A 61,187-nucleotide genomic window follows, 5' to 3' on the forward strand; every position below is an offset into this window, starting at 1 on the left:
GAAATTGTATGTTGTGATTGGAAATACAAGTAGGAATTTGTGTGCGTGTGAATTGTATGATATCCATCATTTTCGAATTTGTTGGCATTGCTGTTTGTGTGCACGATCGAATAATTTCCAGCACAATCTTTGACATATGGAAACTTCACTCTTGTTTACAAAACACATCACTCTTTTACTTCACTCTTGTTTACAAAACACATCACTCTTTTACTTCACTCTTGTTTACAAAACACATCACTCTTATTGTGATTTTACTCCACTCTTGTTTACAAAACACATCACTCTTATTCTGATTTTACTTCACTCTTGTTTACAAAGCACATCACTCTTATTCTGATTTTACTTCACTCTTGTTCACAAAACACATCACTCTTTTACTTCACTCTTGTTTACAAAACACATCACTCTTTTACTTCACTCTTGTTTACAAAACACATCACTCTTAGCATGATTTTACTTCACTCTTGTTTACAAAACACATCACTCTTATTCTGATTTTACTTCACTCTTATTTACAAAACACATCACTCTTATTTACAAAACACATCACTCGTATTCTGATTTTACTTCACTCTTGTTTACAAAACATATCACTCTTATTCTGATTTTACTTCACTCTTGTTTACAAAACACATCACTCTTATTATGATTTTACTTCACTCTTGTTTACAATACACATCACTCTTATTTACAAAACACATCACTCTTATTATGATTTTACTTCACTCTTGTTTACAAAACACATCACTCTTATTCTGATTTTACTTCACTCTTGTTTACAAAACACATCACTCTTATTCTGATTTTACTTCACTCTTGTTTACAAAACACATCACTCTTATTCTGATTTTACTTCACTCTTGTTTACAAAACACATCACTCTTATTCTGATTTTACTTCACTCTTGTTTACAAAACACATCACTCTTAGCATAGCATGATTTTACTTCACTCTTGTTTACAAAACACATCACTCTTAGCATGATTTTACTTCACTGTTGTTTACAAAACACATCACTCTTAGCATTATCTTACTTCACTCTTGTTTACAAAACACATCACTCTTAGCATGATTTTACTTCACTCTTGTTTACAAAACACATCACTCTTGTTATGATTTTACTTCACTCTTGTTTACAAAACACATCACTCTTATTATGATTTTATTTCACTCTTGTTTACAAAACACATCACTCGTATTATGATTTTACTTCACTCTTGTTTACAAAACACATCACGATTGTAATCAAGTATTCTAAGGTGAAAATTGAAGTAAAATATGTACAATATATTGTTTACACATAGTATAAGAGAGTATCATTTTTTTTAAACCGACAACATTGTTTTAATTATTCAATTTTAATCACGTATGTTATGCGATTGTGTTTGTATTGGCTGATTAAATAGATTGATCAAAGTAGTGATCAAATCTATAATGTAAAGAGCGAAAATATATAAGAAGAGAGTGCAGAATTCAATCACAATAAAACAGTAAAATCAAGCTCCCTATTCATACACACGTGCTCCTAAGTCTCGGCTTCAATCATCTGGCTCAGCTTCTCGTTCTCTTCCTTTAGCCTGTCAATGTCATCCTCTCAGGCAACCACTCTGCTTGCTTGCTTTCGTCATCGTGATGTGGAGGACCTTGTACACGGTGCCGTCGGCGCCGCTCCTGATGCGGCTCACGCGTTCCAGCTCCGAATGCTCTAATTGGAGATTGGATGAGCTCGGCGGCAGAGGGAGGGGGACGGCCAGGGAGGTGTCTCGCTGCGACATCGGCAGGGTTAGGTCAGGGCGACGCCGTTGCCGGATAGGCCGATTCGGCGGCTGCTGCAGAGGCCACATGGTTGAGTAATGACAAATTGCGTAGAAATTGATTGAAATTAGGAATTAATCATAGGATTATTCAGTAGAGAGAGGCTAGTAATAGTGCAGTATGGTGTGGAAAGAAGACGAGTCCATGGATATTCAGCAATGGAGGGAGAATGCCGACAATGACCATTATACCCCCGCTTGGTTATTGTGGAGTAAATTTGTGTGAGAGAGGGAACTAATTTATCCTTTAAATTCTAAAATTACATGTATTAATACTAGCCCTTGTTTTTCTTAATCTTGTGGTTGTGATTTGTTCTCTAGTTATGTCATTAGTTATGTCATTGGATCATTGAATTGGATGGTTGTGATGATCTGCATTATTGGTCGGTGTACATTATTAGAATGAAAACTTGCATTATTACACTATAATGGTGCATTATTAGTCAGTGTGCATTATTCAACTGAAAATCTGTATTATTAAATGATACGTGGTATCAATCTAATCGTCGGATGATAAAATCGTGGGGCTGAGATTAAAAAGAACAATAGAACAAAAGATAGAAAAAAGATATATATATATATATATATATATATATATATATATATATATATATATATAAATATATATAGAGGAGCGTTATTCTCCTTTTCACATCTTAGATCCTTTTTCCTTCTTAATATTACGCGTTAGATCTAAGGCATCAATGGATCAGATTGATTCTATAAAACTGGTTCCGTGTTGCATTATAGAAGGTGGTTGTATGCATTACAGGGTTATTATTGACATTTGATGGAAAAGTAACTGCCACATTTTGGTATCTGCGAATAATGCACCACATGGTCACGAGTAATGCATATAATTGACTATATAATGCACAATATGTGAACTGCAATGCATACGAATAAGATATACCATGTTATGATGTTTGGACACACGTTTCTTGTTTCCCCTAAGGGTTTAATAAGCTTAGGGGCTAGGGTATAGTACGTAGACACGTATGTAATCTTCACATGGTAACGAGTAATGGATATAATTGACTATATAATGCACAATTTGTGAACTGCAATGCATACGAACAAGATGTGCTGTGTTATGATGTTTGACACACGTTTCTTGTTTCCCCTAAAGGTTTAATAAGCTTAGGGGCTAGGGTATAGTACGTACGCATTAATAACAAATTATAAAACGATACGAATAATTCACCAAATTGTCACGAGTAATGGATGTTATTAACTATATAATGCACAATATGTGAACTGCAATGCATACGAATAAGATGTACCATGTTATGATGTTTGACACACGTTTCTTGTTTCCCCTAAGGGTTTAATAAGCTTAGGGGCTAGGGTATAGTACGTAGACATTACTAACAAATTGTTGTTATTGGAATATACGTATGTACATTATTTGGTTTAGGTAGTGCATTATGTAGCTGTTAATTGTCATTATCTCAGTATATTATGCATTATTAGAGGTATTGTGTATATGGGTTAATCAACGGATTAAAGATTACATACGTGCATTTAGTAATGTCTACGTACTATACCCTAGCCCCTAAGCTTATTAAACCCTTAGGGGAAACAAGAAACGTGTGTCAAACATCATAACATGGTACATCTTATTCGTATGCACTGCAGTTCACATATTGTGCATTATATAGTTAATAACATCCATTACTCGTGACAATTTGGTGAATTATTCGTATCGTTTTATAATTTGTTATTAATGCGTACGTACTATACCCTAGCCCCTAAGCTTATTAAACCCTTAGGGGAAACAAGAAACGTGTGTCAAACATCATAACACAGCACATCTTGTTCGTATGCATTGCAGTTCACAAATTGTGCATTATATAGTCAATTATATCCATTACTCGTTACCATGTGAAGATTACATACATGTCTACGTACTATACCCTAGCCCCTAAGCTTATTAAACCCTTAGGGGAAATAAGAAACGTGTGTCAAACATCATAACACAGCACATCTTGTTCGTATGCATTGCAGTTCACATATTGTGCATTATATAGGCAATTATATGCATTACTCGTGACCATGTGGGGCATTATTCGTAGCGGTTTCCAGCCATTATTAGATTACTATTGTACCCTCATAATGCACAAAATATGACAAATAATGCAACACGGGATTAATTACCCAATGTTGATCTTGACCGTCCATTTCTCTAATCTAATGGCTGATATTAAGAAGGAAAAAGGAGGAAATATAGGAAAAGGAAATGAATACATCCCTATATATATATATATATATATATATATATAGTAGTGATCTACGGCAAGAGCCCCTTAAACCTATAACTAGAGAACAAATCATAGCCACAAGATCAAGAAAATCAAAGGCTAGTATTAATACATGTAATTTTCTAATTTAAGGAGAAATTAGTTCCCTCAATCACAAATTTACTCCACAATAACAAGGCGGGGGTATAATTGTCACTTCACATACAAAATTGAAATGGCGTCGGTCGCTCAATTCCAGGCTCTCTTCGTCCCCTCAAACTCGATCAAAAAATCATCCTTGATTGGCGGAAACGCATTCTTTGGCTCATCAATCTCTTTGCGCCGTGAAATTCAGAAAATAAGACAGAGAAAGCAGCAGACGGTGGTCGCTGCCGTCGGAGATGTATCGGCCGACGGGACTGTGTATCTGATAGCCGGTGCCGCCGCGGTGGCGTTGCTCGGAACTGCTTTCCCCATCCTCTTCTCCCGCAAAGACATGTCAGCATAAATTAAAAATCACGTCAGTATATATTAAATTTCAGTTCTGCTGCCTTTCATGGCTTCAATGTGCAGTGGGTGAAGCACAGTCTAGACACAAGTACTCTTTGATGTGCATATTTTAGAATTATCAAATCATAATTTTCTGCATTTTACTGAATATATATGGTCAATTGTTCCTACTAGTATTATTCAACAAGATAAATGCTAGCCAGGAAAAACGTCTTTTGGAATTTAGCTGATCTTCTATAAAATCCTGAGTTTTTTGGAGGTAAAAGAAATATTGTCGGCTCTCGTTATATGACTTGGAATTTGGCTTCACCTCAATTTTCTAATTCTACCGTCAAAAGAAAATAGAGTGATTTGTTTTGTAAACAAGAGTGAAGTAAAATCATGCTAAGAGTGATGTGTTTTGTAAACAAGAGTGAAGTAAAATCATGCTAAGAGTGATGTGTTTTGTAAACATGAGTGATGTGTTTTGTAAACATGAGTGATGTGTTTTGTAAACAAGAGAAGTAAAATCATAATAAGAGTGATGTGTTTTATAAACAAGAGTGAAGTAAAATCATGCTAAGAGTGATGTGTTTTGTAAACAAGAGTGAAGTAAAATCAGAATAAGAGTGACGTGTTTTGTAAACAAGAGTGAAGTAAAATCATGCTAAGAGTGATGTGTTTTGTAAACAAGAGTGAAGTAAAATCACAATAAGAGTGATGTGTTTTGTAAACAAGAGTGGAGTAAATCACAATAAGAGTGGTGTGTTTTGTAAACAAGAGTGAAGTAAAATCAGAATAAGAGTGATGTGTTTTGTAAACAAGAGTGAAGTAAAATCAGAATAAGAGTGATGTGTTTTGTAAACAAGAGTGAAGTAAAATCAGAATAAGAGTGATGCGTTTTGTAAACCAGAGTGAAGTAAAATAAGAATAAGAGTGATGTGTTTTGTAAACAAGAGTGCTGTAAAATCATGCTAAGAGTGATGTGTTTTGTAAACAAGAGTGAAGTAAAATCACAATAAGAGTGATGTGTTTTGTAAACAAGAGTGAAGTAAAATCAGAATAAGAGTGATGTGTTTTGTAAACAAGGGTGAAGTAAAATCATGCTAAGAGGGATGTGTTTTGTAAACAAGAGTGAAGTAAAATCACAATAAGAGGGATGTGTTTTGTAAACAAGAGTGAAGTAAAATCACAATAAGAGTGGTGTGTTTTGTAAACAAAAGTGAAGTAAAATCAGAATAAGAGTGATGTGTTTTGTAAACAAGAGTGAAGTAAAATCAGAATAAGAGTGATGCGTTTTGTAAACAAGAGTGAAGTAAAATAAGAATAAGAGTGATGTGTTTTGTACACAAGAGTGCAGTAAAATCATGCTAAGAGTGATGTGTTTTGTAAACAAGAGTGAAGTAAAATCACAATAAGAGTGATGTGTTTTGTAAACAAGAGTGAAGTAAAATCACAATAAGAGTGGTGTGTTTTGTAAACAAGAGTGAAGTAAAATCAGAATAAGAGTGATGTGTTTTGTAAACAAGAGTGAAGTAAAATCAGAATAAGAGTGATGTGTTTTGTAAACAAGAGTGAAGTAAAATCAGAATAAGAGTGATGCGTTTTGTAACCAAAAGTGAAGTAAAATAAGAATAAGAGTGATGTGTTTTGTAAACAAGAGTGAAGTAAAATCATGCTAAGAGTGATGTGTTTTGTAAACAAGAGTGAAGTAAAATCACAATAAGAGTGATGTGTTTTGTAAACAAGAGTGAAGTAAAATCACAATAAGAGTGGTGTGTTTTGTAAACAAGAGTGAAGTAAAATCAGAATAAGAGTGATGTGTTTTGTAAACAAGAGTGAAGTAAAATCAGAATAAGAGTGATGCGTTTTGTAAACAAGAGTGAAGTAAAATCAGAATAAGAGTGATGCGTTTTGTAAACAAGAGTGAAGTAAAATAAGAATAAGAGTGATGTGTTTTGTAAACAAGAGTGAAGTAAAATCATGCTAAGAGTGATGTGTTTTGTAAACAAGAGTGAAGTAAAATCACAATAAGAGTGATGTGTTTTGTAAACAAGAGTGAAGTAAAATCACAATAAGAGTGGTGTGTTTTGTAAACAAGAGTGAAGTAAAATCAGAATAAGAGTGATGTGTTTTGTAAACAAGAGTGAAGTAAAATCAGAATAAGAGTGATGCGTTTTGTAAACAAGAGTGAAGTAAAATCAGAATAAGAGTGATGCGTTTTGTAAACAAGAGTGAAGTAAAATAAGAATAAGAGTGATGTGTTTTGTAAACAAGTGTGCAGTAAAATCATGCTAAGAGTGATGTGTTTTGTAAACAAGAGTGAAGTAAAATCACAATAAGAGTGATGTGTTTTGTAAACAAGAGTGAAGTAAAATCAGAATAAGAGTGATGTGTTTTGTAAACAAGAGTGAAGTAAAATCATGCTAAGAGTTATGTGTTTTGTAAACAAGAGTGAAGTAAAATCACAAAAGAGTGATGTGTTTTGTAAACAAGAGTGAAGTAAAATCACAATAAGAGTGGTGTGTTTTGTAAACAAGAGTGAAGTAAAATCAGAATAAGAGTGATGTGTTTTGTAAACAAGAGTGAAGTAAAATTAGAATAAGAGTGATGCGTTTTGTAAACAAGAGTGAAGTAAAATCAGAATAAGAGTGATGCGTTTTGTAATCAAGAGTGAAGTAAAATAAGAATAAGAGTGATGTGTTTTGTAAACAAGGGTGCAGTAAAATCATGCTAAGAGTGATGTGTTTTGTAAACAAGAGTGAAATAAAATCACAATAAGAGTGATGTGTTTTGTAAACAAGAGTGAAGTAAAATCACAATAAGAGTGGTGTGTTTTGTAAACAAGAGTGAAGTAAAATCAGAATAAGAGTGATGTGTTTTGTAAACAAGAGTGAAGTAAAATCAGAATAAGAGTGATGTGTTTTGTAAACAAGAGTGAAGTAAAATCAGAATAAGAGTGATGCGCTTTGTAAACAAGAGTGAAGTAAAATAAGAATAAGAGTGATGTGTTTTGTAAACAAGAGTGCAGTAAAATCACAATAAGAGTGATGTGTTTTGTAAACAAGAGTGAAGTAAAATCACAATAAGAGTGATGTGTTTTGTAAACAAGAGTGAAGTAAAATCATGCTAAGAGTGATGTGTTTTGTTAATAACAGTGAAGTAAAATCATGCTATATTCATAACACTAGACCACTTCACCAATAGCTATACATTTCAATGCCTGCTTATGTCAACAGTATCAGTTCAATGAGGATATTCTAATACTGCCAGAATCACTGACGGATACAAATTCTAGGAAATAAAGTGATGATTGAGTTCGAATCTCAAAGCAGGAAAGTGAAACTTCTTCCAAATCATTTTAATCATAGGGAAAAAATGATTCAATTAAACACCTGATTTATCTTTCCACGAAATTGAAGCAGTAAAATTGACACCATTATCCCGAATTATGCAAATCAGTCCGATTATTGAAACAAATGCAAGAGCGTCCCCTTCAACTGCTACTTCATCATCCCCTTCTTCACCTTCCAGTTCACCTCCAGCGTCGACACCTACGCCATGAACTTCCGCTTCCTCGCCGGAGACGTCGTCTCCAAAGCCATCGCCGCCACCGCGGAACCCTAACCTCTCCAAATTCCCCGAGCTCGAGCTCCCCGACTTGGTCGGCGAAGGTCTGCGTGAGGGAAGAGGTGGAGATGCTGAGAGAAGGCACGAGCTTTGTTGCCGCTGCGGCGGGGAGAGAGAGTGGGAAGCGTTGGTGGATGATGCTGTGCATTGTAGCAATGGAATAACAATTGGTGTGAAGCTTGATCGCAGATTTGGAAGGAGAAAGAAAGGATCGCAGATTTGGAAGGAGAAAGAAAGGATCGCAGATTTGGAAGGAGAAATGAAAACCGCCGTATTTAAATTTCATAATATAATTTCCAAAAATACCCTTGGCCTATTTTGTATTATTAAAATAAATAATATTTGTTCCATTAAGATGTGTGGCTGAAATTTGTTCTCAAGTTATACACTTAAGATTAGTTATATCACTACTCTATATATATATATATATAGGATTGTATTCAATGTCGAACTAATTTTAAAGACCGAACTAGAGACCAAATCTCAGCCATCCGATTTTATAATCTTGTGGATATAATAAATCAACGAAATCTTATTATTTTAATTCCAAAAATTAGATGAAGGGTTAAATTGGAATACAAATACTGCAGCGGTTAGTTTTTTTTCCTTAAATCATGCGACACAAATTTGGAATTTATCTTCAGAATCGATCGTCTTCAACCATTGCTTCACACCATCGCTCACACCTTCAATTACATCTCCATCACCAATTCACGCCTGCAAGTAGATGAACACGTTTCCATTATGCGGCTGCAATTAACGCACACCATGTCTTTAATTCAGCACCTGCAATTACATCTCCATCGACTGCAATTCAATATATGCAATTCAACACCTGCAATTACATTCACCATCTGCAATTTAATCTCCATTGATTTCACGCCTGCAATTACATCTCCGACTGACCTCGAGTCGGTTACCGCCCATAACTCGGCTCCCAACACCGCGCCTCAGCCCTCCCTACTCGCGGTTTAGCGTTGTTGTTCGGGCACCGTCTCGAGGTCAGTCCCAGGTTGAAATTCACCCGCAACTCGCCCCCAATGTATTGTGCCACCGCCGCCGCTGCTACAATGTCGCCGTTCAATCACTTCATTTTATAATTACTGTACTTCATCTTATAATGAAATAACTTCATCCGAGAAATGGAAACATGTCGGTTAAATGAACCAAATTTTAACAGTCCAAAATAAATAACTTCATCTTATGATATAATTTATTCATCTGTTTACGAAATGACTTCATCTTATAATGTAATTAATTCACGGTATATAGTTAAAATGAACCATCAAACAAATCGAAACTCAAATCTTGAAAATCAACTCACCACAAAATACACTAAAAATGAATCGAAATTAGAAATTAAGGTATGCAATCACTTCATCTTATAATCACATTATTTCATCTTATAATAAAATAACTTCACCTGAGAATAGAAACATTTCAGTTAAAATGAAACAAATTTCAACAATCCAAAATAAATAACTTCATCTTATTAGAAAATCATTTCATCCTATATTATAATCAATTCACCTTATACAGTTAAACTGAATCAGATTTGAACCATTGAAACAAATTAAAACTCATATATTGAAGATCACTAAGAAATCCCGAATTGAGAATTAGTTCCACAATACTAGCAATTTGATTCACCATAATACATAAACAATTCAAACCAATTGAAGTTTAGTAGAACCAAATTGATAATCAGTGTGAACCGAATAAGATTTCAAATACATATAAAAAATCTTATTCGATTGAGTTAATATACAATGAAAATGGATAGTGTGTGCTTGAATTAATCTTCTTGTTTTGATTTTCGCCATCAATGCATCCGTTTTTTCCCTTCATATGCGGCTGTGCGCTTGGCCTTGACATTCCTCTTCACAACAGGCTTCTTGGCATCACACTTCTGATTTAATACAATTGAAAATACACATATTAATCAAATATTCAAAATTTGAACCTCCCCAAAAAATAATATAATAACTTCATATTCTAATTTAAACCTTCCAAAAAATAACTTCATAACGTAACAATAATTTCATCTTATACTTTTTATTACTTCATCTTATTATTTAATAACTTCATATTCTAATTTTAAATTTCCAAAAATTTAAAATTCGAACCAAATTTCCACACCTGTTAAATTTTTTGGAGAAATCCTATTGACAAAACTCATCAAACGGATAAATTCCATATTGTCCAGAAATCCCTTCATGTTATACAACAATCAATTCACATTACGAACTCATCAAACGGAAAAAATAATTCATACTATCTAGGAATCCCTTCATTTTAAGCAGGAATCAATTCACATTACAAACTTAGGATGAAGCATATTTACCAACTCATAGTTTCTAAGCAAAAAAAGTTGCAGAACACTCAGAAAATCAAAAATTGACAACTTAAACAGTACACTTTTTTTGAAAATAAAAAACTTCTCTTGTGGATCAGTTCTAAATTCTTCTTTGTTACTATCAACACTAATCTCCTTAGGATGTGCCTATTTGTTTTCTCTATGTACAACAAGTTCAAAATAAAAAGTCATAAATCCAGTAACAACACACATAAATCATAAATCAGAAATCAGAAAGAAATACCTCAGTTGATGTTGAACTAAATTACCATATGCAGTGAACTTTAAAACGAGAATCAGAAAATATAAAGGACGAACTAAATTACCATATGCACTAAATTTATTTGAAGAACTACGAGAATTCGAAAACACAAAATATAAACAAAATTAACAAATGCTTTGAACTCACTGACTCCAGATGAAGTTTTGGAGCGCAACATCCGCTCATCTAAAACCAAAATTTTCGAGGTTAGGTTGTAAGGTTTTCGTAGATTGTTGTTTTCTAGTTCTTGTCTCCACCATGTTGAAATTCCACAGATAAGCTGTGGTGGAGAATGCCGACGGAAGGAATTAATCGGTGAATGAGTGAAGAGAATGGGAGTAAGACACACCGCGTTGGGGGAGAAGAGAGTGGAAGGAAGATGAAACGTTGAGCAGGAAGATTGAAAGAGTGACTTTTGATTTTACCCTAATACAGTCTCCCTTGATTGACGCTAAATTCATTTTTACCCAATTACACTCATTTACAGAATGACTAAGATGCCCTTTGGCTGAACAATTTAATTCACATGATGAATTATGAATTTAAGATGTAGGAGCTCTAATCTCAGCCACTAAATTAAAATCCATTGGCTAATATTTAGTCTCTAGTTCTACATTAAGAAGGTGTTGTCGGAATAAGGGGACCATATATATATATATATATATATATATATATATATATATAAGAACATTTGACGTGGTACTTTCCCCTCTCGAAGCAAGATGGCTTTGTTTTCGACATAAACCATCGGTATATGGTCGAAAGTTGAAAGTCGAAACGCCTCAAATCTTTTAACTATTCAATGCTAGAATCGTGTGCAACATTATTGGTGTTGAGAGTTACGAAAAAAAATGTACATTATTTTATAGATTCGAGAGAGTATAAAACAAAATTGTGATAAATTTGAGTTCACTCAATTATTATAATACAGAGGGACACCTTCCATGAGTAAGTACTGAGACTAAACATTAGAATAATTAACATGCTAGAGGCGCATTGATTAATATCATCATATATACCCTATATATATTATATTAATAGGGATGTAATCCATTGTAAACTCTAAATATTGTACAAATTCTAAACTATAATATAAAACATTAGAAAATGTCAATAGATGATAAAATAATAGAAAAAAAAATGTCAACACACTTTCAACAGTTAATACTGTGTTGATATTGTATTGACATTTTTCGTTACTGATATTTTGTCATCTATTAACATTTTCTAACGATTCAGAACATAGTTTGGAGTTTACATTTTATGATCACTACTATATATTATATTTCCTCCGCCCACAAACATGTATTGATATGGCCACATGGGCATGAAACGCACTCCATATATTTCAAATAGAGTGATGCTAAATGGCCATAATGTGGCCGGCCATAAAGAGTTAATTTAGTCCATTTACATGTATAAAAAAATTAGAATTACCGATATAAACTTATATGTGTGTGAATGGACTTGTGAGTTGATACTTATCTTTGAATTCCATTACGTAAAACACATTAATATCACGAATTATTGTATACGTTGAGCAACAATCAAGAAATGACAGTAGTAATAAGTTGAGCAAAAACTACGAAAGAGCAACACTAACATGTTGAGCAACATATAATGAAGATGATATAAAAGTAAAATCAAGTAGTATTAAACCAAAAATTTGAAAAAAAAATTCAAGTTTTGTTGTTATTTAATTAATTTATGGCTGGCCATAATGTGGCCGCATAGCTTTATTCTTCAAAATATATTGTGTAACACCCCTTACTCGATCGTACCGAAATGTGACGTAACTTATTCAGTTAAAACGAACCTATGTAACACCCCTTACTGGATCGTACCGAAATGTGACATCACTTATTCGGTTAAAACTAACCGAGTGTGGACTAATTAATTAATTTGGTGCTGTAGTATAGCAGGTAGGAAATAATTATACACTACTTTCAGAACATGGGAATTTAAATAGTACTACCATAAAAGCATGTATTGTAGTGATGGGCTGGCTATGAAGAAGTCAGTCAAGAGTGCTATTTAATACAGTAAATTAATATAGTATGGTAGCTTTTCCCATCTAACAACTCTCAAATAAATATACTCCTCCCTCTATTCAGTATTCTCTCTTTAGTAAAGTTATTTTTGTCATTGTAGTACGTTCTATAGCATTAAAATTATTTTAGTGAAAGTCAATACATTTTTTCTCATACTTTATTCTCTTTAACTTTTTTCTCTTTTCGTATCTCTATCTTTTCCATTTTCTATTTTATTCTTCATTTACTTAATCATTTAACACATTTTTTCTTAAATTTTGTGTCAATAGTGGCAGACACAGTAAGGTGCCCTTCCCAATTCATTTTTTTTATATAAATTTTCTATGTGATTTTTTCTCAAAATTTTTGAAATGCATACTAGCACTTCCCAAACTAATGATACTACTTACTAAATAAAGTTGGATGTTAAAAGGGGCTGAATTTGATTATTTAAATTTTGAAAGAAATGAAATGTCTCCATTATTATAGAATGGGCCAGTATGTTTCATTCAATACTATGCACGTCTTCCAAAACAAATATTGAAGTTAACAAAATATGGAAACATTTATTCAACATTAAATATTTCTACCGCCGGATGGAATATGTTGATAACCGTAGCTAAAATGTTATTACTGTTATATTAATTATTATTATTATTATTATTGGCTTAATCTTTTCATTTCTAGCCTGAATAATTTTTTGAATAAAGTTATAGCTAATTAAGGTTGTAAAAAACATTACCACATATATTTCACATGAACCACTATTTCAAATTCGAATATATTATCAAGTGTTCACACACGTTAGTATTATTTTATGTTTATATTAAATTTAAAAATATTAGAAGACCATATTGTTTGGACAAATCGTAAAGGTGGACCAAGAACCTACCTAGAAATAATGTTATTTGTGTTATTATACATGAGGTGAGTAGTTACAGCGTACCTTAGACTATGTTTACGGTCATATAGGTCGACCGCCATGTCATATCCCATTTAAAAGAAAAAAAGAAAACCAAATAAAGGTCTCCCTCTCTATACCTCAACCACAGCCCTCATGGACATGGTCTCTCTTCTCTTTTATACATCAACCAATGATATTGTGCCAAATGGCACAATCTTATTGGTTGATAAATATTTTATTTTTAAATTTATATATCTTTCAAATATAATATTAAAAAATATAAAAACTATACCAAAATTTATAATTTTCCATCCTCTACATATAGAGACCACATTTGCTATAGTTTTGCACAAAAATATTTAATCTTTTCTTCTCATTTAAATGTTATTTATTGTGCTATTTTAATAAATTTTATTATACAATAATATATATTTCATATAAAAATATTATTATAAACAAATAATGTAAAAATAAACATATAATGCTGTGGTTGGTTGGTCATTGATAAACCTTCAATAAATGTATGGTTGGGTTGGATGAATATAGTTGATGTGGAAGATGATGTGGAGGAGATAGAAATTAATTAAATATTGAAAAAGTGGATGGTTGGGTTGGATTGGATGGTGGCTGATAAACATGGTCTTATCGAAACCATCATACCATATTTCTTACCGTAAATTCGGTATGCAAAAAAATCATACTATTACCTTACCAAAATTTTCGGTATACCGAACTTCGGTATACCTTAGTTTCGGTATGACGAATTTCTATACCGATACTATACCACATTTTCGATATACCGTACCAAAATTCGGTATACCATACTTTTGCGATATACCTTACTTTCAATATCAATGAAAATAGAATATTTGAGTTTTAGAATATTATTTATATTTCATAATTATATTTATATTCCACAATAGATTTTATAATTTAAAGATATATAAAACATATTTTATATATATTTATATTTATATTTTACAGTATATACCTTAATTTACGGTATATACCATATTTCGGTATACCTCGGTATACCGCAGTATATGAAAATCTATACCGTTACCTTACCGAAATATTTCGGCAAGGTATCATACCGTACTAAAAATCACGTTATACCGAAAATTTAGTATTTTCGGTACGATAAGACCGGTATTTCAATATTTCGGTATTATTCCCCAGACCTAGTTATACAGTCCAACATAAATAAAAAATCCCAAAGTATTAATCTATCATGCTTCTATAAATTAGAGACCACGAGATTTCGACGCACAGCCCAACCTAAATCAAGCCTTAATTACTAAGTAAAAATGACTCCTCTATTTGTGCTTTGCTACATAATTTACACCGCTATCACTTCCACCGTACTATCACTCCTCCTCGGCCTCCGCCTCCTCCTCCGCCGCTTCTCCTCTGCCCGAACCTCGGAGGAGATCGGAAATGTCATCGCACTATACGAAGGCACAGTCTACCATGAGCGACGCCACCCGGCCTGCAACGCCTTCCGTTTCCCGGCTCGTTATGCTCTAATCGACCTCGACCGCCCGCCCTACTCCCGTCCCAACTACCTCTCCGCCGACGACGCCCGCCGCACCGCCAAGACAAACGGACCCGTGTAATACTTCTTTCTATATACTTCATCTAATTTCATGCATCTAATTAGTTACACATTTAAAATTGTTGATATAAATTATTTCTCTAACATATTTATATTTTTGATTGGACAGACATCTTCTGAGGATACCAACAAGTCTCGGATATGAAAGAAGTCCAGTTAATTACTACTATTGCTATGAAATTGAAGGCTCCACCAAAATTCTCAAGAAATGCCTCGTTGAGGTAACACCCTCTCTCTCTCTCTATAACACGGGACAAAATTAACTATTGTTTCAGGCCAGCAATACACCATGGGGTGAAAGTGTGACATTTGTGTTCAATCCAAGCTCCGATTTAGTCCCAAAATCCGAGTACATTAGCCCATTCATGGTGAGTCCTTTCAAATTCTTGATTCTTGCACTATTCCAACATACATTAAGATATTGATTCAAAATTATTTCTTCCACCAATAATTGAAGGACATGCTTGGGAGCTGGAGGCTGAAAGTGAGCGAACCCGGTGAGAATTTGTTCGCATTCATCGCAGTCGAGCACCCGCAGCTCGGAACCTATTTCCGAGCCTCCTTCACGGCCACGAAAGTCGCGACTCCGATGCCCATTTCATCGGATGATCTTGAGGCATTCTTCTGGTTGATGCCTCATCGAGTCTCGATCATGGCCTATTGGAATGTAAGTTATTTTTATATAACGATATTAATTATAAGGTCTTTTTTTCTTTCTTTTTTTAATTTGTTTGATATGTTTGATGATTTTATTGCAGGCTGCGAAGCTGTGGTGGAAAAATGTTCCCTTCTTTGATCATCCAAGAAAAGAGAATCCATCCTACAGAGACGAAGCGATTCCGCTCGATGAAAAGATGCAGTTTTGTCCGATTTTTGGAGGTAATAATTCAAAGGCTCGATGTGAAGAACGGATTGATCGATGCTTCACTTGGAAGGATGCTAAGAGACCTTGGTCATATCTCATTTCTTACACTGGCAAAATTCTGTAGGTTTAATAGGAGTAATACAGTATATTTATAGTATTAGTAGGAGTATATAGCTTTAAAATACTAAATAGACGAGTATATTTTTCTTTTATTGAGTTTTGACCGCAATATTCCAAAAAAATATGAATTTAAAGAAATTAAAATCAAAAATAAGAAATTCTCAAAATTAAAACCATAAAATTCAATTAGTATTAACATATCATACATCAAATTTTAATTTATTCATAATATAGTAAATCGAGCTAAGAACTAATATTTTATAAAGAAAAAAAGAAAATATTAACTATGTAACGAGTTAAGAGAAGTGAGTATTTTTTATATTATAACATTTTAAAACTTAAATATCAAGAAATTACAAGTTGAGCATAAGTATACTACTCCTAGTATTTATTAAAAACTGCTCCAGAAACTATATAGGGGTTTGATCGGATAGGTATTGTAATATAGATAAAGAATTTTTGTTTAGGAAAAAAAACAATGAGGGAATTGATAAGATTCTCATTGTAATTTATAAAAATTATTCTCAGTGATCCGTCCTAAAATACATACTAGTTTTACTATTTTGGTTTGTCCCCTAAAATTAGACTAAGTCTAAATATGAAATTTTTTAATTAATTAAGCACTACTAATTGTGTGGACCTCACAATCCGCTAAAATACAACTTCCACTATCTTTTTCTCATCTCTCTTACTTTACCAATTGCATTCGTGACATTTAAAAGTTTACCTACTTATTTAGGACGGAGAAAGTATGTTATTTTTAAGGTTACAAATAGAAAACAAATATTATAATCAGTTTATAATTAATTAAGGTAATTGTACTACAATTATGAAAATTATTTAAGTACCTATCATCTAAACTTTCAATGATATATACTCCTCTTAATTAATTTCATACTACTATTTATTTTAAAAGTAAGCAACACAAAATATTGAGGATGTGACGAGATGAATGTTTTAATTTAATTATTAAAATTCAAAATCTATGTCAATTCATATAACACATATAGCGTATGATACCTAAACATAATATTAGAATGTGACCAGATTAATTTTGAAAATATATCTTCTAACTTATTTATTATTTGATGCAAAACAAACTTATACATTCTTTAATTAATTTATTTCATTTTGCACTGTATATTTTCAATTAAATTATTATAAGATGTTTGACTATTTTGTAAATTTAATATCTTTTCATATTAGTATATGTTTAATCAATAATGTTAAAACAAAAAATTTAATTAACTTTAGTAATCATCATTTTCGAACTTTAAGTTAATCACGATCAATTTTGAAATAATAGAATTGTCAAATAGGAGAATAGTGTTTTTATTGTAAATTCATAAACTAAACAAATTTAAATTTCATAACTATAGAGATTCATTGTATTCTCTATCCATAAAAGATGTTTCACTTTTCTTATTAGTTTGTCTCGTTAAAGATATTAATACATTTTTTTAAAATTCTCTATTAAATTCAAAAAGTCGTTTTATATTAAATATCATTATAATATACTAATATTAGTAAAACTAATTTTTTAAAAACAATTGAAACGTGATTGAAAAAGGACCAAAAATATTGTAGAGAACAAAGGAGCGGGAATAATATAATAGACATAAACGCCCAAAAAAATTGTAAACTAGAAAAAAAGAATGATGAATAATTAAGAAAGAAAAGAGAAAAAGGATTAATTTAAAAAGCTCATTTAAATCTCAAAATCTTGAAAAAAAGGAAGAAAGAAAAGGAAAATTAAAATATGAGAAAAAAAAAATAAAGAAACGGATAGGAGAAAGAAAAAGGCGCGTCTTCTTCTAGATTTTCTGTCACGCACACCAACAGAGGATAGCATCTTCATCCAGTCACTCGGCTCTCTTTTCACGCCGTTATTGCCTCTCTAGCACGACGCCGCTGGCCTCCTCTGTCCCATGTGACCTATCTCCATCATCCTTCTCTTCTTATTCCATGGAAGTGGGATTTAAAGCTTAAAGTTCAACACCTCCAATCCCAAAGCTTGTGAAATTAAGGTAACAGCTTATCCTAATTCATCATCTATGCTTGAATTTCTGAATTAAAATGGATGAATTCAGACTCTTGTGAAAGGAATGAATACGACCGATCAGTACTTGCCTTGGCGGGTTTGTTCTAATTGTTTGGTTTGGGCATTAATTTAGTCTCTAACCTGTAAACTGTAGATAAATTGAAAATAAAAGTAGAACTTTGGAGAAGAATCATGATTGGTCTAAGACCTTGGGATCAAATTGATAACTTAGTCTGATGTATTTAATTGAGTTTAGAATTACGCTAATTGATTGGTGTAAATATGATTTTCGAAGCTTATATCATGGAGTTGTAAAGAATCTTATCCCCCACCGCCGCAAAAATCTGCGATGGCAACCTTGTACCACCACCAGCCCCTCTTCCACCACCGGAAAAGACCTCACCCCGCCCCAAACACCATCACATCAACAATCCATTGCTCCAAATTGAAGAATTCCGACCCATATAAGGAAATTAAGCAGGCGCAAGTCGACTACGATGCCGGGACCCATAGGTTGCATACCTCCATCTCCGGACTGAGGAAGTCCGACCTCCCCAAAAGAAACCGTTTGCGGGTGGAGGGCGACCGCTTTCAGAAGGACTGGAGCCTATCGGAGGTTGTCGACATGGTTCTTAAGCTTCACCACTGGGAAGATATCGAGAGCGTGCTCAACCGGTGGGCCGGCCGCTTTGCACGCAAGAATTTTCCGCTTCTCATTAGGGTAAAATTTTCTCACCGAATGTGTGTTTTGCTGCTGCACCATCTCTTACTGTTGCTATCTATACTTTGCATTTAATTCTGTTTACAGATTTATCAAGGTATTGAATGGATTTGAATAACATAAATTTGCAACTTTGAAAGTTTGCTGTATCAGATTCTCACTTTATTATACATCTACTTGATTAGTTAGGCCATTTGAGGATATGTTGATGTTTGTATGTCTAGTGTAATTTTGGATTTATGTTGAAGAGGCTAGGGCTGGAATCAATGTGCAAGCTTCAAATTAGGTCCTTTGTTTTTTGCATTTTTGGACAAAGAACTGTTTTATGTAACCTTTTATCCTTTTGTTTGCTTTAATGCCTGAGGAATTCTTTGTTATGAAGATACGCCTCACTCTAACACTTGGAACTAATATTTGAAATATCGTATGTGCTATCTGCCCTCCAACCTATGAAGCAATTATTGCTAATCATTGTATTTTCTTTTTACTGCTGATGCAATTTTTAGTGAAGCTTTGAATTTGTCCCTTTTCTACTCAGGAATTGACCAATACCGGTTCTATAGAGCATAGCATCCAAGTTTTTAATTGGATGAAGAACCAAAAAAACTACTCTGCAAGAAATGATATTTACAACATGATGATTAGGTTGCATGCAAGGCATAATCGTGTTGACCAGGCACGTGGCCTATTTTTTGAGATGCAAAAATGGAGGTATGCTCATTTAGGTTGTTAATACTTAATGCCCTCTGTTGCCGATGCAGTTTTTTTTCGGTTCATGTCTCGATCTTCTTCTTTCTTTTCCCACTTTTATGTCCATTAAAACAATTCTCATGTTGATCTGATCCCATTGCTTCTAGGTGCAAGCCTGATGTTGAAACCTACAATTCTCTCATTCATGCTCATGGGCGTGCTGGTCAATGGCGGTGGGGAATGAATATTATGGAAGACATGCTTCGTGCTGCTGTATGTATTTACATTTTTACTTCATAGTCACTCTTTCTGTTTCTTATGTGAGCTTCCTCAGTCTTTTTCACTCTTATCATCTATTTATCCTCATTAAGTTAGTCTTCCTTAACATAAAATATAGGAGTAGCAGCCAATTATTTTACTTGCTTGAGAAATGGATGGAAACTTGATTCTGATGGGCCTACTATCATTACTCTTTATAAGATTTAACATCCATTGAGTAAAAAAGTGCTGCTGGCTTACAATCAATATCTCCACATGCCATGGTTTCCGGGGCCTCATGTTATTCTTGGTTTTTGTTCGAAGTTCACTGTTAGATTGCCTTAAGTATTCAAAATGAAGGGTAACAACATGTCTCAGCTAATATAAAGACAAATTTTTTACTGTTGTTAATCAGTTCCATGTATTTTTGAACTTGTCTCACTTTTGTAGTTCGTGCATAATGTTTTCTGGTAGTGCCTTATCAGACCTATTTCATCTGCAGATTCCTCCAAGTAGATCAACTTATAACAATCTGATTAATGCATGCGGATCAAGTGGTAATTGGAGGGAGGCTCTGAAACTCTGTAAGAAGATGACAGATAATGGAGTTGGGCCTGATCTGGTAACTCACAATATCATTCTATCTGCATATAAAACTGGATCACAGTATGCAAAAGCACTCTCTTATTTTGAGCTAATGAAGAGTACCCATGTTCGCCCTGACACTACAACATTTAATATTGTGATACACTGTCTGGCTAAACTGGGAAATTATGAAGAAGCTATTAAAGTTTTCAATGCAATGAGAGAGAAAAGATCAGAATGTTCTCCTGATATTGTGACTTATACAAGTATTATGCATATGTACTCTAGCTGCGGGCAGGTTGAAAATTGTCATTCAGTTTTCAACATAATGGTTGCAGGAGGTCTAAAACCTAATATTGTCTCATATAATGCATTACTTGGGGCATATGCCTCACTTGGTCTGAGCGAAGAGGCATCATCAGTTTTCAGTGAGATGAAACAGAATGGCTTCCTCCCAGATGTTGTATCCTTCACTTCTTTACTCAACGCTTTTGGAAGATCAGAACAGCCGTGGAAGGCCAAGGAAGTATTTGATCTGATGAGGAAAAACAATTGCAAACCAAATTTGGTGACTTACAATGCTCTGATTGATGCCTATGGATCAAATGGATTTCTAGCTGAGGCTGTGGATCTGCTGCGTGAAATGGAGCAAGCCGGTCTACAACCAAATGTTGTTTCAATTAGTACATTGTTGGCAGCTTGTGGCCGTTGCTGTCAACATGTGAAGATTGATTCCGTACTAAAAGCTGCTAAGTTGCGAGGCATAAAATTGAATACCATTGCGTACAACTCTGCTATTGGAAGTTATATGAATGTTGGGGAATATGAGAAAGCTTTGGGTCTATACAGGAACATGAAGGAAAAGAGAGTTAGACCTGATTCTGTTACTTATAATATTTTAATAAGTGGCTGTTGCAAGATGTCAAAGTACAGTGAGGCACTAGAGTTTCTTTTTGAAATGAGGGATATGAATATTCCTCTGTCAAAAGAGGTGTATTCTTCTGCAATATGCTCATATAGTCGACAGGCAAGTATTATTTGGTATACTTTTGTATTCATAACGTGAATATATGTATCCTATTTCCCCTTGTCTTCTTTCTCCAGTTCTAACACTATTTTCAGGGTCAACTTGTTGAAGCCGAGTCAATGTTCAACATGATGAAAGAAGATGGTTTGCAACCAGATGTCATTGCATATACGGCTATGCTGCATGCTTATAGTGTTGCTGGTGAGTCCAGTTAGGCGTTTCAATTGTGAAAGTGCAGACTAAGAAAGTAGTCTTAACTTGCAATTATTTTTTTTTTGCCAGAACACTGGGAGGAAGCTTTGGCAGTGTTTCAAGAAATGGAGCTTAATAATGTCCAGCCAGACTCAGTAGCTTGTGCAGCCCTTATGAGAGCCTTCAACCGAGGGGGTCAACCAGGCAAAGCCTTGCTTCTTGCTGAGCTTATGAGAGAGAAAGATATTCCTTATATTGATGCAGTGTTATTTGAAATGGTTTCTGCCTGTACCATGTATGTCCTGAGGCCACAAAATATGAATTCCATTGGGTTTATTATGACATTACTGCGCCAAGAAACTTAGCATTATACCTTTTGTTGAAGCTTGCGAGAGTGGAAGACCTTAACTGAAGTTATCGAAATAATGGGAACTTCTCTTCCTAGTATCTCGGTTGGAACTCTTAACCATCTTCTTCATTCTTTCGGAAAAGTAGGAAAGATTGACACCATGATGAAGGTAATTGTAGCGGGACTACTCCTCCGTTACTTGTCATATTGCATGTGTATACTGTACTAGGGTGTGCAGCAGAATGTTAGAAACATTTCTATTTAACTCTTTCTGGTCACAAGATACAATCAGATCTAGTAAATCAAGTCGACAATTTGTTGATTTCTTCCTTCTCATCACTTCTGCAGCTGTTCCTGAAGATAGTTTCATCACGTGGAGAAGCTGACTCGACTACCTATGCAGTATTATTGAAGAACCTTTTAGCTGCTGGGAATTGGAGAAAATATATTGAGGTTTTAACTTCAAACTTACTCAGAATTCGTTTGCTGCTCTGATATCCAGATTTTGCCTAAATTTTATGACCTTTTTTCTTCATTGGCTGGTATTGAGTTGGTGCTAGACTTGTTCAAGGTTGGTGAATACACCCTTGGAAATGCTGCCGATTAACTTTAATCCTACTACATAAAATGTCTACCGAAGATACTTTCTCCATGATGATATGTTGTAGCTTGTGACCATCCAACACGAGCTCTTTCTGGTGTTAGCACTCATCATAACTGGAACATGACTTGATGCAGGTGATGCAGTGGATGGATGGTGCAGGAGTTCCACATTCTGCTCAAATGTACAAGGACTTGCAATTTCTTGCTCAAACAAGTAGTGGAACTATGAATGCTGCAGCCATGAGGGAGAAATTAGGTAAGGCAGCTAACAAATTGAAACAATAGTAGTTATTTGTGAAATATGAAATCTCTCATTCTGACCCAGAAGCATCACATGTATCATCAACTGCTCAGTTTCTATTCCATTTCTTTCTCCGTTGGCAGAATCCTGGAAGGAAAAATATGGTCATTCAACTGCAGAAGGCAAAATTAATCCTCCCCTGCACACTAATGCGTTGATCACCAGCACAAATGTATCTGGCGCCAAATCATAGAGGTGATGAGGACAACATCCAGATCGAAAGGATGAACATAATTACAAGAAGCACCACGGTGTTCAGACATCCTATTACATTATGCATCTGGCGCCAAATCATAGAGGTGATGAGGACCAACATCCAGATTGAAAGGATGAACATAATTACAAGAAGCACCATGGTGTTCAGACATCCTATGATATTATGCATCTGGTGCCAAATCATAGAGGTCATGAGGACCACATCCAGATGGAAGGATGAACATAATTACAAGAAGCACCGCGGTGTTCAGACATCCTATGATATTACATCAAACACTGATGATGGTGACGGCAGCCACACTGATGATGATGAGGATATAAAGAAGAGAATGCCATGAATGGGGTGCTGATAGCTCGATTTCTCTAATCCAGCAGCGGATTAGTAAAGCCAACTCTGTTTTTTTTAGAATAAAGATGGTTCGAAACTGCAATAGAGCTGTTTCTTCCTTCTCTGCATATACATATAGGTGTAATTTCATACAAGGTTCCTTTTCAAGCATACTGCGATTTTATTCTAACTTCCAAGTTACTTCAATTATTTCGACTTATGGTCAGTTGTGTCCTTATCCACTTCTTCCCCATTTCTCAAATGCTCACATCCTCTCCTAGTCACGATAAACCGAGTTTGTTATTCTTAGCAAAATTGTGGTTGTGACGACACCTCTATTTTTGACATTGACACTTCTAACGAACATACTTATCAAATTACTTTTTGGGGAAAAATTAGACTAACTCAAAGTTCATGTTTTTAGATTCAAAATTTAAAATTCAGAAGAAAAATAAAAAATATTAAAAATTCATGTTTTTATAGATAAATAACCTATATTTTGTGAATCTAATAAAACTTGTTTTTTTGTCGATGCCTAAAAACCCTTTCTGCTTTGGGTGTAGGAATCTAAATTTGGGCCAATGAGTTATAATATACTTTCTCAAAGAAACTATTTACAGATAAAGTTAGGCCCAATTTGTTGTTAGTTTATTATGTTTAGTCTCCCCATATGTTGTACGGGCTATAATAAAATAAGCTTTTTCAATATAAATAAATGATTGATGAATTACTACTATTGTTTATCTCACATAAGATAATAACATATACTCCCTTGAAAGCATAAGACTGTGATTAAGTTTATAAAGGATTAATATTGGGGTAGTGTCCGAAACTGAAAAATTAAGTTCAGTGTACGACATGTGACATACTAAAATGGCAAAAACAGACTTTTGTTTCCTTGTAAAGGATTAAAAGTAGCAGTTAGATTAGGGGTAAAGGAAGGAACAGTGGGAGTAGTTGGGAAATTGAGTCAAATTAAGTGATTATTGGGAGAAATATGGAAATCTTTCACGAAAACGCAGTTTGAAATGTTATTTTTATGATATCAACCTATAAATTCTGCCCAATCACTATTAGCCGGAGTTTCCGATTACGCTATTGTTCTCCAATTAAAGGATGATATCTTGTGTTTATTTTATTTCATACTATTTTACTTTAATAATTAATTTAGCTTATATAAAATATAGTGATCATGATGTATATTGATGCATCTTGATATCAATAATGTGATAATGGAATACAAAATTGGCACAAAAGTTATCAAGTACCCACGATATCGAGGTGTAAATAAATTAAGCAAACCCGATAATAATTTTTTGCAGTCTTCGCTTATTTTTTTTTCATAAAATTGTATCCCTAAATGAGTTATCAACCCTATCAAACATCTCATAATATATCATTATTAATATCAACAACAAAGGCGGAAAAGAAAAGGTATTGCCCAAATCAATATTGCATGTTATTTAAGGTTACGTGCCTCTATTTTTCACTGCCAACAAAAAGTCGTAATCTTACCTACTTCTCAACGTATAATTAATGGATAAAATAATACATATGTCGCTTCTGACCAAGATTTTTTCTCTCTAATCTCACAAGTTCTCATGTAATTATATTTGTGATTGTGATATGTTCTTCGATATATTTATTTTAGACAACATGTTCAAATTCAATAAGATAAAATGGGAAAGAAAAATATAAACAAAATTAAGGGAAAGAGAAAATGGGATAGTGATATCATGCTTTGTCATGCTCACTACATCTACATTTTCCTCGCATCTAATTATGTACTCCCTCTTCCTCTAAAAATAGAAACTCTTTTATTTTTGGTCAGTCCCCTAAATATAGAAATTTTCTAACAAGGTGAGACTCATTTTTTACTAACACACTTTTCTTTCTATATCTCTTACTTAATCGATTTTGCATTAAAATTCGTGTCATTTCAAAAGTTCATGTTTTTAGAGAATGGAGGGAGTATAAGCATATTTAGCTACTACTACTATTATAAATGTATATAGATTTTTTTATCTTTACAGTTTCGTGGTAAAAAGCTAAGGGTTTCATTGAAAATCTTTTAGTTTATAAAATTTTTAAGACAGAGTTTTATAGTATGAAAAAATAGTATATTATATTAAAAATTAAATTAAATAAACAGAAATATATGTAATGGTGTAATTATAGTTTTTTGTATTTGCTGTTTAAAATTTATGTCATTTGATCCGGCGGAACAAGTTGAATCATTTAGCACCACCAAAAACTTTTGTGCATCATGTCAACATTATGTGTCTACATAGAAAAGATATTATACAAATTATCACATGTTTCTTTATATATGTGCAACAATTAAACAAATCACAAGGTAATGCTAAACATTAAAACTGTGATTTTGATGCAATTAACTCTTATTTATAAAGAGTCCATAAATTTTTTTATGCGAAATTCTATGTAAACCATGTTAGATATTTGTACCATAACTAGCTAATTATTACATACTTCATTATATACGCTTAGTAAACTAACACAAGCGTATAGATGTGCTCGTGAACAAAAAAGTTACCCGAATATACTTTTATATACGTACTGTTTCACCGAAAAGGAATTTCTAATTTGGAACAAAAAAAATTGTAGAATGCGAGCTACGCGGTTTCTAATAGTTGAGTCATTTCAATTTACTAATATAATTATAAATATATAGATAAAAAAAAGCGTGGCAGATAAAGAAGCAGACAAAACATCTTCCAAAATCAAGGCTGTAAACATCAACATAATTATCACAAATCTTTCCATTTGTTTTGTATCACAAACATAATTTATTAATGAATTATTTTAAATATGTGTATTTAACTAATTGAAAAGTCGAGAACAAGTGAGACATAATGTAATGCCCGAGGAGGTACTGTGAGAAGTTGATTTGGTTTAACCACTTAATTAATAATGTTGGGTTCATAATTATTAGTACTAGTACTTGCTACAAATCATGCACCTAATCCAACATATAATATAGAGTACTATCTTACACATGCCACTTTGATTTACATATAATTCGTTTTTTTTTTCTATGCAGATAAATTGGGCGTGTGTTTGTTTTTAAGTGTGAGATATAACTGGTTAAAATGGTGAATTAGTTAGCCATCTAATTAAACGCAAGTCATACATGTACAAAATTCGGTACACGAACAAACTTAATCATATATTAGTACTACTATTTATTGCTTGCCGTTTGATCTTCCAAATTGTACAACACCATATTTAAATGAAATTACCGAACACCAATATTTTTTTTAATCACTTTATTTTAGTACAGTTGTAGTTGGAGTTGAGACCTAAACAATGGTAGTTGTAACCTAAACAAATTAGGAATCCAAATATTGCTAATTGCCAGGTGCAATAATCTCAAAAAATCACAAATTATTTCGTCACACATCTCTTACCAAATTGTCCGTCATTAAATGTCTCATTTTTCCTTTTTTTTTATCCGCCAATAAATGTCTCATTTCACTTTTACTATATTTAGTAAATGGACCCTACATTCCACTAACCCATTTCACTCACATTTTATTATAAACCCGATACATTAAAGTAAGTCAAACAATTTCTTAAAACATGTAACGGTCAAATATGAGACATTTAATCATGGACAAAGGGTGGAACTAACATGTCTCCACCATTCTCTTTTATAAAAACACCTCATTCCCTCCATTCAAATGATCAAACTCAAACACCAAATTCATCAACACAAAATCAAAAATTTGAATCCCAAATTAGTCACAGATGTTTAGGCCTGCCTTAATCCCCTCTCTCCTCTTATTCCTCTCTTTCTACACATCCTCATCCCACGCACAATCATGCACCAACTACACCTTCACCGCCAACCAGATATTCAGCCACTGCGCCGATCTCCCTAACCTCAACTCCTTCCTCCACTGGAACTACGACGAATCCACCAAAACGGCCAATATCGCGTACCGGCACGTGGCGGTGGCAACGTCGAGATGGGTGGCGTGGGCGATCAACCCTACCGGCAGAGGGATGATCGGAGCGCAGGCGCTCGTAGCGTTCCAGAAATCAGACGGCACCATGAGGGCGTACACGTCGCCGGTGAACAGCTACCAGGCTCAGCTGGCGGAGGGGGATTTGAGCTTTCCGGTTTCCGACTTGTCAGCGACTTATGCCGCGAATGAGTACACCATCTTTGCCACGCTCAAGCTTGATAATGTAAGCTCTGCCTTGAGCCAAGTCTGGCAGGAAGGCCCCCTCTCCGCGTATTCCCCGGCGCAACATCCCACCTCCGGCGCCAATGTCCTGTCCGCCGGGAACTTCAATCTTCTCTCCGGACAGACTGGGAGAACGTCGGGAGCCATCATCGACTCCCGCACCAAGAAAAAGAATGTGAGTTCTTTTTTTTTTTTTACATTAGACCCCACATTCCACTAACTTATTCTCATTTACATTTTATTATAAAACTAATATAGTAGTATACAAAAGTATGACTCACATGTCACTAATTTTTTCAACTCACTTTCTATTACATTTTTTAAAATCCGTGCCGAGTCAAATGCTGACAAATTATTAGGGACAAAAGGAGTACTTCCGAGCACGAAAATTAAGGAATTGATATTTAAAGGTTGAGGGAAAGAGAATAAAGTAGAGGCAGAATAATTTTTTTGTAAAAAAAGAAATGGTGCAAATAGTTGTTCCAAATGGAATAAGTTTGTAATGATGCAGATTCACGGAGTTCTGAACTCGGTGAGTTGGGGAATACTACTGCCAATCGGTGGTATCACAGCGAGGTACCTGAAAGTATTTCCGGCAGCCGACCCAACATGGTTTTACCTTCACGCTCTTTTCCAGAGCTCGGGCTACATCACCGGAGTGGCACGGTGGATCACCGGCCTCCAGCTCGGGAGGCAGTCGGCTGGAATCACATACACGGCTCACAGGATCATCGGCATTGTCATCTTCTGCCTGGCGACCCTGCAGGTGACTGCTCTGCTTCTGAGGCCGAAGAAGGAGCACAAACTGAGATTCTACTGGAATGTGTACCACCACTTCATTGGGTACTCTGTTATAGTCCTCAGCATCATCAACATTTTCAAGGGCTTCAACATCCTACATCCTGACCAGAAATGGAGGACTGCCTACGTCGGGGTCTTGACCGGCCTGGCTGCTCTCGCTGCCATTCTCGAGATCTGCACATGGTATGTTGTCCTGAAGAGGAAGAAGTCGAGCCGCCCTGACAAGATGTCAAATGGAAGCCATGGCTATAATGGATATGGTGCACGTGGTCAAGATAGGGTTTGAAGTTGAAGGTGGGATATCGTTTATGGCTTTTGTTGGGTTTTCCATGTTTTATTGTTCAGTTTATTATATATAGGTTTGTTTTGGATAGTTATATAGGAGTAAATGTTTATTATTTATTTGGTGCATAACATGATTTCTGAACCCCCTTTTGTTAAATTTTAGAGAAACAGAGATACGGACACCCAGTTTAGGAATTCGCCAACAGCAATGAGGCTCATTTACCTAGTATAAGAAGATTGTGGAATATGAGGAAGTTTTTTCAAATTTAGTTGTTCCATCCAAGTGGGTTCAGCCACAACACAAGCAGCAGTTGTTTCTTCTCCAGAGATTTATAGGATATAGCTATAACAATCGATGAAAACAAACCTTTCGTCTTGTTGCGGTTGCTGTTTTATCATTAATGGATGTTGGTTAGCCGTTTTATTTCCCGTTGATCTCAATAATTCTTTGGGCCTCTGTTAAATTGGGCCACGTCAATTATGCTACCGTTATGCACGCAAACAATTTTCACTATTATGGACCACATCTTTAGTTCTTTTGGGCTGGGCTCTCTTGCCTTTCCTTCAACTTAAAATTTTGATTTAATAAAATACTAGTAAACAAAGTCAAATCATTAATTTTGGTTGATGATTGATTTCAAACCTCGAATTTATGATTGCATGCATAATGTAAAATCAATTATTCATACATATTTATACTCCTTACTTAGTCAAAGTGATGCGTCCTTTCTGCAGGGCACTACGTTGAAATTACATAAAATGTGCCTGAGGGTCATGCATTTCAGAGATCAAAGTTTGAATTGGAAGCTAGAACTACATTAAATGTGGTTGTACAACAAGCTCCCGAACGACCAAACCTATGTAGAGATCAATATCAATACAGTGCAAACTGGAACTACATCAAATGTGCAAAATATCTTGGTGCATAACAAGCAAGTTTTCTGAAATATTTTGTGTTTGTTAAGAAATTTACTGAAGATTTGTCATTCAATTTGTCCGGTGTCATGCAGCTCACAAATTACGACAAATGGTTACATGACGTTTTTTCAGAGCGTGGACTTCATCATGTGTCCTTTCTGCAGAGTACTACATCAAATGTTTCTGTACCGAAAATTGATGTTCTCGTTTAGAGAGTGCAAGCTGGTTCCACATAAAATGTGGTAGTTGGACTTTCTCACGCGTCTCAAGGATCAAAGTCTGTATTACATGTTGGCACTAAATCAAATGTGGTTGCACTACAAGCTCCTCTTCAATTCTTTGTCATGTGGGATTCAAATGACAATTATTCACTGCATAGCATTTTTTAAGAACTAGGACTTCCTCAAACGAACTTTAGTCGTAGCCTGGAACTTCTGTCTCAAGATACAACTTTGCATGCTAGGACTACTTATGTAGCCAGAGTTTTCACTGCAGCCATATGATTAGGAAGCTCCACAATTTGCTTTTTTGGGGCCTTTTTATATCCTTGCACAGTTTAATTTTTTGAAGCATCTGGAAAGCTAGTTTTTGCATAATAACTTAGTATTCTATTTTCTCTTCACTTTCTAAAAGAGATTTTTTATTATATTTTTTGAATAAATTGATGTTCACTTTTTTTCTAATTTTCAGTTACAATTCAATAATAATTTTATAATCATTTATAATTTTCAAAACAATTGTAGTATAATTGTATTCTTAATAGCTCTTGCATTCCCACTGATATCCCTACCCTTCTTGCTTTTGAACTCTTTGATAAAGTATTCCACCATCCTGTTATCTATGTCCTTGCCTCCAAGATGAGTATCGCCGACAATAGCTCTCAATTCAATGACATCGGCCTTAATCGTGGCCATGGACACATCAAAGGTATAAGAGGATTTTGGTCTTTGGTAGTGTGTACTAATAATCAGTCAAATAATTTTTGTCATATATTAACCTTAAACTCATGTAGTGACATTTTTTTTATGATTTGTGTTTTGCGAGAAAAATAAAAATTTAATATAAATAGCGTGAAATTTAAAAGAGAGGTATTGTATTTTTTACAATAATAATCATAGACTCCACTCATATTTATAATATGTGAGGTACAAAATGATCTTCTATAATAAGGCAAATAAATCAAATCCTAACAAACTAAATTAAAACAAACTATATTCTAGATTTATTGAAACAAATAATAAGAATAATACAAACCATATTCTAGATTTATGGAGAAAATTAGGTGACGTGGGTGACATACATGGATTTTGCATGGTTTTAGTCTTGTATGAATTTGATCACATTTCGTTTATCACTGGGCGTGATTATGTCTACTTCTCTATTATGTTAGTATTTTGATCATTTTGTGAAAAATATGTAGAAAAAGAGTTAAAAACAAGTCAAAAGAACCTACTAAAACAAAAAGGAAAAAGTACAAAAGGAACTAATGAAATAAAATGCATTAGTACAAAAATGTAATGAAATAAAAATTTGTACACGAAGTTAATGAAATAAAATGTGAATACAATGCGCATTGAGGGGCAACCCTCCCCTGAGTCTTGCAAGGAGGGAACGCTCGCAATGCCGTCCCCCGGTTCCATTCCTCTAGGACGTAACGGGGTTCCCGTGTTGCAGATGTCGGAACAACTTACACATAGAAGCGTCATCAATGATATTTTTTTGGCTCGATCATAAGAGATAATTAAACTTTCTGGACGGTCTTGGATGAGTCGACTAAGGCCCTATCTAAATATGTCCATGTCTGCATTCAGATAGTTGGGATTTTTTTTTGTTTAAAAAAATTAATAATGGCTTTCATATAGAGTATCTATTATAAATAAAACCCTCAATCTATTAAATAGATGAAAATTATTTATCAATTAAATTGCATTTTATCGTATAAATAGTGGGGTTTACTGATTTCGATTTTATTGTTTTCCTAGGGAAATTGCTTACATCAGAGACCAATTACTAATACGAACGTGTGCCAGATTAGTATTGATTCCACTAATATAATAAGGGGCTTCTTGGTATGATGGAATGTAATTAAGAGGGAATGGAATGGAGATGGGAATGGAATGGAGGTGGGAATGGAATGACAATTCCATTCCATTCTTGTGCTAGTACAAGGAATGCAAAGGGAATGAAATTGTTATTCCTTAATTGATTCCATTTCTATGTTTGATACCTACAAATAATATAGAAATAGAATGGAATGAAATGTGAATAATTAATATGTTATTCTACCAAAAAAATATTTATTCAAAAATGTTTTTGCCAAATACTCCATTTTTCGTGTGTGTGTGGAATTTTCAATTATTTAAAATTTTAATTTTATTAAAAAATTGTGATTATATTAAATTTAAATATAATATAAAATAATATTTATATAATTTTGTTAAAATTTAAAATAAGAAGAAAGGAAAATGAAATGGAATGGAATGAGCATGTGGAATGGAATGATGATTCCTAAGAAAAGAATTTACCTCCATTCCATCATAGCAAGTAGGGCCTAATAGTTCTGAGTTGGCACGTGACCACCCCCGAATAATTTGTTTTTTCCAAATCAAAATGTTACTGTTGTTTTTATTTAATTTTATATGGTTCGAATCAATTACTATGATTCTCGTGAGTGTCTTTCCACTCAATTATATACGATGCCACAGAAAGCAACTATTTTCGAAAAAAGTAATCCTCACGAGAAACGTCAGTATTGATAAAAACGTGATGTCTGAAAATGGAAGACGACTTTACAGTTTTTATAGGCAACGTTGCATTTTATGTACTAAAAATTTGTGAGCATCCGCAAACATTGGATCAAGAAAAAAGAGTAAACTACATCAAAAGTCCTTGTGAAACTGCAGGTCTCTAATAAAAAAAATATCGTCAAATAACCCTAACGTTAAACATAATCACGAATCATGTTTTTTTAGCCACTTTTCGGACAAAAATGCCCAAATGACTTGAAGGGAATTTTTGGCAATCCCTAAATTCGTTGACATATGAATTCTGTCACATTTATGTCAGCAACTTCTTATGTGACATCCTAATAAGTTCTGATACTCCATACGTGATTAAAGTTTTGTCAATATTTGTACAAAAAAAAAATTCGTATATTTCTCTATTTCTAGTTAGTGGTAACTATATACTAGGTATATCATATAGGAAATTCATTGAGAAACAACAAAAATATGGAAAAGTGAAGTTATTTATGAAATAAAATCTAAATCAATAATACACTGAATAAAAAATATTTCATATTTAATTAAATGATACAATATTATTTTCTTGAAACACTGACATTTAAAATATTATTTCATTATATATCATCGAACTAATTTGTTAATGTAAGCCTAACTTTAAGACGATTTTATATTTATTAATATTTTATTAAGAATTATAATTTAACTCAAATTGAAATTTTTTAACATCATATGAATATTCAATCTTTATATATAAATTTGCATAGTTTCTTGTCATTCATGATAAAATTGAAACATGAGTAATATTTTGAAAATATTCAAGCATGTGACATTAGCTATTTAATCCCTGTAGATTTTTTTTTATTAATAATAAGAGTGAACTACACCAAATGACTCTAACTTTTGCACTTGTTGCACAAGTGACCCCTAACAAAAAAATTTGCACCAGAGGGGCCTATCGTTAAATATAACCATGAATGAAGTTTTTTAGGACCAAAACACTCTCATGCCCTAAAAGGGCATTTTTGTCACTCCATTATATTGCTGACATGTGATTTCTGCCACATTTCTGTCAACAACTTCATATGTAATTTTCTAATAAGTTTTTGTACTTCATACGTAATTACAATTTTATCATTATTTACACTTTCTAATTTTTTATATAATATACATATTTATCATTATCTGCATTAATTAATATGAACATAATAAAATGAGACCACTTCTTCCTTATAAAACTCATTTTATGGTATTTTTCCGTGTTTTTATTTCCCGTAATTTATTTTATTTACATTGATTTATGGATCAATTTTATTTATTATGAAAATATCCTAATTTTACAGTATTAATTTATAAATTTACATTGTCTTATTTCAAATACTATTATTAATAAAAAAATCTTGAAGGATTAAATAGCTAATATCACATGTTTGAATTTTTTCAAAATATTACTCACGTTTCAATTTTATCATGAATGGCAAGAAACTATGCAAATTTATATCTAAAGATTGAATGTTCATATGATGTTAAAAATTTCAGTTTAAGCTAAATTAAAATTACATTAATAAAATATCAATCATAAAAATCGTCTTAAAGTTAGGCTTAGAGTAACAAATTAGTTCGATGATATATAATGAAATAATATTTTAAATGTCAATGTTTTCAATAAAGTAATTATTGTATCATTTAATTAAATGTGAAATATTTTTATTCTGTGTATTATTTATTCAGATTTTATTGCATGAATAACTTCACTTTTCCATATTTTTGTTTCTCAATGAATTTCTTACATGATATAACTAGTACTATATTGTTACCACTAATTAGAAATAGAGGGACATACGAATTTTTTTTTACAAATATTGACAAAACTTTAATCACGTATAAAGTACTAGAACTTATTAGGAAATCACTTGAGAAGCTGCTGACAGAAATGTGACAGAATTCATATGTCAGCGAATTTAGGGATTGCCAGAAACGCCCTTCAAGCTATTTTGGCATTTTTCGTCCGAAAAGTGGCTAAAAAACTTAATTCATGATTATATTTAACGTTAGGCCCCTCTGGTGCTATTTTTTTTGTTAGGTATCACTGGTGCATCAAGTGCAAAAGTTATAGTCATTTGGTGCAGTTCACTCTAATAATAATATCTGAAATTAAGACAATGTAAATTTATAAATTAATACTGCAAAATTGGGATACTATCATAATAAATAAAATCGATCGATAAATCAAGGTAAAAAACAAATAAAAATTAGTGGAAATAGAAAACATCGAAAAATACCTAAAAGTGAGTTTTATTAGGAAGAAAGGGTCTCATTTTATTATTTTTATATTAATTAATGCAGATAATGATAAATATGTATATTATAAAAAAATTAGAAAGTGTAAATAATGATAAAATTTTAATTACGTATGAAGTACTAGAATTTATTAAAAAATTACATAAAAAGTTGCTGACAAAAATGTGGCAGAAATCACATGTCAACAATATAATGGAGTGACAAAAATGCCCTTTAGGGCCTAAGGGTATTTTGGTCTGAAAAAATATGAGTCGTGATTATATTTAACGTTAGGATCCTCTGGCGCTATTTTTTTTTGTTAAGGACCTGCAGTGTCACAAACCGAAAAGTCATGGACTTTTGATGTAGTTCACCCAAGAAAAAATAACAGGATAGTCCCAAAGATTCATATTCCTTGTTTAAAAATGACGCTACAAGATGAAATCACATCTATATATATATATATATATATATATATATATATATATATATATATATATATATATATATATATATGGTAGTGTTAATCTCCTTTTCCTCCCTTAGATTTAAGTTCCTTCTTAATTTCAGCCATTAGATTGATGGAATGGATGGACTAGATGAAGCATCACAAAATCATCCCGTGTTGCATTATTAGACTCATTCTGTGCATTATATGGGTATAATTATAAAACAACATTGAATTAAAATGGAAGGAGCGAGATTTCAGCGTGATTTTCATAAACCTTCCATCTACCCACTCTCCCTCTCACTCCTGCCGTCTCTCTCCTCAAACCCACGATTCAACATCGTCGCCTCAAATTCCCCCCATTTCCAAACCCTAGCAGCCACTCCAATCCACCGGAAATCAACCTTAGTGTCGATTTTCACTGTTAATTCAACCTTCCGCCGCCGTTTCACTGTCGAAAACTCACTCCCTTCGAGCGCGACTTCCAGTTCGAGTCGACAACAAGGTAGGGTTTTAACGCTTCAAATTTTCGTAATACCCATTGTTTATCGTCGATTATCACCGCTGACACACAACCTAATCTTCGATTCAATGTTTTTCGCACTTGCTTTGGTCGAGATTTTCATAAATCGTAAAATCGTGTTCATTTGTGTTAGGGTTCTGTCTATTATTGAAGTTTGTAGTTAATAACTGGTTGACAATTGTGTATTGAGCGATTTTGGAGAGAAGATTGTATCCGATTTGATTTTTGGTTTGTGTCACAGATCCAGGATGACGAAACGAGGCAAGCCTTTCAAAAGCCAACCAACCCAGGCTGCAGGTGAGCAATGTCGACAGCTTAATATGCCTGTAATTGAGTGAATGTTGTATTTATTCGTGCATTGTTTGATGCAATGTGTACATTATTGTAGGAATTGTTGTGCATTATGTTTTTGTTTGAAGCTACAGAAATCAGTTTAATAAGTAGCCTGTAAATGAGTGAATGTTGTTATCATTTGTGCATTATTTGCTGCTATTTGTTCAGTATTGTAGGGAGTTGTTTACCAAATTTGTTATTGTTTTAATATTCGTTTGTGCATTATTTGTTCTGTACATTGTATGGATTGGTATACATTATGGTTTTGGGTTGAGTGAATGTTATATTATGTCGTGCATCATTCGATGGAATGTATACATTATTATAGGAAGTGTTGTGCATTATGTTTTAGGCATTATAGGCCTGTTGTTGTACATGGATAAATGAATGAATGCGGTAGTTGTATGTTCATTAGTTGATTGAATCTGTACATTATGTAGATATTTCTATGCATTATTTATCATGGTTTAGCCATTATGTGACTTGTGTTGTACATACATCATAGAGTGAATGCAATATTTGTATGTTCATTACTTGATCGAATCTATATATTACGTAGCTATTTCTATGCATTATTTTTCCTGTTTTATGCATCATTTGATCACTGTTGTACATGAGTCTAAGAGTGAATACAATATTTATATGTTCATTACTTGAGTGATTCTGTTCATTATTTGGTTATTTGAAAGCATTTTTATTCTGTTTTATGCATCATGTGAATGTTGTTGTACATGGGTCAAAGAGTGAATGGAATATTTGTATGTTCATTACTTGACCGGATCAGTACATTATTTAGTTATTTTAGTGCATTATTTATCATGGTTTATGTTTTATGTGACTGTTGTTGGACATGGGACAATGGGTGATTGCAATATTCGTGGTGCATTTGTTGATTTATTCTGCACATTATTTGATTATTATAATGCATTATGTATCAGTTTTTAGGCATTATTTTGAGGCTTCTGTACAAGGGTGTATAAGTGAATGCAGTATAACTGTCCACATTATTTATTCAGTTTGTACATTATGTAACTAATTGTATGTTATTATTGTGTATGTTGTACACCATCAAAGTAGCTAAGATTGGACATCGACGAGACAATCGATGATATACTGCCAGTAGGAATTGCCCAGAAATTCCGGGAGCAATTATCAGAGGTCGGGACTAGTACAGCTCCGGAAGAGACGGAGGATAGGGAACCAAGGGGTAGGCACGCCAACTATCTGTATTGTCGACGAACCCCTACAGAGTTTATGAATTGTATAAAGAGTTTAACTCCACGGCAGAAGGAAGCCGTCACGGAACTCGTACATGAGTCTAAGAGTTAATGCAATATTTGTACATTATTTAGCTATTTCTATGCATTATTTATCTTGTTTTATGCATCATTAGACTGATGTTGTACATGAGTCTAAGAATGAATGCAATATTTGTATGTTCATTACTTGAGTGATTCTGTACATTATTTGGCCATTTGAATGCATTACTTATCCTGTTTTATGCATCACGTGGTTGCTATTGTACATACTACACCCTAGCTCCTAGGCCTGTTAAACCCTTAGGGAAAACAAGAAACGTGCATCAAACATCGAAACACGGTACAACTTAAATGAAACGGGACAAGATAAATGTTCATTACATATCACAAATAATGCATTACAGAAGCTAAAACTACACATTACACTACATAATATATACATTATGTATATCTGTTTTAAAAAATGCTTACGCGCTATGCATGTGCAACCCCAGACGAATTACTGCAGCTCGTGTATTTGGACAACGTTTTTTAGACTTAGAACATACTACACCTTAGCCCATAGGCTTGTTAAACCCTTAGGGAAAACAAGAAACGTGCGTAGAACATCGAAACACGGCACAACCTAAATTAAACGGGTAAGGATAAATGTTCATTACATATCACACATAATGCATTATAGAAACTAAAACTACGCATTATACTACACAATATGTACATTATGTATATATCTGTTTTAAAATATACCTACGCGCTATGCATGTGCAACCCCAGACAAATTACTGCAACCCGTGTGTTTGGACAACATTTTTTAGACTTACAACATACTACACCTTAGCCCCTAGGCTTGTTAAACCCTTAGGGAAAACAAGAAACGTGCGTCAAACAATGACACACAACACAACTTAAATTAAACGGGTCAGGATAAATGTTCATTACATACCACAAATAATGCATTACAGAAACTAAACGACCCATTATACTGTACAATATGTACATTAGGTTCCCAAAACCTTCGACCAATGAATGAAACTCGTGAACTTTTGTTAACAACACCAAAAAAATAAATACGATTGAGCAGTGAACCTACAAAATTACTAGAGTATGCGTGACTTTTGTCAACAAAACCCTAAATCACATACTATAGTATGCACTGAGAAGTAATTAAGGAAAGGGAATAACTGACGTGCAAACAAATCTGGGAACCAAAAATAGACAGCATCCATATGCTCCAATACACCAAATCTGAATCATAAACAACCACAAAATGCACAGACAATCCAACAATGCAACAATCAGAGGTAAATTACTCCAGCAACGTAACAATCAAAGATAAAATTACTCCAACAATGCAATAATCAGAGTTTATATCCAGCAACCACAAAAAAACACTACACAATTTGCACCATATCCAACAACTGAATAAACATAAAAAAATAGAAAGATCTAAACCAACGAGTCGATCTCATCTGACTACGGATCCAAGCAATTCTTCCGTAAAAGTTCGTACACCGCCAGCCTCAGCCTCAGTTGAATCGCCCTCGCCGTCAGCTACGCCTCCAGTGTCGGGAGCACCGCCTTTGCTGCCACTTACAGAAGAAGGCAAATTGATCTTAATTAAGGAAAACAAATCGTGCAACAAAAAAAAAACATGAAATATGAGAAGGGAATAACTGGAGTGAAATTGATCTTCCATTATTGACCTTTTCAGTTTTTTTTTAATAATTAAACTAATTACAAGTGGCATCAAGATTAACCATCAGATTTGAAAATTGAATGGTTGAGATCAAGAAGGAAATAGGAGAAAATATGAAAAAAGGAAATGAATACATCCATATATATATATATATATATATATATAGGGTCATGATCTATGGCAAACACATCTTAACCATATAACTAGAGAACAAATAATAGCCACAAGATCAAAAAAATCAAGGGCTAATATTAATTTTCGAATTTAATGAGATATTAGCTCCCTCAATCACAAATTTACTCCATAATAACAAGTCAGGGGTATTATTGTCATTGCAGACCGAATTAAATCCAAAATCATGTTAGGTGCAAAATTGAATTCATTGAGAAATTCATTGAGAAACGGCGATGAGAGGGAATGCGAGTAGGAGGATGAGGCTGCGGAGGAGGGGGCTGACCTCGATCGCCACGAGCATGAAGTAAGGGAAGGAGGAGCGGGAGATCAGGAGCGTTCCGTCGAGATCCGCCGCGATTGAGTGGCAGTTCGAGCTGTAGGTGGTGGAGCCGTAGACGATGGAGGTGCAGTCGGCATAGACGGTGGCGGCTCTCTCGATGAAGCAGATCGGCTTCAGCGGCCTTGAATTGAGCGGACTTGGCTTCAGCTGATCCATTTGATTTTGGTTTCTACGAAAGCTGTGTACAAATTAGTTTTTAATTAATATCGTAATAGTATTGTTGATACGCTTAACCTTATTGTAATTGAAGTCACTTTAGCTATTCATAAAAAAACATGAAAAACATAAAAAAACACCAGGTGCGAAGAAGCGAAAATCTGCCAAGAAGAATAAGGAATATCAAATTCATTCCAACAATCACTTTTGTAAACAAGAGTGAAGTGAAATCACAATAAGAGTGATGTGTTTTGTAAACAAAAGTGAAGTAAAATCAGAATAAGAGTGATGTGTTTTGTTAACAAGAGTGAAGTAAAATCACAATAAGAGTGATGTGTTTTGTAAACAAGAGTGAAGTAAAATCAGAATAAGAGTGATGTGTTTTGTAAACAAGAGTGAAGTAAAATCAGAATAAGAGTGATGTGTTTTGTAAACAAGAGTGAAGTAAAATCAGAATAAGAGTGATGTGTTTTGTTAACAAGAGTGAAGTAAAATCAGAATAAGAGTGATGTGTTTTGTAAACAAGAGTGAAGTAAAATCAGAATAAGAGTGATGTGTTTTGTTAACAAGAGTGTAGTAAAATCACAATAAGAGTGATGTGTTTTGTAAACAAGAGTGAAGTAAAATCATGCTAAGAGTGAAGTATTTTGTAAACAAGAGTGAAGTAAAATCAGAATAAGAGTGATGTGTTTTGTTAACAAGAGTGAAGTAAAATTAGAATAAGAGTGATGTGTTTTGTAAACAAGAGTGAAGTAAAATCAGAATAAGAGTGATGTGTTTTGTTAACAAGAGTGAAGTAAAATCAGAATAAAAGTGATGTGTTTTGTTAACAAAATCACAATAAGAGTGATGTGTTTTGTTAACAAGAGTGAAGTAAAATCAGAATAAGAGTGATGTGTTTTGTAAACAAGAGTGAAGTGTTTTCTGAACAAGAGTGAAGTGTTTTGTGAACAAGAGTGAAGTAAAATCAGAATAAGAGTGATGTGTTTTGTGAACAAGAGTGAAGTAAAATCAGAATAAGAGTGATGTGTTTTGTGAACAAGAGTGAAGTAAAATCAGAATAAGAGTGATGTGTTTTGTAAACAAGAGTGAAGTAAAATTAGAATAAAAGTGATGTATTTTGTAAACAATAGTGAAGTAAAATCAGAGTAAGAATGATGTGTTTTGTGAACAAGAGTGAAGCTTGGTTTTTCTTTCTTTCTTTTAAATAATAATTCTTTTATATTATATAAATAAATCTGTAGAAATCATTTAATCTAAATTGAAGTAATCACAATTTACATATAATAATTGATTGCCTTCATTTCATACATAATCAAAACTAATGCAAATAAACCCGAATGCCTCAAACTCGGGGCAATCAAAACTCACTGCCTTTTGTGAATTTTATGAATCAACTTTAAACTAAGCAAAAAAAAACATCATCTTCTCATCATCGCCCGCCCTAATTTCCAGCATCTCCGCATCGAGATCGGCCAGCAAATTCGTTACAAATCCACAGAATTCGAATTCCACGCCTATTGTTTAGCTAACTGCGTCAATTTCCACCCTACCGCTGCAAGGCATCGCAGTTATCGGGCACCGACGAGTGCCACGGAGACCGCGGAACTGGCGACGGCGTTGCTGCTGATGATGCATCAAAATCCGCAACTCCTCCTCCAGGCTGCTCCGGAGCTCCCTCTCTAGCTCCACGTTTCTCTGTCGAAGCGCCTCCGACGCATCACGGTGGCGGTCAGAGATCGGCACACGGTGGCGGTCAGATTGTGGAGTAATTTGATCGCAAATTTGCATGTTTTGATCGCAGATTTAAATTAAGAAAGCAATTTCCAAAATTACCCTCAGCATATTTTATATAATTAAAATAAATAATATTTGTTCCATTAAGATGTGTGGCTGAGATTTGTTCTCTAGTTATACACTTAAGATTAGTTATACATTGATCACTACTATATATATATATATATATATATATATATATATATATATATATATATATATATGGATGTATTCATTTCCTTTTTGTATCTTTTGTTCTTTGTTCTTTTTAATCTCAGCCCCACGATTTTGTCATCCGACGGTTAGATTGGTGCCACGTGTCATTTAATAATGCAGATTTTCAGTTGAATAATGCACACCGACTAATAATGCACCATTATAGTGTAATAATGCAGATCATCTGGAATATTGATGAATGAGATCTAACGGCCCATATTAAAAAGAATAAAGGATCTAAGGGATGAATAGGAGAATAACGCTCCCCTATAGATATATATAGAGTTGTGATCATATGATAACCCCTAAATCACGTAATAACCAAATCTGAACCACACATATTTTCTAATCTTGTGGTTGAGATTCAAACTTAGATTTACTTCATAAAAAAACGTGGGGGTAAATATGTCATTTCCCTCATTTAATTTCTGAATTTCACCAAATATCACGTAAAATGATAAAATGATATATGTACGGTTTATTGCATAGAATGATAGTTTTGCCAGATAGAATGATACTCTGAGTTGATAAAATGATAATATGTCATTTCCCTCATTTAATTTCTGAATTACGCCAAATATCACGTAAAATGATAAAATGATATATGTTAGGTTTATTGCATAGAATGATAGTTTTGCCGGATAGAATGATACTCTGAGTTGATAAAATGATACTTTTGACTGACTGATAAAATGATAAAATGATATATGTTAGGTTTATTGCATAAAATGATAGTTTTGCAGGATAGAATGATACTCTGAGTTGATAAAATGATACTTTTGACTGACTGATAAAATGATAAAATGATATATGTTAGGTTTATTGCATAGAATGATAGTTTTGCCCGATAGAATGATACTCTGAGTTGATAAAATGATACTTTTGACTGACTGATAAAATGATATATGTTAGGTTTATTGCATAGAAAGATAGTTTTGCCGGATAGAATGATACTCTGAGTTGATAAAATGATACTTTTGACTGATAAAATGATATATGTTAGGTTTATTGCATAGAATGATAGTTTTGCCCGATAGAATGATACTCTGAGTTGATAAAATGATACTTTTGACTGACTGATAAAATTATAAAATGATATATGTTAGGTTTATTACATAGAATGATAGTTTTGCCGGATAGAATGATACTCTGAGTTGATAAAATGATACTTTTGACTGACTGATAAAATGATAAAATGATATATGTTAGGTTTATTGCATAGAATGATAGTTTTGTCGGATAGAATGATACTCTGAGTTGATAAAATGATAAAATGATAAACGATACTTAAATAAGATTTTACGTATTTAAATGAGCGAAATTTGTATATCATGGGAAATAAGATTTTACGTATAACTGAACCTCATACATACGTGTAACTGAACCTTATACATCTGTATATCATGGGAAATAAGATTTTACGTATTTAAATGAGCGAAATTTGGATACGTAAATTTTATCATGAGCGAAATTCAGAAATTAAATAAGCGAAATGACATATTTACCCTCTGCGCCTTTTTTATGAAGGAAAGCTAAGTTTGAATCTAGACCACGTGATTTTAAAAATGTGTGGTCCAGATTTAGTTATAGGGTTATTACGGAAATTGGGATTATCATTATAATGCACCCCTATATATATATATATAATATATCAGCTAGAATTACTGGTACAAGGCCGTCATCGCAGCTGATACACTTAACAACAGGTGAATTCATGTCCGCTCTTTAGGCTCAAGTGCAGCAATTTCTTTAACAACTTGTGCTTTATCAGCCTCAAATTGCTCATCCTTTGCAACCAAAGCAAAATTTCAAACAAAGATATTCGAAGATTATCTGCATGAATATGTCATTCCACATTTTTACCTTTTTCTGTCTTGAAATCAGCAAAAAGGCGCAGTAGCTTGCTTTTGTTGGTAACGAGAATACTAACAATGTCCGGAGGTTTGTTCTGATTAGCTGCAAATAACTGCACATAGTTGTATTGCAGAAAACACTATCAATTATCCAAGTCTTTCCACTATATGTGACAAGCTTGGACAGCAATATAAACCTGTACCTTGAAAACATGGAATGCTTCAATCTGTATGCTCTTGCTCGACTCCTGGGTAAGGCAACGGTTTAGTATTATTATAGATGCAGTTTCAAGTAAAGACATCAAAGAAATGATATGGTTCAGAATGAATTCCTTTATAAATTCATTTAACATGTTCATGAGGGTATTCAGAATATGGCAATTAAGCAAACATCAACAATAAAAACCATAAACTAGTGCTCTTTCAAGCTCTTCCAATGTTGATTATCATAAAATAAACAGTCTGAAGTACATAATAATTATATTTGAGAATGAGCAAGGTCTAATAGCATCAGATCATTTAGTTTATTAAGATTATTTAAATAGAACTTACCATCCATTTACCTATATGTACATCTCCCTTCCTCATACAGATTTTTCAACACTTCTTCAGTCATTTAAATGGCAAGGGAAGTCAGGACTTAATCTACAAGTCAAGAATGTAACATACCCTGAGAAGATTCATGAGGATCCTCAAGTTCTCCCTTGAACTAAGATATCGCGTCATTACAGCTGAATTTGACCGATCTAGCAAGATATCACCCAAGAGCTGAAAGGAGTGCATCAAGAATCAGAATCGTAACCATACAGAACTGTGCATGAGGACATATCAAATGATAAGAATTGATCAACTCGTCATTTGCACCTGCCACCAGCAAGCGTTTTCATCATTTTTCGTACAATTTTCAATAAGAAGTGGTGGTTCCGCATTACCTTGACAGCCTGCCTCCTAGTAATGTAGTTAGTAGATTCTAGCAACTTTGAGTTGTACTCCGCAAAGAACTATGAGGAAAAGATGACAAGAAAATCAGGATTAGATGTGAAACTTGTGACTCCAAGAAACAACATTGTTAAATTCCAGGGTAGGACACACATGAATAACGAGCTTAATGTACATAAGCCTGCAGGAATAATTTTCAACGCCCCAGGCAGGAATATCATGTCAAGAAATATGCGGCACAAAGAAGAATATTAACTTATCTAGCTGCTAAATGCTAATGCAGCAAAACTTACCCAGTCATAATTTTTAGAAAGGAACTCGGCAACTGTTGATTTGTGTCTAGTCAGTAATTCCTGCAATAAGATGTCAATCCTGTTAGATATACTTTAATGTCAGTATATATACCACAAAAACACCAAAAAAAAGGCATCATTGAGGAGCACAATCTAGAACTTGCATGTCCTAAGTTTGAGCAGCTTAGATCAAAAGTGCCTCGAGAAAATGGCATACAGTGCTTAACATATATTATCTAGGTGTTGGACATGTAGTAAGTAACCCAATCATGTAAGAGCAATTGAAGAAAGATATATGGTTATGAAAGATAATGACCACCGAGTCGCACATCCCACTGAACATCGTAAGTTCACTTTCCCCATTACCATCTGTAGCACATCCTCAAATCATAGTAACAGGAAAATATCTCTCTGAGGCATTAAATCAAAGACATTTTTTCAGCCAAATCCAAACACCCACAATTTTTTTAGCACAATGCCAAATGAGGGAACGCTATATTTAACACTAACTGCGTATTAACCTTTTTGTGATCAATCAAAATGTAAAGTGAGAAGACCTATCAATCAGTGATCAACTACAGAACACATATAACGCAACAAAATGATGGATAAACCAAATAACTAAAATAGAAAAAAAAGGAGGAATGTGTAAAGAATTTGCTACTTCAGATAGAATACCCAACCTTGAAAGTGGCAGCAGCATCAGAGGCAATGTCAAAATTTGGAAGTTGAATAAAGTCAAAAAATTTATTCATATGCTCTGATTCCAAAACATACCTATAGGACAAAAGCAGACTTTGAAATTAACATTTAACAAAATGTTGGTTTTCATCTGCAGCACTTAGCATTGATGTAACCAGTAAACTTATGCAATAAAGGACACAAAAAAGCAGCCAATGTAGTCGGTGACTTTATATGCGATAGGATGATTGGCACAATAATAATATCATAAAGCATGAAAATTGAGTGATCTACTCACTTTGCAATGATTTGATGGCGTATGCATTCCCTCAACATTGCACCATAGTGTAAAGCCAGCTCAGTGTTCTCGTAACTAGACACAAACAGAAACCCAAATTGAAGGCATTAAATTGCAAACAAGAACATCAGGAACACCTCTCATACAAGCAATTTCACAATTATCAGATTAAATCCCAATTCGAATAGAAGCCTGGAAATATAAGTTATTTGATCGAACAATCCAGAATCTAATGAGATTCTTTATCCTAACATACCCTGCTATCAAGACATCCATGAGATCTTTGTTCTTTTCCAAGTAATCACACGCAATCAACTTTGACTGAACCTGTTGCCTCTGCAGATTTGCAACAACCTGAGTAGCATCTTTGCGGGTCTGCAAAATTGTCTATCAGTCAACTCAACTCTCCCTTAACTTCTTATGGTAAAGAATTAGATTGAACAACTATCAATTTGTCAGATATTCTACACCAAGAAGTAGAATAGTGTTCTTGCATTGTGTCCTAACTCAACACACTCAATTCAATCCAACCATAAAGCATAATGCACAAGGCAGAATTCTTATAAGTTGTAGTGACCAAATTAGGGACTGATCTACAAGTACCTCTAAACTCAACTTTGGAAGACATGTAATTAGAAGGCGAAGAGTGTCCTCTCTGAAAAACTCCTGAGTCAACTGGGTACATGCTTCTGCTACTGGCTCAGATTCACTGTCCCCATAAAGAACTTGTTTCAACTCTCTCATTAGTTTGCTCAATTCCAGCATCTACACATTACAATCAGCAAAAGATATAACACTAGAATCGAAAAAGGAGAGTAAATTCGTCTACTCTACTGCATTCCAGTTGCTACCCTATAACAACATCAAGCAGACATTTGAAACAAAATGAGTCATTGACTATACTATCAATGCAAAGGTTCCACAAAATCAGTTAGATCCTCACTGACAAAAATATAGGCCTCTGCACAAGATTAATAGGTGAAACAGTAATACATCAGTTAAAAAAACCACAAATCACACTCAGTAGCACCGGCTATTCACTAACTAACAACATAATTTGTCATTTATCCACATTCGATGACAATGTCAAAGTACTAGCAACACCAGATCAACCAAAACAAAACGAAAATTCATGCATAAGGTTATAAAACAGAAGAACCTTCTCGTCTCGCTTGCTTTCCTTAGTGTCAGGAGCTCCGAGATCGGCGAAGATGAGTAGATCGCGCGTCAGCCGCACCAAATCAGCCGGAGTCCTCGGCTTGGACTTGAACAGACTCTTCATCTTAGCATTATCCGCAACTCCGTCGGTGGTATCCGGTACCGGAAGCTTTCGGACAGCCGCCTGTAACACCGGCAGCCGCTGCGCCGGCGGTTTACCGCCGGATGACAGACACCCTCCAATTTTGGAAAATTGTTAAAACCCCAAAATTTGCCCCTGAATTGGTTTAGGGATTCTGATTCGACGAAGCTGATTTTTCGGTCTGTATCCTAAAACAGAACATTTTCGAGATTTAGTGATTTTGCGGGGGTTTTAAATTTCATTTATATATGTCGACTGTTAACTGGGAAAGCAGATCGTTTTCGCTTGTGGCTAACTTCACTTGCAAAATATTTTAATTTTACTTTTCATTTTTCTTTTTTAAGAATAACATAAGTTGTTGTAGTCAACTAATCCGACAAATTCCATCAATTAGAAGTCCAAATTGAAGCCAAGAAGTCAATAATGGTATTTGAGTTCAAATTTTGAAAACATTCTAAACTAAAAACTATGACTATTTTTTTTTGTGATCTAAACCTGCATTAAAATTAAATGGGAATTGAAGACCACAAAATTTCGAAACTACGAGAGGTAAATTCGTTGACGACCTTGTGAGATCCAAATTCATCCTTCACCAACAAAACCTCAGTCTATCTCCTGCTAGTAATTTACTTAGGCATGCACAACGGTTCCGGTTCACTGTTCAAGATATGCTTCAACCGGAAAAGGGTCCCGGCGGTTTCGGTTCCGGTTCAAAAAACCGGCGGTTTACTCGGTGGTTCAAAACCGCCGAGTATCGGCCTCAACCGGTGGTTCCGGGCCCGAACCGGCGGTTCGTCGATTTTTTTTTTTTTTTGCATTTTTCAAATATTCAATTTTAATTAAATTATATTTCACTTTTCAAAGTTGTTACGGCTCCAATAATAAGCGGTTATTATAGCTAGCGTTGGAAGCAATTCTCTCTCGTTCAGTCTTCAATCGAAAATTCAAAGTTATACACATTTAAGCTAAACTAACTAAGTATATACGAACACGCAAATATATAAATTCTCACATTTTTTTAGTGTTTCTTGCTTTGTGTAATTGTGTCGATTGATTTTACTGTAAACATTTCTTCGTTTATTCACTTTATTTATGTTGATTCATTTTACTGTAAACATTTTTTGTGCATTAGGTTTATTTGTTTATGTATGAAATGTGCGTAAATAAAATTAAAAAAATACGATTCAAGTTGCAATTTTATTGAAATTACACGTTTACAACAATTACAAATAAAAAAACCTTGAGGTCTTGAAGTCTTAAACAAAAATTTAAATACAAACGAGACTAATAGTAAACAACGAAGCTAATTACAATTTATAAATGACAAAAACGACGTAGAAGCTCTTATAAAAAAACTTGTAAGTATATATACTCTTAATCGGCGAAGGAGATCTTACTACATAATTAAATTAAGGGCACCTTTAACAATTCAACTTTAAATGTTGAGTTTAGTATAACAATCAACAATTATAGTAGAATTGTCAAAAGTTTCCCGGATTTAGCCGTATAGAGAAATCTACTTCATCGACTTGAGTATATACAAATACAATTATATAATTGTATTTGCATATATTTAAAGTAGGAACAAATGGAAAAAAAAATAAAGGATAAAGGACATGAGCTCAACTTAAATTTAAAATTTAAGTTGAGGTGCCTACGTATCCCCAATGCTCATTTGCATTAGGGAATCAAAGCCCACGTAGTTCTCTTACCTTACTTACCTATTTGGCTTGGCCGACGGCAGTTGACGGTTGGCCTACGATTCATCCCCGGTGAATTCATCTTGTGATCCCTCCTGACGATCATTCCAATCATTTTCTTATTCTCTGACGTCGGCTTTGGCCCAATCATCAAGTAACATCACGACTTCCATATTTTTCACCGAGAGCTTACTTCTTGATTCATCCAACACACGTGAGCCAACACTAAAAGCAGACTCGACGGCGACAGTGGAAGCCGGAACAGAAAAAATCTCTTTGGCCATTGACGCAAGGATGGGAAAATCTTTCTCGTGGGTTCCCCACCAATCGAGGACGTCGATTTGGGCGGGAGGAGTAGGACCTTCATCACCAAATGAAAAGAGTGAATCGAAATATAAATCCAATTCACTTACCATACCTGAGGACCTTCCGTCGGTGCTGTAGCTGTATAGGTCGGCTAGTTGAGATTGCGCGTCGGGGTCATCATAATCGGCTTGAAATGCAAAGCCATAGTTATGTTGTGGAGGAGGGGGGTCTTCTGACTTGGTGGGTGTTGTTATACTTGGTTTCATATTCGGTGTAGAGAGCGCGGAAGTTAAACTCGAAGGTTTGTTGGATAATGGATCGGTCCGGAAGGGTTTTTTGAAAGGTTTCTGAGAGGTCTACTCCAAATTTGTCACTGGTATCGGATTGGATTGCTTGAAGGAGGCTAAGATCAATTGAACTCAAATTGTTATAATAAAAATCTAAAATCCTAGAGGTACCGGCTAATTTCCATTTTGGATCCAATACCTTTGCAATCAAAAACACTGTTGGAATCTCAGTGAAATACTTAAGCCATTTTTCAATCATATAATATAAAACACACATTAACTCAGGTGAAGAGGAAGCATTTTTCATTGCAGTTTTAAAACAAAAGGATATGTACATGCAATGCTCTAAAACACGAACATCAGTGCAATAATAAACACCCGACAATTCAACAGTAGCATTTTTAAAATATTTAAACAATTTAAATAAAGCCACACTATGTTCCCAACAACTATGCGAAAGATATAAATCATGAACGAGATAGGTTCTAAAAAAATCACATAAAGAATCTTTATGTGTCAAAGTAGAATTCAGACAATCATATGTCGAATTCCATCTATGAGACACATCCATAGTAAAATTCGTATACTTGACATTCTTTTGATGGCAATATTTCTTCCATGATTTGTCAATAGCTGGCTTTTGATGGATTAATCTAACTGCAGTTCTAATAGGAGAAACATGCTTTTTCCATAATTCAAGCGCATCTTGTACACATAAATTTAAAATATGACAAATGCATCTTTGATGAAAATACTTACCTCCAATTACCGGTGCACAAGCCGCAATCAAATCGCCAATACTTGCGGTGTTGGCAGTTGCATCATCAAAACCGATAGAAAATATCTTGTTGCATAATTGAAACTCATTTAAAACTTGTATAATCAAAGAAGCAATTTCGGGTGCAGTGTGTGGACTTTCAAATTCTCTCAAACCTATTAAACGCTTGTTTAAAGTCCAACTATTGTCCACAAAGTGAACCGTAATGCCCATGTATGAATGGCGGTTAAAACAATCCGTCCACACATCTGAGCAAATGTTCACTCTGTGGCCCAAGTTAACTAAATAACGTGATAATTCTACCTTTTTCTCCAAACATTGCCGAACGGTAGATCGTTGCACGGTCATTCTACCAATTCTCTTGATTGCTACGTTCAAACCACTTTGCATAGTAACCTCAAATTTTTTGTCATCATAAACGTTAAAAGGAAAATGCTTCATTGCCGCCCATCTAGTCATAACATCAGAAAAAAATTTGATCATATTTAAATAGAGGCGTACCTGACGAACCTGAGCCGCCGGGTTGGAAGTTGAGTTGGGTTTGGGTAGAGGTAGTGCCGCATTCTACCGGATGCTTCGTCACCAAATGGCGACGGAGGGTGCCATATCCTCCACCACTCTCAAATTTGTACACTTTATCGCAATAGTTGCAGTAGGCATGAAACGCCGATGTCTCTTCTTGAGAGGTCGGATCATGAGGACTTGGAATCACCACCGGGACCTTCTTGTAGTGTTTGAAAAAAATGTCAGATTTCAAAGCTTTTGCCGTGTTAGTGGGTGGAGGGGGAGGCATCTCGTCATTTCCACCAGTGTTAGACGAAATACGAGAATGAGGTCTATCCTCGTTGGTGTCCGAGTCCGACGATATAGCAACGTCGAACTCGTCAGCTTGTTGGGAACCACCTCCCCTACCCCCACCTTGTTGCATTTCAGCGAGTAGCAAGGCGGTCCTATGATCTTCTTCTATCTACAAATATTATATAAGTTGAAGTTACAAGTATGAATGCAAAAAAAAATTATGAACTCAATTTTATGAAATTATGAAATATGAATTGGACAAATAATTTTTCATTACTTACTTGCATGCGTTCAGCCTGCACTCGGGAAACCTCTACCATAATTTCTCGACGACTAGGTCGCCTTGATTTTGAGGGACGACTAGTACTTTGATCTTGGGCAATACCCTTGCCCCGGTCACCACGGCCCGACCCACCACGAGAAGAAGATATTGAATTATTGATGAATGAAAGTAAAGTAGTATGGATGAAATATGTATGGACAGTATGGATGATAAGGCTCATTTCATGCATCGGTTTAAGGGTAAAATGTACGCTGCTTGATAGGTTTATCGGGCAAAACAAGTGTTAAATGTGCAGGAATGCCACTTGACCAAAGCCGCAAGGCCAAACTGATCAAGCAAGTACAAAAGGCGATAAAAGGCCAAGAATCGGGGGAGTTGATCAAGGAGAGTGATCAAGCAGTTAGGCGAGGACCGCTGGCTTCTAGAAGAAGAACACGTGAGGAATGAGCTGGATGTGGCGCACCATTCTGTTATCAAGGACAACGTTCTAGAAGGGGACACGTGCTAGCGTATGAGACGCAAGGACGGACCTGAGTCATGAATCTATTACTCAAAAGCGTCGTCATTCTAGAAGAAAGGCACGTAGCAATCAATGAGTCGCTCATTCTCAGCATGAGCGAATATTCCCTGTCAGGATCGTTATCCAGCTGGAGGCCGAATCGAGCTTATAAATAGAGGGTGTGCCATCACAAGAATGAGGAGATCCTTTACTTTCCATCTAGTTTAGCTTAGTCCAGTTCTCTAGAATAGCTTAGCTTAGATAAAGTAATGCGTAGATAGAAAGGGGAATTAAATAAGCGCTGCAGAATACTTGTTTTCTGTCGGCGTATTCCTAAATTACCCGCCAAAATTCTTCTCGGTCTTACTTGCTTTCTTATTTTTCGAAGTATTAGCTTAGTTTTAATTTCACGCTGTATTGCTCTCAGTTTAGTTTAATCAAAGTTATTTCGTTTTCATCCTCGCATTTACTTTTCCGCTGTTACGTGCAATTTACTTGACCCAGTAGTTAAATCTCCGTTGATCAAGCTAGCTAGTTTAATTCTGCCTAGAGTAAAAACAATAGTTAAAAACTCCCAAGTTAAAGCGTGGCAGCAGCCAACCCCCTTGTTCACTACTCACACACTCAACACACCAACTTCTATGTGGGATCGACCCTGAACTTGCCACTTTACTGTTAAAGTTGTGCAAAATTGGGAGTTTACAAATTACTTTGGTAAGGAAGAAAGAGCGAGAGCAAGACTGTATTGATTAAGTGGCAACGACATTTGCTAACTGATCCGACCGGTTCGGTTATCATTCCATATAACTTGATCCGCATTCTAATCGCGTTTTTGTCTCTTTCCAAGTCCTTCCAAAATGGCGCCGTTGCCGGGGAAGCATGGTGTTACTTTATGTTTGTGCTTAGTGCGTAGGTGTATATAGTCTTATTTCCTTGTTTTCTCATTTTGTTTTTCACTATTGATGAGAAGGTACCAACGCGGTGGACACTGGAATCATCCCTTTCTATACAGAGAGACTAACGCTCATTGGAGAGTCCAGGAAGCCGGCGTTGTCACCACTCGTTACAGAGCAGCATTAGAAGCCGCATCACCCGCTGAACAGAACACACAACCACCACCAGCAGAGATGGCCCTTGTCGCTGACGACTCCGGTATCGGATCTCTGCACGCTCATGATGAAAAGGAGCCCACATATGCCATTGCTGCTACTCCTGGGATGCGGACCATCGCGATCAAATCAGGAGTACTGACTGTTTTGTCCCACTTTTACGGTCTTTCAAAAGAGTGTCCGTACGCATTTCTGGAGGAGTTCTACCGATACTGTGATATTCAGCCCATGACGGCTGGATCCACATCCGAAGATTACAGGCTCAAAGCTATTCCCTTCGTTTTAAAGGGCGATGCGGGCATCTGGCTGTCAAGGCTGCCAGAAGGATCCATCAGGACCTGGGCCGAATTCCGCAAGATATTCCTCGACCGCTTCTTTCCAGCATCAAAGACGAGTGCCCTCAAACGGGAGATTACCGAAGCCAGACAGGAGTACGATGAGCCCCTCGGTCAATACTGGGACAGATTCTAAGGGCTGCTTCAAGCATGCCCCAACCACAACCTGGGGGAGCGGGAGATCTACTCGATCTTCTATGGCGGACTTACGGTGGACAGCAAAAACGACCTCAACCTCGCAGTTCAAGGGGATTTCTCAAAAACCCCGTTTAGCCAAGCCAAAAATATACTTGAGAGGCTGATCAAGGCTAAGCGGTCGTACAAGACATCTTGAGGCCAGTATAGAAGAGGGGCAGTGCATGTAGCAGAGGCGCGCAATGACGAAAAGTTGGAGGCTCGATTTGAGCAAATGGAGAAGACACTGCTGGAGGCAGTAGAGAAAGCAAGACCGCTACCACCACCTGCACCAAAGGAGATACAATATGTGCCGCAACCATCCCCACCAGAAGAACATCATTATTATTACTTTGAATTCCCCCCTGAGGTAGAGCTGCAAGCCCAAGTGAATGCCGTAGGTCATTGGAACGCGAATGGGAACTGGATCCAAGGGAAGCAGAGAGATGCTCCGTGGAGGGACCACCCAAACTTTAGGTGGACTGATCAGAATCAAAGCCAACCACCCCCGACGCAACCCTTACAACTCACCGAGGGGCAGCCCAACTGGCCTGCTCGGATCCAGGAGAGGCCGAACACTAGAGGGAACAAATTTCAGGGCGATCAGGCAGGATGGTCAAGAGGACCTCAAGGGAACTGGTCAAGTGGAGGACAACCTAACTGGTCAAGCCGACAACAGGAAGGAGAGTGGGGGTACCAGCACCAAGTCCCTCAGTTTTGCAACCAGGGAAAACAACCAAATGATGAAATGGTGAACTATGTCCCGCAGTACCAAAGAGGAAACCCGCAGAATCACTTCCAGCCAGAGCAGTATGGACCTTCCGGCTACTATCAGCAAGGCCATGGATGAGGGCGATTTAATCGAAGATATAACAAACAGCAATTTGAAGGTCCAGGAGATGCGATGATCCCGCATCAGCCCCAAGACGCGATGCGAGAAATACAAGAAACTCAGAGAGAGCAGATGGCTGCACTCGAGATGCTTACAAAGCAGTTATCTCAGGTAGCCATGTCCTTGGGCGAGCTGAGATGGAATGAAGGAAGGCTTCCGGCCACAGTGCAACAATCTACAGGACGAGAGATTGTCAATACAGTCTCTCTGAAAATGGAAAAAGTTTGTCAAAGTTCATCTGCGAGTTTTTCAGCACCTAGACTCAATCATAATGAAGGCTTTGAGCCTAACACCCGTGAACAAGTTACTGAGAAGGGGAGGATGGTCGAAGAGAAAAATGTGACCGGTGTGATCCAACCGAGCGATCTTCCACCAAAGAAGACTGACCCAGGGGTATTTAAGCTCCCAATTTCCATTAGAGGCGTTCAAATGGAGCACGCAATGTGCGACTTAGGGGCTTCCATCAATATTATACCGTATTCTATATACAAGAAGCTGGAAAATGCTAAACTTGTCGAAACCAATATGGAAATACAGCTAGCAGACAGGTCTTGCATTTACCCCGATGGAGTTCTGGAAGATGAAATCGTCAAGGTCAACAAATTCATGTACCCCTCCGACTTCTTCGTCATAAAGACGACAAAGCTAGGAGCAGAAGAGCCTGTGGGCATCCTTTTGGGAAGGCCATTCCTATCTACGGCTAGCACAGTCATTAATGTTCGCCATGGGACGATACATCTAAGTTTAAATGAAGAACAACTTACATTCGAAACTGACAAAGCTATGAGGGAGCCGCAGGATAGCGAGAGCATTCAATCAGCAGACACTATCACACCTTGGGAGCGAAAGTACCTAGAAAAGGAACCCTTCATTAAACCGTCATCTAACTCCACCAATGGTGAAAAGCTTAAGAGTGAAGCAGATGACTGGTTCAAGGCAACCATGACTAGGGAAATGGATGATCAAGGCCTTGAAAGAGCAATTATGGACTTCTGCAAGCCATCACGACCAGCCAAGTCAGAAGAGATTGTTCAACCAGGGAGAATCGAAAAACCACCCGACCAAGCTGGCTTGTTAAGAAGAGAGCTGAAGGAGAATCCCGCACCTACAAGGCAGCCATTGCATCGGCCAAAGCTGCAGGAACAGGAAGGACAATCGAAAAAACTGAGGACAGGTGAAGAAGGGGTCAAGTGGAAAACAACATACCCGATTGGGATAAACCCAAATCAGTACACGCATCCAGCCACGGTGGAAAAGGAAGTGACCGACCTCTTCTCGTGAAAGGAAGAGCCCATCGATGAGCAAAAAAGGCCACCATCCCAGTATCAAATCAAGCTGATGACTAGAAAGCGGAATTCAGAATGGGCAGATCCTGAAACCATCAAGGCAAACACACACCAAGGTGACACCCCTAATTCGTTCTCTTTCGATGTGAAGGGTCATCGGGTCGAGCCCTACAGAGACAAGACCAAAGCTGGAGTGGTGGAAGAAATTCCACTGACCTTTCCCCAATCTCAACCAGTGACCAGGTAGAAGGAGTGATCGGGTACTCCTGGGTAGTCTGCTTGATCAAACAACAAATTTTAAATCCATTAAATTGATCAAGTGACAACCTAGGGGAACCCGGTCAAGTCCTTATAGTTAGTGTAAATAGTTTTTCTTGTGTTAGTTTTTATTTATTAGAAAGTTAAAGGATGGAAGTAGAGGCGAGAAACTGATCAAGTGGAGTTATTGAGTTTTCATCTGGATATAATTGACCACTTGGTCAGTGCAACGAGGGCTAACCAATGGCCACAGTGATTTAATTAATCAGGGACAGGTGGTGATAGGACATATGCAATCATTAGAGAGGTGTCAGGCTGCGCCAACTGTCTCAATGAAAAGGACGTCCTAGGGAGATGGAGAAAGCGTATCAGAGAAGCTAAGCCAGCTGGCACTCTGAAAAAGGCGCGCCCGTGCATGAACAGTCGCAGAGATCTCAACCGTCAGAGATCCCAACAGTCGTGGTATCAGTATAATTGGCAGAATCTCAGGGCCGTATTTCACTTTCAACCAAAAGCGACTACAGTGCATTCCTTTTACTCTTCCCACACCGATCCAAATTTCAAACCCTTGCCTAGAACATTTTCTCCACCAGCAGTCATCACCATTACGAGTGAAAATGTTTATCAAGCAAATTCCTACTCCTTCATCATCCCCCAGTGCCGGAGACGACGATGGCGACCAGGAAACTTCATCCCAAGTTCGTCAAGAAAATCCTAACTCTTGTACGCAAAACACCGCCCCACCACAAACCAGAACCGCTACTCCAAGTCCCGAAATAGATAAAGAAACCCTACGGCACCTCAATAAAGTCCTCCTGAGTATACCTCGCGAGTTGGACGATGCAGCAGCATACGCCGAACTCAAGGCTAGACATCCCGGTCTAAAAATCCTACTTCGTCCTCTAAACCAAAGATCCCACCTAGTTCTCCTACATCACCAAAACCATCTTCCATCCAATCTTCACCTTCGTCCCCAACCCAGCCGATGCATTGTAGCGCAGACACCGCCGATGAAGAAAGGTTGGGAGAGGATTATGGGCAGCCGTTCGCTATTCCGTCACCAGCAGGCGGTGGCGGCTCCGCTTCGATCCATAAGCCGCATTTGACTGAGGGCGGCGGCATCAACAGTGAAGAGGAAGAGGAATTCCGCCCGTTGTTCGACTATGGGAAGACAGAGGAAGAGGAACCGCTACGTCGTCAGACGCGGCGTATGACAACGGATCGGCTCCTGGAGGTAGCTGAAAACCTAAAAACACAAGGTGAGAAATGAACGGTGGTGCAGAAGCCGCGCACAGTACGGAGGCTGGTGGATGAAGAACCAGAATAGCCTCAATTCCAAGAAGCGGGAGAGGAGGAAAAAGCTACCAAGGGCAGCCTGGCGAGGGAAAGGAGAGAGAGAAAGAGGAAGGGGAAGGAGAGTATTCTCCCTACTCCCAAGAGAAGCCGCCCCGCTGACACAGAGGTCATCATTGCAGATGCTTCTGCGCCCGCTTCCCCACAACCAGGAGATGAGGGCAGTGATTCGACTGGAGAGGAATTGCGTTGGACCAGAACGACCAGGTGACAACAAGGAAAGCCTGAAACCTCTCCTTCCATCGCCTACTCTCCTCAGCATGTGGTTTTGACCCCAGCTATTCGCCAACAAATGATGGAATTCGATGATCCTAAGATGCAGAAGGAGGTGCACCAAAGGGTGACCTCCCAAAAGAAGTTAAAAGCGGAAAAGATGCTGCACCAGCCATCCCTGAAGAAGATAGGAATGAAGGAGGGGTTTTCAGCCTACATTACCAGCATCGGTTTTGAATGGTTGCTAGAGGTCGATGAGGCCCCTGTGCCTGAGGACCTAGCCAAGGAGTTTTTCACATCCTTCCGCTTTATAGGAAGTTCAGACCTGGACGAAGAGAGTGTTTCCTTCAAGGTCTTTGGCCAAGAACAACTAATGAGCGTCAACGATTTCTCTATCCGGATGTGGCCTCTACACGGAACAACAGGTGGCTGACGGGGTCTGGGTTGGGAGTGATATCGGTCTCCCTCAGAGGAACCCAGAATTCGATCAGCAAGCCGTCTGGAAGGCAATATGCGGAGGACACGCCCCTACGTTCAGAACTTCTGAATCCAGAGGACATCTTATTGCTGATCCTGCCCTCCGCCTAGCCCAGGTTTACTTGGCATCCAATCTCCTCGGACAAGCAAACACACTGGCGATCCTCACTATGGCTGAGCTCTATTTCATGTGGAGCATGAGAGAACAGAGGAAATTCCACCTGGGGTTCTGGCTGGCGTATTCCATGAACCAGATGGCTACCCATGCTCCGCCATTTGAACATCTGCCACCTCCTCGGGGCCTATCTGAGGAGGAACTGGATCGTGAAAAGAGTCGGACGCCCCGTCTTTTGCCCTAGTCCTAAAATGTTTGACCTTGACTTCTTTGTTAGAATTCAGGTTTTAGAGAAGACGAAGGGAGGGAATTTTCAGTTTTACGCAGCAGGCCGGCGGGAGCAGCAAATAAGCCAGCCCTAGAGTAGAAGAAGGTTAGAGGAGGCCTCAACAAACCTTGCCGATGGAGAAGAAGAGGATACACACCAGACGCCCACTCCAAGGATGGGCAGGAGGAGGTCAAGCACTGACAATGCAAGGAAGCTCCAAGTGGAGCAGACATTGATGCAGCTGGTGGAGAATTCAAATGCTCAACTGGTTCTGCTGGCTAGGATGGTGGGAACTACCCAAGACCAGACCCCTGCCAAACGACCACCACCTCCCTCTACACGCTCTCCTCTGCCTCAGCGCCCGTTTTCCTTCAAGCACACCTCAGCCTCTCCCAGTAATCCTCCCGGAAAGCATTAAGTACAACCCCCATCTCAGCTCACATTAATTTCAAAACAATTTTAGTTTTAATTTGTTTTTGGGTATGTATAACTGTCATTCTATTCCGCATCACACTTAGACCTGTTTTGGGTCTAAGTGTGAGAAAGTATGCATGCTCGCTTTTGCTCTATATGTTGTTTGCCCGCTTTATGTGTCTTTTGTTGTTATTTCTATATTTATTAGCATGTGTTGATCGCCGGCACTGTCTCACACTTAGCCCAGTGTTTGGTCTAAGTGTGAGAAGTTTCCCTTGTTTGTTGTTGTGCCATTGCCTGTGCCTAACCCTTTTTTCCACTGCATCCAGTCTCTCGAGGACGAGTTCATATGCAGTGGGGATGGGGGACGGGTTAGTTACAGTAGAATCATACATGCTAAAAAATTTAACAAAAATAACAAATTCCAGTTAGTAATAAAATAGACAATATGCATGAAATTGGATAATTGGAAGACTTGATTACTTTTTGGAAGAGTTAGAAAAAGGATTCAGTATGCTCACGTGTAAAAACTTGATCAATTTGAACGACGCAAGTATGATGGAAATGCTCAATTTCTAAACCAACTGTGAAGTCTCTCTATATGTAGGTTATAAGCCAAAAGTAGAACACTTTCTACTATTTTTACAAAAGGAAACTTTACGAGAGGCTGACTTTTAATATTGAGATGACAATTGCACAAGTAGTAAGGACTAAAGGCACTAGGACTTAGCCTTTTGAGCCATTTTCTTCCTTCGTTCCACAAACCCGCCTCACTAATCAAGGCACCCCTTAGTTAACCACGTTGAGCCCATACACTCTTACCCATTCCTTGAAGCCTTAAAACCAAATTCATAGTTTCATATCACATGAGGAAAAAGGGTCAAAGAGATGAATTTTGTCAAGGGAAACAAAAGGGGATAGCGATAGAATGGTTGAAATGAAGGGTAGCCGGGTTGATCAAGTTAAACAATCGGGTTGATCATATAAAAAGAAATGAAGAAAAGGTTTGAGGAAAAGAGGACATGAAATAGTTGTAACCTGACCAGAAAATCAAAAGTCAGGAAATAAGCCGGAAGTTATAAGGCCAAAGGTCGAATTTGACCAAGAAGGAGCATCAAGCAGAGGAAGAAATAAATATCTCAAATCTGATCCAGCGAGTTTAGTCAAATCTTTGGCTTTTTGACTCATGTGATTTTTCTTTTTAATTTACAAATTTTATTTTAAACTTAGAACCCTAGGACCCTACCCTAATACATTACAACCCTTGAGCCCCGTTACAACCCAAAACAAAGACCTTAAGGAACTATCTTGTGTAGTCCGATTCAGAGTATTAAATTTATGGCAACACCGAGTGAACAAGTCCTAACATCTCTGGTGAGAAATTAGTGACTGAGTGAATCCAACAGTGGTTTTTAAATTGAGCAATCTTGACAAGCTGACACCTTGATCAAGCAAAAGCGAAAGAGAAAGAACACAAGCTACTGGCAAATGGATTGACCTCGACCTCGGGTATGATTGTTGGAAAATTATTCGGTCTAATGCATACATGTGAATACGTTTTTTTTTATCTTGAAGTCTTGTTTTCGTTTTTTTCTTTTATCTGTGAAATAAGTAAACCATGCCTGAAATTTGCCTTATCTATTTCTTTTCTTTTTTTTCTATATACTTGAGGACAAATATGTTTTAACTGTGAGCAGTTTGATAAGGCTCATTTCATGCATCGGTTTAAGGGTAAAATGTACGCTGCTTGATCGATTTATCACGCAAAACAAGTGTTAAATATGCATGAATGCCACTTGACCAATGCAGCAAGGCCAAACTGATCAAGCAAGTACAAAAGGCGATAAAAGGCCAAGAATCGGGGGAGTTGATCAAGGGGAGTGATCAACCAGTTAGGCGGGGACCGCTGGCTTCTAGAAGAAGAACACGTGAGGAAATGAGCTGGATGTGGCGCACCATTCTGTTATCAAGGACATCGTTCTAGAAGGGGACACGTGCTAGCTTATGAGACGCAAGGACGGACCTGAGTCATGAATCTGTTACTCAAAAGCGTCGTCATTCTAGAAGAAAGGCACGTAGCAATTAATGAGTCGCTCATTCTCAGCATGAGCGAATATTCCCTGACAGGATCGTTATCCAGCTGTAGGCCGAATCGAGCTTATAAATAGAGGGTGTGCCATCACAAGAAGGAGAAGATCATTTACTTTCCGTCTAGTTTAGCTTAGTCCAGTTCTTTAGAATAGCTTAGCTTAGATAAAGTAATGCGTAGTTAGAAAGGGGAATTAAAGAAGTGCTGCAGAATACTTGTTTTCTGTTGGCGTATTCCTAAATTACCCACCGAGATTCTTCTCGGTTTTACTTGCTTTCTTATTTTCCGAAGTATTAGCTTAGTTTTAATTTCACGTTGTATTGCACTCAGTTTAGTTTAATCAAAGTTATTTCGTTTTCATCCTCGCATTTACTTTTCCTTTGTTACCTGCAA

The 61,187-nt window shown here is 36.1% G+C and overlaps 4 protein-coding genes across 5 annotated transcripts; 3 read left to right on the forward strand and 1 right to left on the reverse strand.

Annotated features, from left to right (window-relative positions):
* The first annotated feature begins 15,035 nt into the window (after positions 1-15,035).
* On the forward strand, positions 15,036-16,333 carry LOC121746027. The gene is made up of 5 exons (XM_042139964.1): positions 15,036-15,340; positions 15,453-15,564; positions 15,619-15,711; positions 15,801-16,010; positions 16,102-16,333. The coding sequence occupies exons 1-5, from the start codon at positions 15,036-15,038 to the stop codon at positions 16,330-16,332; spliced, it is 951 nt and encodes a 316-aa protein (XP_041995898.1). The 3' UTR covers position 16,333.
* Positions 16,334-18,129: 1,796 nt separating this feature from the next.
* On the forward strand, positions 18,130-23,865 carry LOC121745287 (pentatricopeptide repeat-containing protein At2g41720-like). Its single transcript, XM_042139131.1, has 11 exons — positions 18,130-18,355; positions 18,665-19,090; positions 19,629-19,801; positions 19,948-20,053; positions 20,541-21,650; positions 21,746-21,851; positions 21,933-22,137; positions 22,228-22,360; positions 22,540-22,644; positions 22,930-23,050; positions 23,179-23,865. The coding sequence occupies exons 2-11, from the start codon at positions 18,719-18,721 to the stop codon at positions 23,286-23,288; spliced, it is 2,541 nt and encodes an 846-aa protein (XP_041995065.1). The 5' UTR covers positions 18,130-18,355; positions 18,665-18,718; the 3' UTR covers positions 23,289-23,865.
* Positions 23,866-27,322: 3,457 nt separating this feature from the next.
* On the forward strand, positions 27,323-29,363 carry LOC121743402 (cytochrome b561 and DOMON domain-containing protein At5g47530-like). The gene is made up of 3 exons (XM_042136702.1): positions 27,323-28,025; positions 28,362-28,945; positions 29,100-29,363. The coding sequence occupies exons 1-2, from the start codon at positions 27,408-27,410 to the stop codon at positions 28,935-28,937; spliced, it is 1,194 nt and encodes a 397-aa protein (XP_041992636.1). The 5' UTR covers positions 27,323-27,407; the 3' UTR covers positions 28,938-28,945; positions 29,100-29,363.
* A 14,028-nt stretch (positions 29,364-43,391) lies between these two features.
* LOC121745246 (putative MO25-like protein At5g47540) lies at positions 43,392-47,446 on the reverse strand. Of its 2 annotated transcripts, XM_042139072.1 has the most exons (11): positions 47,020-47,446; positions 46,464-46,625; positions 46,117-46,235; positions 45,861-45,935; positions 45,565-45,658; positions 44,882-44,941; positions 44,582-44,650; positions 44,319-44,417; positions 43,853-43,897; positions 43,660-43,762; positions 43,392-43,583 (listed from the first exon to the last, which is right to left on the reverse strand). In XM_042139072.1, exons 1-11 carry the CDS (start codon positions 47,140-47,142, stop codon positions 43,579-43,581), a joined length of 954 nt encoding a protein of 317 aa, XP_041995006.1. In that variant the 5' UTR covers positions 47,143-47,446; the 3' UTR covers positions 43,392-43,578. The 2 variants fall into 2 exon arrangements, with proteins under 2 accessions (XP_041995006.1, XP_041995005.1); XM_042139071.1 differs by having other exon boundaries at positions 43,392-43,762.
* Positions 47,447-61,187: the final 13,741 nt, after the last annotated feature.

Source organism: Salvia splendens, chromosome 8, assembly GCF_004379255.2.
Source record: "Salvia splendens isolate huo1 chromosome 8, SspV2, whole genome shotgun sequence".
NCBI classification, from domain to species: domain Eukaryota; kingdom Viridiplantae; phylum Streptophyta; class Magnoliopsida; order Lamiales; family Lamiaceae; genus Salvia; species Salvia splendens.

What these genes read in the sequence shown, in the direction of transcription:
- LOC121746027 (XM_042139964.1), top strand. Translation starts at nt 15,036, where the DNA reads ATGACTCCTCTATTTGTGCTTTGCTACATAATTTACACCGCTATCACT. An exon ending in TCAAGAAATGCCTCGTTGAG is followed by an intron (nt 15,565 to 15,618) that starts GTAACACCCTCT and finishes CTATTGTTTCAG; the next exon opens with GCCAGCAATACACCATGGGG. An exon ending in CGATCATGGCCTATTGGAAT is followed by an intron (nt 16,011 to 16,101) that starts GTAAGTTATTTT and finishes ATTTTATTGCAG; the next exon opens with GCTGCGAAGCTGTGGTGGAA.
- LOC121745287 (XM_042139131.1), top strand. Translation starts at nt 18,719, where the DNA reads ATGGCAACCTTGTACCACCACCAGCCCCTCTTCCACCACCGGAAAAGA. An exon ending in TTTGAGATGCAAAAATGGAG is followed by an intron (nt 19,802 to 19,947) that starts GTATGCTCATTT and finishes CATTGCTTCTAG; the next exon opens with GTGCAAGCCTGATGTTGAAA. An exon ending in AGCCATGAGGGAGAAATTAG is followed by an intron (nt 23,051 to 23,178) that starts GTAAGGCAGCTA and finishes CTCCGTTGGCAG; the next exon opens with AATCCTGGAAGGAAAAATAT.
- LOC121743402 (XM_042136702.1), top strand. Translation starts at nt 27,408, where the DNA reads ATGTTTAGGCCTGCCTTAATCCCCTCTCTCCTCTTATTCCTCTCTTTC. An exon ending in CCCGCACCAAGAAAAAGAAT is followed by an intron (nt 28,026 to 28,361) that starts GTGAGTTCTTTT and finishes GTAATGATGCAG; the next exon opens with ATTCACGGAGTTCTGAACTC.
- LOC121745246 (XM_042139071.1), bottom strand. Translation starts at nt 47,142, where the DNA reads ATGAAGAGTCTGTTCAAGTCCAAGCCGAGGACTCCGGCTGATTTGGTG. An exon ending in TTCCAAAGTTGAGTTTAGAG is followed by an intron (nt 46,236 to 46,463) that starts GTACTTGTAGAT and finishes ACAATTTTGCAG; the next exon opens with ACCCGCAAAGATGCTACTCA. An exon ending in TCCTCATGAATCTTCTCAGG is followed by an intron (nt 43,898 to 44,318) that starts GTATGTTACATT and finishes TGCCTTACCCAG; the next exon opens with GAGTCGAGCAAGAGCATACA.